We start from the raw sequence: 67,940 nt of genomic DNA, 5'->3' as shown, positions 1-67,940 counted from the left end.
GGTCCCCCGCAGCCCCACCCGGCCTCGCCCCAGGACACCCCCGGTCCCCGCCACGGCCCCCCTCCAGCCCCAACCTCCTTCCCAGCCGCCGCGGGGCTCGCTGGCGGGCGGGGCTCCCGGCTGACCGCGCCCAGGGCCGGTGGGCTCGCGGCTGGCGGTTCGCTCCTCCCCCGGGCATTTGCCGAAACAGGGGTGCGCCTGTCATTGGGGTTACCTCCCTGCTCACGTGTGCTTGAACCTCAAAGGCGGTTTCCCAAGCCCTGCGAGCCGCGGGGGCCCGCCCTGCCCTCCCGCTGCCTGCGGAGCGACTAGAAAAGTCGGGCAGGGCGAGGGGTCCGGCGGTGGAGACCCTAACCCTAAACCTAACCCTAACCCTAACCTTCCTTATGGAGGAGGACACCCAGCACCCAAGGACCTGTTCTGAGGATGGGTGGGGGCGCACAGATTCCTTCCCTCCCCCTGGCCTCCAAGAGGGTTACAATTTACCCTCATTTTATTTATTTTTTTAAAGATTTATTTATTTATTTATACAAGCACTGGGCACAGTCAGAAGCGCGGGAGGGTGAGAGGATTCACCAGAGCCAGAGCGGGGAACAGAACGGGTAGACCGACGAAATACACTGCTGAGGGGAGCAGCGGGTGGCAGGAGAGGTCTGCACGCCATGTGGGACCCTTGCCCTGAGGCCAGGGATAGAACCGGTGCTGCAGAGGCTGCGGGTAGCTTCACAACCCAGCGCTCAACCACTGCGCCAGTAAGGAGGCCCTACCCTCATTTTAAAACCTCCAGTTCAGTACAAAACACAGATTTGGGAATCCAAATATATCTGGCCCTTGATCTCAGAAAAGTTAATGATCCATTTTGGACCTCAGGGTCCACGGCTAGAGGGATATAATATCTCTATAGCGTCATTAATAGAGATCACATAACTAAAGCAATGAACTTGTTGCTCCAGCAGGTGCTGAATAAATGCTGATTCCTTTCTCCTTTCCAGACAAGTTCAACTTCTCTCCAAAGTGAGCATAACAGCGGGATTGGCAAGGAAGGAGGTAACATCAGTTTAACACATTAAAAGGTAAAGTGCAGCCTCCCCCCGCCCAGTGGCCTAGGGGTTAAATCTCAGTGCTGTCACCACAATGGTCTGAGTTCAAGCCTGGCCATGGAGCTACCCACCTGGTGCAGCAGACCTCTCCTGTCTCGCCTGATGCTCCCCTCAGCAGTGTATCTCAGTAGATCCGCCTGTTCTACTTCCTACTCTGTCTCTGGTGAATCCTCTCACCCTCCCACCCCTATGGCCTGCACCCCAGTTCTTCTATGAAAAAATAAACAAAAACTTTTTTTAAAAAAAAGATAAAATGGAGTATCTCCAAAATGTCCAGTTCCCACATGAGTCACTGTGGTTTACACAATCCCTGAAATAGGAGGAATCCTCTTAGCACCATCGATAGAGAAAAGATCTCAAGAGCTTGGAAAAGGGCCCTTCAGTGTCTCACATACTCCCCATGAAGAAACTTTCCACCCCAATGGGTGACAGTGCCCAGCTGTCACTGCTGTGGGGTTTCTCGGATGCAGAGAGGGCCACTGCTTTCAATGCACTGAATCGGTTAATAACCCACATTAGAAAACCAAAGACTTGTAGCCAGAGTGTGGCAGGCCGTGTGGCTCCTGGTCACTCAAGGCTCAGGAAAGCCTGGATTCTATTCAAGGGTTATTGTAAAGTCACCTCATGAGGCAGTTTGCAGGGTCAAAGCCCCCTGCAAGGCTCTGAATGGCCACATCACCTGCACAACAGGTAGTGACGCCTCGGCCCCCAGGCGTGGGCCCGGGCCCAGCACGGGCGGCATCTCAGACCCCGTGAGAAATGCAGAGCCCCAGGGCGCCACACAACCCCCTGGGTCAGAACCTGCACCCGGGGAGACTGGGACTCGACTCTGCCCTCCGGCCTGATAGACCTGGCGTGGGGGGGGGTGTCAGCCCCCGAAAAGTTTACAATACGTTCCCCAAATTATATCCTAGGTCCACAGAAATAAAACACACAGATCAATGGAACAGAGCGGAGAGCCCAGAAAACCTATCGGGGGGTTGATTGGTGCAGCAGGGAGGCGCCGGGAGCAAACACGGGGGGTGCGCCTTCATTCAGGGGCTCCGGGCACCCACGGGGTCACACTCGGGAATTTCCTGACCCCCATGTTCCTCCAGGACCCCAATGACCCGGCAGAGCTCCCCACAGCCTCCCCGCCCTGGGTGCCCTGACTCAAGGCTCCGCATCAGCCCCGGGCGGGAGACGTCCTCGCCTCCCTCGCTCCGGGGCGGCTCCTGAAGAAACCGGGTTCCCGCAGGCAAGGCCGCACCCCGAGTCCCGGGCAGCGAGTGCCACGGCGAGCCCGGGCGCTGGGGAGGCGGGAGCCGGGCACGGGGCGGGGCTGAAGGGAACCGGGCTGCAGATGCGGATGTGGGGGCGCTCAGGAAGGCCCGGGGTGCTCACAGGGGCGCCCCCGCCCGTCCCGCTGCTGCTGAAGTTGGGAAAATCAAACGGAAACGGAGGCCGAGAGCGCGTCTCTGAAAACACCATGACCCTGAAATTCCCGCAGCCGTGAAACAGCAGCTCGTGTCCACGAGCATTACAGACACCGACCCGCGGCCACAGAGGCCCCCAAACCCGCTGCCCCCTGCCAGGGAGAGAAGGGGGGCCCATCCCGGCCGCGCCCGCGCCCGCCCCGCCCCCGCCCCGCCCCCGCCCCGCCCCGGCCCCCACCCCTGCCCCCACCCCGGCCCCGCCCCGGCCGCACCTCCTCAGGATTCCCCGCGAGGCCGCACTTCCCCGCCTCGCCACCAGGCGGCGCGCGCTCCCCTCACTCCTGTGCTTTGCCCCGCTGGGCTTCTCCTTCCTCGGCCAGCGGGCCCGCTCGGCCGGGGTGGGCGTTCCTGGTTTCTGTCTCTGCCACTTCCGCCCCCACCGCCGCTCCGCGTCAGCGCACAGGGGCGTGACATCAACACGCAGGGGGCGGGGCGAGACCGAGGAAGGAGAGGCTCGCGGGGGAAACCAGGGCTGGAGCAGCGGCGCGCGCCGCCTGGTGGCACGGAGGGGCGGGGCCGCCGGGGCGGGACGCAGGCCGGTGGAGGCGCCGGGGCGGCGGGAGGCGCTGGGGGGACGGACCCGCGGCCAAGGGGCGGGGCGGCCGGGCCAGGGGGTCACAGCCCGGAGAGTCGTTGGGGGGAGACCCGCGCAGAAGGGGGAGCAGGAAGCGGGAGTGTGTGACGTCAGAGCCCTGAAGATGGGGAGACGGAATGACGTGGAGGCAAGAACCCGCTGAAATAGGGGTCCTCGCGCATTCGGGGCAGAGAACAAGTTGGTGCTGCCCTTCCGCGAGGACTCGGGATTTAGAATCTTAGAATTGGGAGTATTACATACATACATGTATGTATGAAAATAAAAAGTAATTCAAATGACCTAAGGAAATGCTTTGAACACAAATAAAAATCTTTATTTGTAAAATGCTAAGCAGCATTTTCTTATACTAACAAATACTTCGGAACAATCTGAATAAAAACCCCTGAAAACAGTGAAATATATTACACTATACATAAAACAAATGTCGCAGTTAGGTACAATCATTCTGAATGGCTTTAAATGACTTGAAAAATACTTGTTATAAAGTTAAATGAAGGAGGAAAGATATAAAATTGTAGACATCGTGTTATTCCAGATATAAAATGAACCTACTATGATTGATTTAAATTTTAAATACCAGACAAAATTAAAAGCATGTGTTTAGTCTACAGTTATTGACACGCACTTTGGTGATGAATTGTCACGAAGGGCAAGGGAAATACTTACAGTGACAGCCACACATTTGTGCTTACTCAGAGGGGAAGATTATGATACAGTGTGGTCTTGTGTTTCTTCACCCAGTTAATGGAGTTCATTTGATAATTCTAAAATTTCACGTCTATACTGTCTGCCCTTGCACAAGGGGTTTCAACAGTGAGTCTTCCCTTAACCCAGCTCATCTCTTACAATTACTCCTGTTACCTCAACTTTCCAAGTGACTCTCAGCCATCAGTGCCATCCTGTTTAATGTGCTGTTTACCCAGTTGCACACAACAGATACAGGACCCAGAGCAAACCTGGAAACTGTGTCCCCTTCTTCACTGACATCCGACCAGCTGCCCCTGTCTCATGGGAATCTTGTGATCACAACATGGGAATAGAGGATATTATCACACATGACACAGACACCCATGAATAAGAATGCCGCAGACACTGAAAGTGATGGATGCTCCGTTATTATATTATCTTACAGGAATCAGGTTATGTTCAAGTCTGTGATGGTTATAGATCTTTTCTGATGATTTCTTTTTAATAAACACACTCTAGATACATGATTTAAGAAAAAAGAGAGCTGTATTTTGGAGTTGATTTTTTTGAAAAAATTTGTTTTATTTATCCTTTGTGCTGAGCTATAATTTATAACATTTTTTTAAAGATGTAATTTATTTATTTATGCTACAAGAACTGGGATGTAGGCCAGAGTGACACGGGTTGAGAAGATTCACCAGAGACAGAGTGGGGAGCAGGACAGGCAGATCAATTGAAATACACTGCAAGGGGAGCAGCAGATGAGCCAGGAGAGGTCTTCTGTGCCATGTGTCTATGTCCCTGGCTGGGGATGGAACTTGTGCTGCAATGGCTGTGAATATCTTCATAGTGCTGAGACTTAAGCCCTGTGTTTGTGTACAAAGGGGTGCAGGGAGGCCCCTATAATTTATAATCTTAAGAAATTTGAACATATATTAATGATTCTCTTTTTCTAAAATTACAAAAAGAAACAAGTATATGTGTGGGTAATAAATTTAAATACAGAGATACACAGGAACAAGGGTTGATTGATTACAATTTCCACTTGCAAATCCACTGTATCACTCAAAAGGGGAAGAGCCTACATTTTTTTAATTAAAGGGAAAACTAAAAAGTAAGTTTTTCCAGATCTAACTTGATGGTTTTGTCATGCCTCACAGGGTGTCAATACTAAACCCTGATCAGTGGTAAGTGGGGAATTCCTGATGTTGTCGGGGAGCCCCCATGGAATGCACAGGACCCAGCGACTAGGTTACTTGGGCTGTATAGGGACAAAGGGACAGCAGGGCCTGATTGATGGAGGACACATCCCTGCTGGGGTGTCTGCCAGTCAATGGTACATTAGGGTACAGATCTACTTGGCAGAAGACAGTTTATTTACATTGAAGGCACCTGTTTTCCCAAGTTCTGTGATCGAATCTCTGTTTCTTCAGTTAGTGTTTAGTTAGAAGTGTCCCAGCTGCTCTTCCTAATTAATTTTCACCTGAGTCTCTGGGCGCTCCTGCCCACTGTCCAGTGTGTACAGCTGTCTCTGCACAGAGCAGAGTCTCCCCCACAGGAGATCTAAAAGCTACTAGCATCCCAACAGGAATCTGGGATCCCAGTATCCCGTGGTGTGTCACAAGGAGTGCTTTCATAGTCGAATGTCATTAATTCTGACCTGCTCAGGCCACAGGCTCTCAATCAGAGACAGGGGGGATGGCTGTGTTTGTATTAAGTGCATATCGAGGTTTGTACATAGATGTGTACTTGCTATTTTTTTTTAAATTTTTTTATAGAGGCATGTTTTATTTATTTATTTGTTTGTTTGTTTGTTTGTTTGTTTGTTTTGTTTATACATGCACTGGGTACAGTCAGAAGCGCAGGAGGGTGAGAGAACTCACCAGAGCCAGAGCGGGGAGCAGAGCAGGCAGAAGGACCGAAGTACACTGCTGAGGGGAGCAGCGGGCGGCAGGAGAGGTCTGCGCACCATGTGGGACCCTCCTCCGGTGGCCGGGGAGCAGCCGGGGATCAAACTGGCGCCTCAGAGGCCGCGGGCAGCTTCACAACCCAGCGCTCAACTGCTGCGCCACCGGGGAGGCCCCTGTACTTGCTATTTTAAAAAAAAAAAGGTATGACAATGTGTGAAATTGTTAATTGGACACTGGAAGATACTGACACTGTTCATTCATAGAGCACTTGAATCATACAGGATCCCATGACTGGTGCAGTGACACCAGTCACTGCACCCCCCACCATGACTCTCTTGGCACCCCCCCCCCATGAGGATCCTGATCTCTTGCACTTCACAACTCCATCTTGTGTATTCTAAGGCAAACAAAGAATATTCCTGGGCCTCCCCGGTGGCGCAGCGGTTGAGCGCTGGGTTGCGAAGCTGCCCGCAGCCTATGAGGCGCCGGTTCGATCCCCGGCTGCTCCCCAGGCACTGGATGAGGGTCCCACATGGTGCACAGACCTCTCCTGCCGCCCGCTGCTCCCCTCAGCAGTGTACTTCGGTCTGCTCTGCTCCCCGCTCTGGCTCTGGTGAATTCTCTCACCCTCCTGCACTTCTGACTGTACCCAGTGCATGTATAAACAAACAAACGAATAAATAAATAAAAACACATGCCTCTTTATAAAAAAAAAAAAAAAGAATATTCCTAAGAAGATAACATGGAAATGAATGACCAGGGTTTAACAAAGCAGAGCAGGCAGGCCTCCCTGGTGGCACAGTGGGTTGAGAACAGCGTTCTGAAGCTGTCTGCAGCCTCTGCAGCATGGGTTTGATTCCTGGCCAGCCAGAGAGATACCCACATGGTGCAGCAGACCTCCCCTATCTCACCCGCTGCTCCCCTCAGCAGTGTCTTCCGTCTGCCTGTTCTGCTTCCCACTCTGTCTCCGGTGAATCCTCTCACCCTCCCAGGCCTCTGGCCTGTACCCCAGATCTTGTATAAATTAAAAAAAAGTAGAGCAGGTGCCCACCCTTGCCGATCTCCCCAGCTCTCCAGACACTGTATCAAAGTGTTACAGGGGAGGGAAAGGGGCAGCCCAGACCCCACAAACCTGCCTGCTCTAAATAGGTTCTGCCATTTGCTGCATCAACACAAAACAAATGAGAATTTAGCGGGAAGGAACTTTAATACAATTAGTAAATAATACAAGAAAGGCAAAGAACATAGTTTCAAAATCAAAGTTACCTGTCCCCTCATGGGTAAAAGTCCACCCAAATGGGATTGGCCCAGAGCACAGACTGAAAGCTGCCGCAAGTCTAAAGCATCTTCCAGTGGGGACCCACATAAAAGGATCAGAAACAACCAGACAAGTCTGGGAGGAAAAGAGCAAAATCAAAATAAGGTGAAAGCCGCCATTTTCACCTTCCCACAGGTCTCTCACCTGCATATATTTCAACCAGTCCATGACCAAAAGGAAATGCAGCTTCTTCACGTGTCTCTCGGCTCCATGTGCCTCCTCCAGGTTTCCCTCTGGCACTCCATACTGCTTCCTTCCTTCCCAGTCTCCTCTTCAGCTTCTTCTCTTCTCCCTGAACACCTCCACCCTCTCTTAGATGGGGCAGGAAACCTGGAACCTCCCCCTTTCTGGGGACCCCCATTACAAAAGGACTTGCTGACTATCCTAGCATCCCCTTGCAGATCCTCGCCCATCTCCCCCTTTTTTTACTTCTTTGTACACAAAACCCTGCCCTCTACCCAAGAGCAGAACCGGGTCTCTCAGACATGAGTCGCTGCCCACTGCATTGCCAAACCATTGCCTTCGCCAACTCTGTCTCCTTTTATCACCTGAAGGAAACTGAGGCCGGAGGCTGGATCGCCAAAGGTGACTTGGGATGTAACCGCTGCCCGCGGCGATGAAAACAAAAGGGAAACTAAACAACAAAGATCAATACAATATTAAAAAAACTTTTGTACCTCAAAAGAAACCATCACAAAACAAAAAGCAACCCCCGAATTGAAAAAGCATTTGCACACCTGCGTCCGACACAGGCTTCATCTTCAACATCCACACAATGCACACTTCCAAGAGCAAAGAAACAAATGGCCCCAACAAGCAGTGGGCAAAGGAGCCCTTGCTAACTTCTCCAGGAAGACACCCCATCTCTGCCGCCACAGGCAGACACATGAACATCCCCCACACAAGGAAATGCAAATGACCCAACCCGGACACCCTCCCCCTGAGAGAGCCCCGGGCACCCACCCTCCCTGATCAGGAAACACCAGCACCTGGAGAACGACTGCGAAGCAGCCAGGTACAGCCACTGAGCTGAGGCCCAGAAGCAACCCTGCACCCCACCCCACTGTGAAGACATGGATGGGGAAAAAAAACTGACCCCATGGGCCTCCCTGGTGGCACAGTGGTTGAGGGCAGCGCTGTGAAGCTGTCCACAGCCTCTGCAGTGCGGGTTCGATTCCCGGCTGGCCAGGGAGATTCCCTCATGTCGCATCAGACCTCTCCTGCTGTGCCCGCTGCTGCCCTCAGCAGTGCTTTTGGTCCATCTGCCTCTTCTGCCCCCTGCTCTCTCTCTGGTGAATCCTCTTAACCTTCTGCGCCTCTGGCCTGTACCCCAGCTCTTGTATAAATAAAAAATAAATCTTTAAAAAAAAAACCTGACCCCAGAAGTGTCGGGAGGGGGCGCCAGATTCCCCCAGGGTGAACCCTGGCTGCTGGGACCCCCTAGTGGGGCTGCCTGCCTTCTCAGGGGTGCCCCCAATCTAGGGGTACAGGGCAAGGGGTTCATGGGGGTAAACCCCACCAAGGGAGCCACCCGCCTGCCCAGGGGCACTCCTGCCCCTGGGGCCCGCCTGCCTGCCCAGGGGGGCCCGAATCTGTGGGGTTCAGGGCAAGGGGTTCACAGGGACCGCTGGCCACGTGGCCAACCACCTTCCCAGGGGCACCCCCAGCCCCAGGGCCCAGGGTGGGGAACCTGGCCAAGGAACACCCCGAGCAGGGCCACCCCACCTGCTCAGGAGAGCCTCAGCCCCGTGGACACAGGGCAAGGGGTTCACTGAGGGAGCCAGATGACTGGCCCCAGCCCCAGCCTGGAGGCTTCCTGGGTGGACCAGAAGGCCAGCCCCAGCTACAGCCTGGTAGCTGCCAGGGTCAACAAGAAAGTCAGCCCAACCCCAACCTGGAGGCTGTCTGGTCGACCAGAAGACCAGACCCAGCCCAGGCTGGAGGCTGCTGGGGCCAACCAAAAGGCTGGATCCAGCCCCAACCTAGTCTGGAGGCTACCCAGGTTGACTAGAAAGCCGGGCCAAAGCCCAGCACCAGCCTGGAGACTGTGGGTTGACCAGAAGGCCAGGTCCAGGTCCAGGTCCAGCCCCATCCCCAGCCTGGAGGCTACTGGGGTTGATCAGAAGGCTGACTCAAGCCACGGACTCTAGGTACCCATAATTGACAGAAGGCCAGCCCCAGCCTGAGGCTGCTGGGGTGGACCAGAAGCTGGGCCCAAGTCTCAGAACCAGCCTGAGGCTGCCAGGGTCGACAAGAAGGCCGGCCCCAGGCTCAGCCCCAGCCTGAAGACTGTTGGCATTGATCAGTAGACCAGCCCCATCGCCAGCCTGAGGCTGCCGGAATTGACCAGAAGGCCAGCCCCAGCCCCAGCCTGGAGGCTACCAGGGTCAACTGAAAGATCGGCCCAAGGTCCAGCCTCAGCCTGGAGACTACTGGGGTTGATCAGAAAGCCTGTCCCCCCAGTCTTGTATGCATAAATAAGGAGGAAAAAGAACCTGGAGAGGAGACGGAGGAGAAAGAAGAGGATGGAGGGTGAGAGGGAGACCTGGAGGAGGCACGTGGAGAGAGAAACATTGAAGAAGTTGCACTTATTTTTTTAATTTAAATTTTATTTTTATATTCCCCATACAATTACAATCCCCTTATTTTGACCCCAACCCCTCCTTTCTTCTTTTTTTTTTTTAATAGAGGCATGTTTTATTTATTTATTTGTTTGTTTGTTTTTGTTTATACATGCACTGGGTACAGTCAGAAGCACGGGAGGGTGAGAGGATTCACCAGAGCCAGAGCGGGGAGCAGAGCAGGCAGAAGGACCGAAGTACACTGCTGAGGGGAGCAGCGGGCGGCAGGAGAGGTCTGCGCGCCATGTGGGACCCTCACCGGTGGCCGGGGAGCAGCCGGGGATCGAACCGGCGCCGCAGAGGCCGCGGGTAGCTTTGCAACCCAGCGCTCTACCGCTGCACCACCGGGGAGGCCCCAACCCCTCCTTTCTTTAATTTTTTGAGGTATATTTATTTATGCATTCAAGAGCTGGGGTACAGGCCAGAGGGGCGAGGGGTGAGAGGACTCACCAGAGACAGACTGGGGAACAGAACAGGCCAATCCACTGAAATCCACTGCTGAGGGGAGCAGCGGGGAGACAGCAGATATCTGCTGTGCCCTGTGGGTCAGCTCTCTGGCAGCGGTGGACTCAGGCCCCAGTGGTGACAGCCTGATAGTGCTGAGACTAACTCCTGCTCCCCCCTGGAGGCCTGCACTTGCTTTCTGGTCCTGAGCTGGTTGAAATAGAAGTGGGTGAGAGACCCGTGGGGAGGTGACAGTGGCAACTTTTATCTTGATTTTGATTTTCCTCTTTTCTTCCCAGACTTGTCTGAATTTTTCTGACACTTTCCCGTGGGTCCCCACCAGGAGGTGCCTTAGACTAGGGCAGGCTCTCAGGTCTCAGCAGCTCTGCTCTGGGCCAATCCTGTTTGGCTGGGCCTTTACCCATGAGGGGACAGGTGACTTTGGGTGCTTGATTTGGAAACTTTATTCTTCCCCTTTTCTTTGTTGCACACTGATTGCATTCAAGTTGCTTCCCATGAAAGGTCTTACACACTAGAGGATGCCTTGTCTTGATGCAGCGGATGGCAGAACCTATTTAGAGTGGGCACGTTTAGGGGTTCTGGGGTGCCCCTCATCCCCCTCCTGTCACAATGTGCATCAAATCTTTGAGTCTTCACAACAGATTAGAGTTAATTCTAGAAAGATCAATACTGTTATTGTTAAGAATACTGTTACAGATAGAAAATGACACTAGATCTATGAAAAGCATTTGCTCATCTCAACATACATAAAAATATTCTAAGATTTTTAAACTCACTGTGATCAAAACTTTTAGAAAAGCAAGATTAGGAGAACGCTTCCTGAATATCATGAAGATAAATCTTGACTCAAAACCAACACAGAGTTAAATATTAAACCCCGAAGGCATTCAACTTAAAGGGGTGGGGGGGTAGTGGATGGAGGACTGTGGCTGTACTATCTCAGTGTGATCTGGAAGTTCCAGAAGATTTAGAATTAAGGGCCTCCCTGGGGGGCACAGGGGTTAGTCTCAGCGCTGTCAGCAGCCACTGCAACCTGAGTGCCATCCATCCCTGGCCAGGGAGCTGACCCACAGGGCGCAGCAGACCTCTGCTGTTTCCCCACTGATCCCCTCAGCAGTGAATCTCAGTGGACCTGCCTGCTCCAGTCCCCACTCTGTCTCTGGGGAGTCCTCTCACAGCCCCCCTCCGGCACCTCTGGCCTGCATCTCAGCTCTTGTATGCATAAATAAGTAAAAATAGATCTTTAAAAATAAAAATGGTGGGGCCTCCCTGGTGTCGCAAGGGGTTAAGATGCAACCTGTGAAGCTGTCTGCAGCCACTGCAGCACAAGTTCGATCCCTGGCTGGGGAGCTACCCACATGGCACAGCAGACCTCTCCTGTCTCCCCGCTGCTCCCCTCAGCAGTGCATTTCAGTGGATCTGACTGTTCTGCTCCCTGGTGAATCCTCTCACCCCCCACACCACTAGCCTGTACCCCAGTTCTTGTATACATAAATGAAAAAAAAATTTTTAAAAATAATAAAAGGGCCTCCCAGGAGGCACAGCAGTTGAGCACTGGGCTGAGAAGCTGCCCACAGTCTCTGCAGCAGCGGTTCGATCCCCAGCCCCTGGCGAGGGTCCCACATGGTGTGCAGACCGCTGCTCCCCTCAGCAGTGTACTTCGTGGGTCTGCCTGTTCTGCTCCCCGCTCTGACTCTGGTGAATTCTCTCACCCTCTCACGCTTCTGACTGTACCCAGTGCTTGTATGTATAAATAAATGAATGAATGAATGAATGAATAAATAAAGAAAGAAAGAAAGTTAAAGCGGAAATAAATAAAATCGACACTACAAAGACAATGCAAAAGAACAGTGACACCCAGGGTGGGTCCTCGAGGAGAGACACACCTGTCGTCAGGCCCATGAGAAGAGAAATCCCGAGGTGGGGGGCGGCCAGGAAAGAGGATGAAGCACCGCAGGTGGCCCGGCAGTGTGGGGGCTCCCGAGATGACTGGGCACATTTGGGGGCCACAAACCTGACGATGTGGAAGGAATGGGCACATTTTAGAGCAACAATGTCTGCCCAGGATGAACCAGGCTGACATGGAAGCTTCGACAGGCGACACCTCGGAAATGGAAAACGTAATAAACCCCCCCCACACACACACACACACACACACACACACGGACCGGGCTAGCTGGGTTTGGGGGTGAATTCCACTGGGCTGAAGGGTCTGTGTCCCCGTTCCACTCTCACCCTCGCCCTGGGCGGAGAGGGCGGGCTGCGTCTCCAGCCCCAGCGCCCACACCACGCCCGCCAGACAGGACAGTGGGGGGACAGGGGAGCGGCGGGGGGGGGGGGGGGAGAGGGGACAAAGCGGGGGGACAGGGGAGCGGTGGGGGGACAGGGGAGCGGCGGGGGGGAGAGGGGACAGGGCCGGGGAGGGGGGGGAGACAGGGGAGCGGCGGGGGAGGGAGAGGGGACAAAGCAGGGGGACAGGGGAGCGGCGGGGGGGGGGGGGGGGGGGGGGGGGGGCCAGGGGACGGCGGGGACGGGGGGGGGGGGGGGGGGGGGGGGGAGAGAGGGGACAAGGCGGGGGGACAGGGGAGCGGCGGGGGGGAGGGACGAGACAGGGGGAGAGGAGAGCAGGGGGGGGGACAGGGGCGCGGGGGGGGGGAGAGGGGACAAGGCCGGGGACAGGGGAGCGGCGGGGGGACGGGGAGGGGGAGGGGACGAGGCAGGGGAGAGGAGAGCGGCGGGGGGTGACAGGGGCGCGGGGGGGGGGGGGGGAGAGGGGACAGGGCCGGGGACAGGGGAGCGGCGGGGGGACAGGGGAGCCGCGGGGGGAGGGACGAGGCAGGGGGAGAGGAGAGCGGCGGGGGGTGACAGGGGCGCGGCGGGGGGGGGGGGGGAGAGGGGACAGGGCCGGGGGACAGGGGAGCGGCAGGGGGGGACAGGGGAACGGGGGGGGGGGAGAGGGGACAAGGCGGGGGGACAGGGGAGCGGCGGGGGGAGGGGACGAGGCAGGGGGAGAGGAGAGGGCGGGGGTGACAGGGGCGCGGCGGGGGGGACAGGGGACGTGGGGGGGAGACGGGACGCCGCCGAGGGGGAGGGGACGCGCCTTCATCTCCGGGGACGCGGGGGAGCGAGTCCTCCAGTCGCCGCTCCCCGCAGACGCGAGGCTGGGCGGCCACGACCCGACCCTGGAGAGGCGCCTCCGGGGCGCGCGGAGCTGCGGGGCGGGCGGCCCCACGCGGCCCTCCGCGCCTCCCCGCCTCCCCCCGGGCGCCCGCGGGCGGGACGCGGCGCGGGACAGGCCAGCCGCGAGGCGCCCGCGTCTCCGGAGGGAGGGACGGCGGCCGCGGCGGCCTCGGGGACGCGCCCGGGGCGGGGGCGCCGCGGATGTGGCGTCTCCGGAGCCGCAGCCCAGGCCAGGCCGAGGGGGGCAGCGGGGAGCTGCGGGCGCCGCAAGCGTCTCCACAAAATGGCTGGAAGAGGCTCCCCTCGAGGCGGACGCCCCGCGCCAAGCCCGCCCGGAGGCCGGGGCGCCCCCTCCCTGCGTGACTCCGGGCTGGGCCCGCTGGGGCCCCTGGCCACGGGGGGAGGCTGTCTGGGGGGTCCCTGGCCACGGGGGGAGGCTGTCTGGGGAGTCCCTGGCCACGGGGGGACGCTGTCTGGGGAGTCCCTGGCCACTCGGGGAGGCTGTCTGGGGGGTCCCTGGCCACTGGGGGAGGCTGTCTGGGGAGTCCCTGGCCACTGGGGGAGGCTGTCTGGGGGGTCCCTGGCCACTGGGGGAGGCTGTCTGGGGGGTCCCTGGCCACTGGGGGAGGCTGTCTGGGGGGTCCCTGGCCACTGGGGTAGGCTGTCTGGGGAGTCCCTGGCCACTGGGGGAGGCTGTCTGGGGGGTCCCTGGCCACGGGGGGAGGCTGTCTGGGGGGTCCCTGGCCACGGGGGGAGGCTGTCTGGGGGGTCCCTGGCCACTGGGGAGGCTGTCTGGGGGGTCCCTGGCCACTGGGGGAGGCTGTCTGGGGGGTCCCTGGCCACTGGGGGAGGCTGTCTAGGGGGTCCCTGGCCACGGGGGGACGCTGTCTGGGGGGTCCCTGGCCACTGGGGGAGGCTGTCTGGGGAGTCCCTGGCCACGGGGGAGGCTGTCTGGGGGTCCCTGGCCACGGGGGGAGGCTGTCTGGGGGGTCCCTGGCCACGGGGGGAGGCTGTCTGGGGGGTCCCTGGCCACTGGGGGAGGCTGTTTGGGGGGGTCCCTGGCCACTGGGGGAGGCTGTCTGGGGGGGTCCCTGGCCACTGGGGGAGGCTGTCTGGGGGGTCCCTGGCCACGGGGGGAGGCTGTCTGGGGGGTCCCTGGCCACTGGGGGAGGCTGTCTGGGGGGTCCCTGGCCACTGGGGGAGGCTGTCTGGGGAGTCCCTGGCCACTGGGGGAGGCTGTCTGGGGGCCCCTGGCCACTGGGGGAGGCTGTCTGCGGGGTCCCTGGCCACTGGGGGAGGCTGTCTGGGGGGTCCCTGGCCACTGGGGGAGGCTGTCTGGGGGGTCCCTGGCCACTGGGGGAGGCTGTCTGGGGGGTCCCTGGCCACTGGGGGAGGCTGTCTGGGGGGGTCCCTGGCCACTGGGGGAGGCTGTCTGGGGGGGTCCCTGGCCACTGGGGGAGGCTGTCTGGGGGGTCCCTGGCCACTGGGGGAGGCTGTCTGGGGGGTCCCTGGCCACTGGGGAGGCTGTCTGGGGGGTCCCTGGCCACTGGGGGAGGCTGTCTGGGGGGGTCCCTGGCCACTGGGGGAGGCTGTCTGGGGGGTCCCTGGCCACTGGGGGAGGCTGTCTGGGGAGTCCCTGGCCACTGGGGGAGGCTGTCTGGGGGGTCCCTGGCCACTGGGGGAGGCTGTCTGGGGAGTCCCTGGCCACTGGGGGAGGCTGTCTGGGGGGGTCCCTGGCCACTGGGGGAGGCTGTCTGGGGGGGTCCCTGGCCACTGGGGGAGGCTGTCTGGGGGGGTCCCTGGCCGGGGCTGCCTGGGGCGGGGTCGGGGGCCTCGGTGGCTCGCAGCTCGCATCGCCACCTGGCGGACACTCTAGGAACCGCGGGGCCGAGTCGCCCGGGACGGGGCGGGGCTCCGGGGGCTGCGGGAGCTGCGAACCAGGGCGACACCGAGGACACGAGGCCGGCACCTCGGAGGCCCCGGCCCGGCCCGGGAGGAGGCTGGGCAGGAGACCTGACCCCAGCGGGGGGGGCGGGGGGCGGGGCCGGTGGGCGAGGGGCGGGGTTGGGGCGGGGCTGGCCGACGAGGGGTGGGGCGGGGGCGTGGCGGGGCCGACCAAGGGGCGGGGCCGGCGGGCTGAGGGGGCGGGGCGCGCGGAGTAGGGCGCGGGGGCGTGGCGATGGGCGGCGCTACCGAAGGAGGGCAGGGCTGGCGAAGAGAGGAGCAGGCCCAGTGTGCTGGGGGGGCAAGGCAAGGGGGCCGACCAAGGGGCGGGGCGCGGCGAGGGGCGGGGCCGGCGGGCTGAGAGTTGGGCGTGATGAGGGGCGGAGCTGGTGGAGGGGCGGGGCCGGCGGGCTGAGGGTGGGGCGCAGCGAGGGGCGGGGCTCGTGGGGCAAGGGCGTGGCTAGGGGCGGGGTTGGTGAATGGGGGCGGGGCCGGCGGGCTGAGGGGGGGCGGGGCTCGTGGAGTTGGCGTGGCGAGGGGCGGCGCTGGCGGGCGAGGGCGGGGCTGGAGACGGGAGGGGCGGGCTGAGTGTGGGGCGCATCGAGGGGCGCGGCTGGCAAAGGGAGGGGTTGGCGCCGGCGGGCTGAGGGCGAGCCCGGCGAGGGGCGGGGCTCATGGAGTAGGGCGGGGTGAGGGGCGGGGCTCATGGAGTAGGGCGGGTGAGGGGCGGGGCTGGCTGCATGGGCGGGGCCGACGATTGGAGGGGCGGGGCCGGTGGGCTGGGGTGGGGCGCGGAGAGGGGCGGGCGGCGCGGGGAGGGGGGGGCGGCGCGGGGAGGGGGGGGGCGGCGCGGAGCGGGGGGGCGGCGCGGAGCGGGGGGGGCGGCGCGGAGCGGGGGGGGGCGGCGCGGAGCGGGGGGGGGGGCGGCGCGGAGCGGGGGGGCGGCGCGGAGCGGGGGGGCCGGCGCGGAGCGTGGGGGGGGCGGCGCGGAGGGGGGGGGGCGGCGCGGAGGGGGGGGCGGCGCGGAGCGGGGGGGGGGGGCGGCGCGGAGCGGGGGGGGGCGGCGCGGGGAGGGGGTTCGGCGCGGCGGGGCTCCCCGGAGTTGGGGCGCCCGCTGGGTCCGCGCAGACTGCTCTGGGCGAGCCGCACGGGGCAGGGGCGGGTCCCGCCTTCAGGAAACGCCACCGTCGCTCCTCAGCACGTTTATTGGCGCGAGCGGCAGGTCGGCCGCGCCCTCGGCGCCCCTCGGGTCTGGGCTCTCCGCAGGGCCGCGACGCGCCGCCCGCGGGGTGCCGACCCCAGGCCGAAGGTCCAGGTCACTGCGGAGGCCTCGAGTGAGACGCGCGGGGACGGGCCGGCGCGCGGGAGCCTCGTGGGGAGCCGCGCCCTGCGCAGACGCCGCGCTCCCCGGGGAGTCCTGTGGGGCCCCAGCGACTCCCCCCCTGATGCCCAGGGACCCTCCCGCCCGCCTCCTGCAGGGGCCCTCCTGGTGTCCTCGCAGGCCAGCCTCTAGGGTCCTCTGCTTGCGCTCTCGACCTGGACTCCCGGGGGTCTTTGGGGGGGAGAAGCACTGGAGGGGTTCTTGGGGACCACACGCATGCTCCAGGGGTCCCAGCACGCGGCCCTGCAGCTGCCTCGGCCATTGGTTTCCTGCTGACTCTGAACCACACCACCCAATGCCACGACCTGGCTCCTCTGCTGCCCCCGGCCACTCTCTGCTTGGGTCTGGACACTGAGCTGGCCGTGCAGAGGCACCACCCCTGGCCAGCCGCCCCAGGCCCACCGCCAGGCGGGGCACTCACCAGGGGCAGGCACAGGGCCAGGATCCCGCTGTGGGGGATGCAGCGCAGGGGGCTGACCTCGGTCAGGCGCAGGCAGCAGTGGCTCTGGCATTGGCTGTGCTTCGTGCAGGGGGACCCGTGCGGCTGGGGATACAGGAGCATCAGCAGCCACTGGACCCAACCCTGCATGAGCCTGGCGCTGCTGCCCGTCGGCGCCTCACCTTCCTCCAGGGGACACACTGCAGGAAGAAGGTCCTGGCCACACAGGACCTCTGCTTCCGGGGGCCCGTGGAGATGCAACAGCTGCTCTTGCAGTCGGATGGGCGCAGGCAGGAGAGGCCGTTGGGCTGCAGGAGAGGCCGTGTTTACTTCCAGGCCGGGCGGCAGCCCCCCGCCCAGCCCTGGCACCCACCTTCTTCCATGAGACACACTTCAGGAAGACCGTCTGGGGGATGCAGAACTTCTTGGGGTTCAGGCTGCCAGTGGCGCAGCAGCGGCTCTGGCACTCCCGGTGGTCCTCACAGGGCTCCCCGATGCCCTGCAAGGCCAGCGTGGCCATGGAGGGAGGGAGACACCACCTAACTCACGTGGACACAGGGTAAGCAGGCACAGCAAGCTGAGGGAGCAAGCAAGCGGCTTCTAGAGAGCACCAGCCCCCTTCTTTGCCCTACCACGCTCCCCTCCACAGCACCACTCCCCAAAGGGCAGGCACATTCCACAGTGCCCTAACCCCGCCTCTCTGGGAGCCACTCACCTTGTGTAGCAGGTGTGGGTTCCTCCCCCACATTGTCATGGGCAGCAGGGACAGGAGCAGCAGCAGGTGGCTCAGGCGCCCCATCCAGCCTATGGAGGCAGAGACACTGCCGCTGGACCCCTGACTGCCCTGCCAGTCAGCTCCAGTCACCCCCAGGCCCTGCCCAGGCCTCCCCTTGAAAAATGAGTCTTCTAAATTAATGTGCATTACCTCCAGAGCAGCGTTAGGTTTGGAGGGAAACAGTGCGGGAAGTACAATCTCCACAGGCCCGTCCTCCACCTCAGTTTCTCCAGCTGGGAGCAGCTCACAGTCCTGCAACGATCAGCCAACAGCAACTCACCCCAAAGCCCAAGCTTGTCCTGGGACCACTCTTGGGGGCACCTTCCCGGGTTTGGAGAAAAGTTTGGGGACTGCACCCCTCACCGTGTGGAGGAGTCGCTGCTCTGGCCAAGCCCCGCTCCAGGCTGTGCAGGGCGAGCAGCTCCCAGCCCCACTCAGGCCTCCTGCCCAACCTGGCCCCCGTTCTCATGCGCAGTGCCTGCCACCACATCCTATCAGACCAGCCTGGACACCTGTCCAGCTGCCTCTCCCCTCCGGGCGGCTGCACCTCCTGTGATGCCCTGTGCTCTGGGGGGGCCCTTGGGGACGGGGGCGTTGGCAGGCACTGGGCTGTGTGGGCTACCCAGTCTCTGCCCTCAGGGTCTGGGCCTGTGACTCCCGGGGGCCTTCCTGAGGGGGCCAGGCCAGGGCCCAGGCCCACGGTCCCACTGGCCAACATCAAATATCCAGAAACCCCACATGCCTGTGCACACCCCAAATTTGACAGCCCAGGGGGAAGTTTCCTCCCAGCCTGAAAGACAACTGGACCTCAACTTTCCCTCCTGCAGCTCTGCCATTGCAGCCCAGTTACTCAGGGGCCGGAGGGGCAGATGGCCACTGGCTTCCCTCAGCAACACATTCTGGTCAGATCACGGAGGCCACACACGCTTCTGCCCCGTGAGCAGGTGGCCAGCACCCTGTCCATGGCACAGGCCCCCTCTGCCAGCGGCGTCCACGCAGGTCAGCATGGGGGGCCGACCTTCTACTCCAGGCACAGGGAACTTGGAAGCAGGGCCTGCAGCTCCAAGAGGGCAGCTTCCCCAGACGAGGGGTCATCACGAACCATCGCAGGGGCCTGGGTTCACAAGACGCAGGCCAGGGTGCAGGTAGACCTGGCACTGCCCGCTACCAGCTCTGTGCAGGGAAAGGAGGTCTGGCATGGGTGGGGGCGCAGCTGCCAAGGGAGCCCACAGAGCAGGGGCACTGGTCAGGAGTGAGACCAGGACCCGCTGGGGGACCCTCAGTGGCCTGGGCAGTCCCAACTCTGGACTCCTGCAGCCCACCCCTTCCCCCAGCTCAGCCCCGCTTCCCCAGCCTTGCCCCCCCACCCACCTCTAATATGCGTTCCATCTCTATGGATTCGCCTGTTCTGGGCAGTTCGCATTGATGCACTCACACACCGGTGCACTTTGTCCTGTGTTGCTGTGATATGTGACTATTAATTTGGGGATGATAAATTAACCTTTTTTAATTGCTAACTCTTTTTCTATTCTGTTTTCTGATTTGCCGATATATTATTGAGAATTTTTGCATCTATATTTGTAAGGAATATTGTTTTGTCCTTGTCATGTCATGTTTGTTTTGTTGAGTAATAGTAGCCCCAACGAAATGTTCCTGCTCTTCCAACTTTTACTTTTTATTTTTTTTTAAAGAGTTATCTATGCATACAAGAACTGGGGTATAAGCCAGAGGTATGGGGGATGAGAGGATTCACCAGTGACAGAGTGGGGAGCAGAACAGGCAGATGTACTGAAATACACTGCTGAGGGGAGCAGCAGGCGAGACAGGAGAATTCTGCTGCGCCATGTGGGTAACTCCCTGGCCGGGATCAAACTTGTGCTACAATGGCTGCAGATAGTTTGCTAATGCTGTCTTTAACCCCTGCACCACTAAGGAGGCTCTGCTCTTCTAACTTTAAAAAGTTAATATTTAAGGGCCTCCCCTGGTGGCGCAGTGGTTGAGCACTGGGCTGCGAAGCTGCCCGCAGCCTCTGCAGCACCGTTTCGATCCCCAGCCGCCGGCGAGGGTTCCACATGCCACGCAGACCTCTCCTGCCGCGCCCACTGCTCCCCTCAGCAGTGTACTTCAGTACTTCTGCCTGTTCTGCTCCCCACTCTGGTGAATTCTCTCACCCTCCCGTGCTTCTGACTGTACCCAGTGCTTGTATAAATAAATTTTTAAAAATCAATCTTTTTAAAAAAAAGTTAATATTTAAAGAATTGCTGGGGCCTCCCTGGTGGTGCAAGAGGTTAGGTCTCAGCACTGTAAAGCTGTCCACAGCCTCTGCAGCAGGAGTGTGATCCCTGGCCAGGGAGGTGACCCACAGGATGCAACAGATCTCTCCTGTCTTCCTGCTGATCCCCTCAGCAGTAGATTTCAGTCCATCCACCAGTTCTGCTCCCTACTCTGTCTCTGGTGAATCCTCTCAACACCCCCCCCTCCACCTCTGGCCTGCACCCAAGCTCTTGTATGCATAAATAAATAAATAAATAAAGAGGAATCGTCAACAATTATTCTCAAACTCTTTCAAAGAAATTGAGGAGAAAGAAGCATGCTCTAGGGGCCTCCCCGGTGGCGCGGCGGTTGAGCGCTGGGTTGCGAAGCTGCCGGCGACCTCTGCGGCGCAGCGGTTCGATCCCCGGCTGCTCCCCGGCCACCGGAGGAGGGTCCCGCATGGCGCGCAGACCTCTCCTGCCGCCCGCTGCTCCCCTCAGCAGTGTACCTCGGTCCCTCTGCCTGCTCTGCTCCCCGCTCTGGCTCTGGTGAATTCTCTCGCCCTCCCGCGCTTCTGACTGTACCCAGTGCATGTATAAACAAAACAAACAAATAAATAAATAAATAAAAACATGCCTCTATAAATAAAAAAAAAAAGTGTTAAAATAAAAAAAAAAAAGAAGCATGCTCTAAATCAGTGTATCCCTGATAGAAAAACAAGATAAAACCCAACAAGAAAACCAACAGCCTTGATAAACATTGATGGTGTCCACCCCCCCCAACATTGTCAAACTAAACCCTACAAATATTTTTTAAAGGTTTATTTATGCATACAAGAACTAGGGTACAGGGCCTCCCTGGTGGCTCAGGCGGTTGAGCACAGCGCTGTAAGGTTGTCCGCAGCCTCTGCAGTGCTGGTTCGATCCCCACCGGCCTCAGAGCAACCCACAGGGTGCAGCAGACCTCTCCGGTCTCCCTGCTGCTCCCCTCAGCAGCGTGTTTCAGTCAGTCATTCTGTTCTGTTCCCCGCTCTGTCTCTGGTGAATCCTTTTACCCCCACAACTCTGGCCTGTACCCCAGCTTTCGTATGCATAAATAAATCTTTTAAAAAAAAGAAAGAAAATGAGAAGACATCCCACAATGCGAGAGAACATCCACGGGCGTGTATCTAATAAGGAGCTAGCGCAGAACACATAGGGAGCACTTACCACTGAGCAGCAAAAAGACAAATAGCCCAACTTACAAGTGGGGGACTTGGGCGGACATTTTCCCAAAGAAATGACACTGTTTCGCTCACTGGAATAGCAACAACCACTTGAACAGAAAATAAGTGTGGGCAGGAATGTGTATAAGACAGAACCCGGCACAGTCCTGATTTAGTGGCTTGGTGGTTCCTCAGAGTAAGGCAGGACTCTGAGGCCTTCCCACAAGTTAGAGGCGGCCACCTGGGACCCAGACTCCACCCCAAGCACTGCCGGAAGAACTGAAGACAGCTGTCCAGGGGCCCCTCCACAGACGCTCACAGCAGCAGCGCTCACCAGGGAAGGCACCACCCAAACCTCCAGCAATGGATGAATCACCTGTGGAAATCCACACGCTGGACTATTATTCTGCTGAGAAAATGATGGGAAGCCTGGTGGCTGCTGAAACACACTGAGAGGAAGAGCCAGACACCAAAGGATGAACAGGGTGTGCTCCGCTCTGCAGGATGCCAGGGCAAATCCCTGGATCGCAGCCGATGGTGGGTGTCAGCGCCTTGGGGGGAGGGGACCCAGCACCCACTTATGGACTTTAGGGGTTCCTCCCTGGGGCATGAAATGCTTCCAAAGTAGACGATGGTGGTGATGGCACTACATTGTGAACTTACTCAATCTCACTGAATTGCTCACGAAAGAATGGCTGTTAAAATGGTCCACTAGGTGCCATGTGAATTTCACCTCAAAAAATGTAAACTTGGGGTCGTGCAGTGAAAAGCCAGGGTGTCAGGATTCTACCCAAAACAGTGAGGCGAGGGCCTCCCCTGGTGGCGCGGCGGCTGAGCGCTGGGTTGTGAAGCTGCCCGCGGCCTCTGCGGCGCCGGTTCGATCCCCGGCTGCTCCCCGGCCCCCCGAGGAGGGTCCCGCATGGCGCGCAGACCTCTCCTGCCGCCCGCTGCTCCCCTCAGCAGTGTCCTTCGGTCCTTCCGCCTGCTCTGCTCCCCGCTCTGGCTCTGGTGAATTCTCTCACCCTCCCGCGCTTCTGACTGTACCCAGTGCTTGGATAAATAAATTAATTAATTAAAAAAAAAAACAAACAAACAACGAGGCGAGGGCGGTGGCGGGAAACGCAAAGCCGGGACAAGCCAAGCGACGGAAACGCGGCCCGGAGCGGCGGGGGCGAGGAGGGGCGCCGGCGGGTGCAGACAGCGCGCGCGAGGCGGGGGCCGGGGCCGGGGGTCCCCCGGGAAGGGCGTCGGGTTTTGTCCAGCTCGGGGCGGGCGCGCGCGGGCAGGGCTGACCTGCCTTGGGAGCCCCCTCCCCGCCCCGAGACGGCGGCGCCCCGGGGTGCCCGTCCGCGCCGGCGGAGCGCGTCCCCTGGGCGCGGGGCTCGGCGGCGCCGCGGGGGCTGCCGGCGGGGGAGACGCCCAGGAGGCGGCCGGTGCTTTTCCGCTCCTCTCTCCAGGCTCGGCTCCCTCCCGGCCGCCCGGCCCGGCTCCAGAGCTCTGACCCCACGACGGGGGGGGGGGGGGCGGGCCAGGCCACGCCCCGGAGGCGCGGCGCCGCGGAGCTGCCCAGCCCGGCCAGCCCGCGCCCAGCCCGCGCCCAGCCCGCGCCCAGCCCGGCCCAGCCCGGCCCAGCCCGGCCCGCGCCCAGCCCGCGCCCAGCCCGCGCCCAGCCCGGCCCAGCCCGGCCCAGCCCGCACTCGCGGCCCGGGAGGCGGAGCATGGCGGCCGCGGGGACCGGCGCGGCGCGGCGCCTGGCCCGGGGCTGCTGGTCCGCGCTCTGGGACTACGAGACGCCGAAGGTGGTCGTGGTGCGGAGCCGGCGCCTGGGCGTCGTGTACCGCGCGGTGCAGCTGCTCATCCTGCTCTACTTCGCGTGGTGCGCGGGGCGCGGGGCGCGGGGCGCGGGCGCGGGCGGGCGGGGCGGGCGGGCCGGGGCCGGGGCCGGCGGGGACGCAGCGGCGCCGCCTGCGCGCAGGTACGTGTTCCTCGTGCAGAAGAGCTACCAGGACAGCGAGACGGGCCCCGAGAGCTCCGTCATCACCAAGGTCAAGGGCGTCACCGCGTCGGAACACAGGGTGTGGGACGTGGAGGAGTACGTGACGCCCCCCGAGGTGCGCCCGCCCGCCCGCGCCCCCCGCGCGCCCGGGACCCGGGTGGGCGCACGTCCTGCCCCGACGGACCCCTCTCTCCGCGCCAGGGGGGCAGCGTCTTCAGCATCATCACCAGGATGGAGGTCACCGCCTCGCAGACCCAGGGAGCCTGCCCCGAGGTGAGGCGGGGCTGGGGCCCGCGGGGCGGCGGGGGCGCGGCCGGCGGCCCCTGACCCTGCCTCCCCCCAGAGCGCGAGGGTCCAAAACGCCACCTGCGACTCGGACGAGGACTGCGTGGCCGGGCAGCTGGACGTGCTGGGAAGCGGTCAGTGCGCGCCCGCGGCGGGGGGGGGGCCGGCGCGGCCCCCCGCGGCTGAGCGCGCTCCCCCGCAGGCCTGCGCACCGGGCGCTGCGTGCCCTACTACCGCGGGGCCTCCAGGACCTGCGAGGTGTCCGGCTGGTGCCCGGTGGAGGACGGGGCCGCCGTCAGGTGCGCTGCGCCCCGCGCCCCGGCCCCGCCCCAGCGCGCCCCCACTCCCGCGAGGGGCGGGGCGCTCGGCAGGGAGACTGGGGCGCGGGGCCTCACACCCGGTCTGCGCCTCCGCAGCCAGTTTCTTGGCAAGATGGCCCCGAACTTCACCATCCTCATCAAGAACAGCATCCACTACCCCAAATTCCGCTTCTCCAAGTAAGGGTCCTGCGGCGGGCAGGGCTGGGGGGCTGCCTCGGGGGTGTGGGCTCTGCCTGCCCGAAGCCCCGCGTCCTTAGGGGCAACATCCAGACCCGCGAGGACGGCTACCTGAAACGCTGCAGCTTCCACGCCGTCTCCGACCTCTACTGCCCCATCTTCAGGCTGGGCTTCATCGTGGAGCAGGCGGGGGAGAACTTCACGGAGCTGGCGCACACGGTGGGCTGCCCCCCGGCCCCAGACCCCCCAGACCCCCAGCCGCGGCCCTGGCCGCCCTGCAGGGAAGGGAAACCCAATGCCCCAGCTGGGCGTCTGCGCCCTGCTAAATGATTGAGGTGGCCCCACGGCTGGCCGCGGGCAGCTCCTCTCTAGGCGCCTTGGCCCTGGGGCCCCGGCTGCTCCCTGCCAGCCCCATGCCCCCTCAACTGCCTCAGGTTGGGCACCCACTTTGGGGGGGCCCCCTGGTCCTGCTGACGCCCTTCTCTGCCCACCGGGGCCAGCAGGGCGGCGTCATCGGGGTCATCATCAACTGGGACTGTGACCTGGACCTGCCGGCCTCCAAGTGCAACCCCCGCTACTCCTTCCGGAGGCTGGACCCCAAGCACGTCCCCGCCTCCTCTGGCTACAACTTCAGGTATCTCTGCAGCCGGGCCGGGCCGAGACCCAGGCTGGGCTGGCCCTGGGAGCAAACAGGGCAGAGGCCGGGAGCGCGGTGGGCGAGGCCACTGCGCCCCCAGCAAGCGCCAGCCTCGTGCCCCAGGTTTGCCAGGTACTACAGGACCCACAGCGGCAGCACGGCCCGCACGCTCATCAAGGCCTACGGCATCCGCATCGACGTCATCGTGCACGGGCAGGTATGGCCCAGCCCCCACCCGCGCCCCCGCCCCCAGACCAGCTGCCTAGGCGCCCCTTCCTCCCCAGGCCGGCAAGTTCAGCCTGATCCCCACCATCATCAACCTGGCCACCGCGCTGACCTCCATCGGGGTGGTAAGGAGCTGGCTGGTGGGGGCGGGGTGGGCCCAGCCGGCAGGCCCTTACTCTCTGGCCCCGTGGCCCAGGGCTCCTTCCTGTGCGACTGGATCCTGCTGACGTTCATGAACAAAAACAAGGTCTACAGCCGCAAGAAATTTGACAAGGTGTGTGCGCCGAGGCCCTCCCCAGGCAGCTGGCCTGTGACCCTGGCCCTTGTTCTGGGCCAGGGCCCTCCCCCACCCGTGGACCAGGGCCAGCGCCAGGCCCCAGCCAGCCCGCCTCCAGGGCCTTGCCCCACCTCCGCCCTGTCCGAGCAGATGGAGGACGCTCCTGAGCTGGGCGTGGGGCCAGGGCTTCCTGCCTTGGCCCCTCCCCACCTGGACTCCCAGCTCTCGGACCCTCGGGGTTTGGCCCAGCTCTGAGCACCACCTGCCTCCCAGTACCCAGCACCTCAGCCCCACCCACAGGGGTCCCACCCACACCCCTTACCCACCAGGTGGAGGTGAAGGACCCCAAGGGACCAGGTAGGGGGCTGTGCCCCTGCTCTCAGCGCCCCCAGACAGTAGGCAGGCTGCTCCTGCCACCCCCCAAGGAATCACGTCTGGTGTCCAATAAACCTGTAACCAGAACCCCTGGCCTGGTTCTTCAGGGGAAGCAGCTCAGTACCGCCTTTGGCCGGGCTTCCCCTCCAGCCAGCCTGGCTACAAGCAGGAAGAAGCCGAGCGGCAGGCCTTTGAGCAGGTGTGGCTGCCACAGGATCACCAGGCCCAGCATGGTGGCGGCGCCTGGAGGGCTGGCGGGTTGAGGCCCAGGGCTCTGCTCAGCACACACACTCGTGCTGGCAGTGGGGGTGCACAGCCCAGTAATCTGGTTACCGCTCCCTCGGAAGCTGATGCGGCCACTGCATCAGCGGCTGCCCGGCGCCTGCTGGCCAGGCCAAGGGAGACGGCGGCTGGCAGGGCGGCGCTTCTCTAGTAGTGCAGCCTGGCGCGGGCCTGGGGCGCTGCAAGCCCCTGTCTCACCTGTGATCCTGTCTCCAGAGCCCACCAGGGAGGGCTGACCTGGGCTCCTGCCCCCTGATAGTGGGTGAAGAATGCCAGCCCCACCCGCCTGTCCCAGCTCCCAGCCAGCTGCCCACTGCCTCCACACTGTCCACGCTGGGCTCAGGCCCCCAGAGGGCCCAGACAGCAAGATCTGGCCCGAGGCCCCTGTTTCTGAGAAACTGGTTTTTCCAGTTGGGGCCTGGCTGCAGCTGCAACAGGCTAAGCCCTGCAACAGGCCTCAGGTTTCTGTGGGCAAGTATGAAGGCCCAGGGCGTCCCCTCCCCAAATGCCACAGCCCAACTGGCCTGCAAGCAGCGGACAGGGGTCAGTGTCCAGGGAGTGGCCACCCTTCCCCCACACACTCCCCCCAGAGAGTGCCAGCTGCTTCCAGGAAGCCGGCTGCCCCTCCCCATCGGCTGCCTCTCCCCATCGGCCTAATCAGATCAGGCCCCCACTGGGCAGCAGCCTCCCACCTCCCTCCAGGCTCAGGTTTCTCGGCCAGTCCAGTTGCTAACACCTATGCCGAGACATCAAATCAAAGCTGTAAGGGGAATCAGTCACAGAGGAGCCTCTGGGGCCCACTGCCTGCTGGGGTCCCCAGCCGAGCTCACACTCTGCTGCCCAGCCGATCGATCGGCCACTTGCTTTCCTTTCCTGCTTCCATCTTGTCTGATCAAAAATGAGGTGTGGTGTCTTCTACTTGGAGGTAAACTCAGCAGAGGGCCCCCTGGCCACCGGACAGCAGGCCCTGGCCAGGCGTCCGTCCAGCCCCACGCCAGGGATAGCGGTTCCTCGGGTAGAGGAGGGCTGGGGCGGGGGGCCCAGCAGACCCTGTGCCTGGGCACTTGGCTGGGTCACGGGTGCCCCGGTGGGCTGGAGGACGTGGCCCAGCCCCGAGCAGGCAGGACCCAGCTCAGACTCCTCTTCCCAACCCAGCCCCAGCCCAGCCCCAGCCCCAGCCCCAGCCCAGCCCAGCCCAGTCCAGCACCGCCCCAAGCCAAATGAAAGAACCCGGAGTCCAGCATGTGAGGAAGCCATTTCCTGAGGTCCAGGTGCTGATGTACAAAAACCCGTGACTGGCTGCGGCCCACACCCCAGCCCCACAGGCCAGGCTCACGGGGGCACCTGGGGTGGCCCATCCGCCCAGGGCTCCCAGCCACCATGTCCCAGACCACAGACGCTGCCCCCCACCCCAGGCTCGGGCAGGGCTTGCTGCAGGACAGACGCCTGGGCTCCTAAGGAGCCTGGGCCTGCATTACCAGACATGGGCCCCATCCTGCCGGCATGACACGTGCTTCTCCGTGGGGCCTGCACCCCAACACAGGGACCAGTCTGGCCTGCGCCCACCCTTGGGGTTGGGCTCCACGGCCCGGGCGCCTGAGGCTGATGGAGGAGAGGGCGAGGGGCACAGCCCAGAGACTTTCACAGGCATCCCAAGAGGCTGGAGTCTTGCCTGCACCCCTGGGCACAACTGCCCTGGAGCTCCTGAGTCCGCATCCGGGCAGACCACCCCTGCCGATCGGGGGCCGGGCAGGAAGGGCCCCCGGCTGCTAACAGCCTTGCTGGGGGTGCGTGTGCAGCAGCCAGCCCAGGGTCTCCTGGAGATACGACATGCCGAAGTGCTGGGCTATGTTCCGGAAGGTTCCCACCTGCTCCATGAAGACCTGCAGGGCAGAGCAGTGGCAATGAGGCCAGTTCGGGCTGCTGCCGGCTGGGTGGGCAGGCGGGCAGGCAGGCGCAACCCACCTGGGTTTGGACGGTGAGGTTGAAGTCCCCGGCGCAGCTGCAGTGCAGCGGCATGTTGGCCTCCTTCACGCCGCGGCACTTCCGGCAGGCCTGAGGAGAGCAGCGGCGGTTCTGGGCCTGCACCTCGCCACCCCCCCTCCCACCTCCACTGGAGGAGCAACCACGGGGACCTCATGCAGGAACCACTCAAGGGTGTCAGCTGCCCCAGCGCCCGCCCAGGGCCACCCTGACTGCCCGCCTCAGCCACAGGGGGAGCCACCCACCAGGTCCTGCAGGGCGAAAGCCATCAGCTTCTTCTGTAGGGCCTCCACCAGGGCTGCCTCAATGACCGCCGAGTCGTAGGCCACTTGGCAGTTGAAGCAGAGCCACCGGGGCGGGCCGGCGCCATCCTAGGCAGACAGCAAGCAGGGCCAGGTCACCAGCTGGGTGACCTGCCAGGCTGGGCGGGGTGACCCAGACGACCCTGGTGCTAGGCAGGGCCAGGCAGGCGCTGTGGGTGTGCACGCACGGCCACCTCACGTGTGGGGACCAGTGGCCCCTTGGGGGGCCTGGCAGGTGTGACCCAGAAAGATAGAGCTGCGGCGGCCCTGCCCAAGGCAGTGCCCGCCCACCTGGCAGGAGGAGGGGTGTGTGCACAGGTCCAGGTCGCGGCAGAAGTTGCAGCTGGGACAGATGACCTCGGGGAGCACGCAGGAGCGGCAGGGGTCTCGGAACTGGGCCTCTGGCGAGAACTCGCCCACGCCCACCAGGCGGAGCAGGTCCCGCTTCAGTTTGTTGACCTGGTTTGTGATGTTTGTGTCCAGAGACAGGACCTGCGAGAGGCAGACTGGTCAGGGACCCAGCCCCCTGCAGCCACCCAGCCAGCTGCACAGCACCCGTCCCACCACGCAGCCTTCCAGGGCGGAGCCTGCCTTGCACCCGCGGCCCCCAGGCTCACACCAGCATCAGGCAGGACCCTGGAGGCCAGGCTCTCCACCTGTTGCTCAGGGCTCCTTCTGCACACACCAGGGCCCATGGAGCTGCCTGCCAAGCGACAGTGCCAGGCATGGGAGCCACCCTGGCAGGCATGCTGGGCTTGGATGGGGCGGGCAGGAGGGACAGCGCCGTCTCCAAGAGACTGCCCGCCCCCACAGCCTCCCACCACGCCAGCGGTGGCCCCATAGAACCAAATCACTCAGAAGGCATTGTCGGGAGAAAGTGCCTTTTTTTTTTTTTTTGTATAGAACTGGGGTGCAGGTCAGAGTTGCCAGGGATGGGGGAGTGAGATTCACCAGAGGCAGAGTGGGCAACAGCGGGGAGACAGGAGAGGTCTGCTGCGCACTGTGGGTCAGCTCCCCAGCCCAGATGGACCTCAGGCCGCAGTGGTGATAGCCCCCACCCCGCCCCGAGCCCCACGCCAGGGAAAGCAGTTCCTCAGGCAGAGGAGGACTCTGCGGGGGGCAGCACACCCTGTGCCTGGGCGCCTAGCTGGGCCACGGGCACCCCGGGAGGCCCGGGGGCCAGAGGACTTGCTCCCGAGGGGAGCAGGACCCGGCTCAGAGTCCTCTTCCCGCCCCAACCCAGCCCCCCCAGACCCAAAGGAAAGAACCCAGAGCCCGCTTGGGGCAATTATGTGCAATATTTACACGTTGGAAAGCCAAAGCCCCAACGAGGAACTGGAGGCCTGAACAACTAGAGCCATAGCAGCCTGAGGGCCAGGAGCCTCAGAGCTCGGCCTGCAGAAGCTCAGCCGCGGCCCAGGCTTGTTTGGGAAAGAAGCTGATGCGGCAATTCAGAGCTTCACATGGAAGGCACCAGAACAGAGAGGCTGGGCGCAGCACCACACCAGCGGGGCTCACGACTCAGAACGCCGCAGAGACCGGACAGCAGGAACCAGACCGGCGGACGCTCGAGTGCCGTGTCCTGCCAGACATGCTGTGGGGACGTGTGCCCCGTGCCTCACCTTGCACACGTATTTGACGAATTCCAGCGCGGGGTTGCTGAGCACGAGGTGCGAGCCGGGCAGGACAGGGAACATCTCCGAGAGCTCAGTGGAGCTCCGCGAGCCCGTGACTTTCTTCTGGATCTTCTGGGTGATGGTGAAGAAGCTCTGAGTGAGCTCGTTCGCCACGTATTCTTGGGAGAAGGTGATCATACCTGCAGGAAGGAACATGGCACTTGCTCCCCCTTGGAACGGTGACAAGGACATGGAGGGAACTTGGGGGCACAGGAGGCTGGAGGCACCCCATGGGGAGGGATGCTCACCAGGCAGGGCTCCGGCCGCCTCCTGGGCCTCCTGGGAGAGCTGACTGGCACCCCTCCTCCTCACGGGGGTGCTCCCCGGGGCACTGCGCCGCAGCTCCTCCTTCATGCTGTGGTAAACGGCCACCACGTAGGCTGCGAACAAGGGCAGGACAGGCCCAGGGCAGGAGTCACTGACCCAGCACGCCTGGGGCCGGGGTGTGGCCGTCAGACCCGCCAGCCAGACGGGGCTGAAGTGACATCAGTAATGGTCATTTCACCTGCCGCCTCTCGATGGGCCCGAGTCACCCAGAGAAGGAGGGCGCCAGGGACGCCCAAGGCCCTTAGAGAGCCATCGCCTCTGCACTGACAAGCTTGGCCCCAAGGGCACCTGGCTCTGAGGACACCCCCTGCCCCCAGAGAACTGAGAGTAGGAGACTCAAGCAGAGACAAAAGAGTGGGGCGCAGGAAGGCAGATGTCTGCCTCTGTGTGCACCCTGACTCACCGCCCCCACCCCGCGCCCGTGCCATGACACACATGCCTGCTGCTAGACTGACAGCGCCCCCAGGGGGCTCACATCCACTCATCAATCAACCTATGTCCATTCATAAACACTAAACGAGGTTTCTTACACCAGCCAGCAGGCAGGACAGCCGCTCTGATCCCCAGCTCTCTTCGTGACTTAAGCCCTGGGCAAAGCCACCTGGCCCCCTGCTGGGCTCTGAGGCCACGGCCTGGGCAGAGGACGGGTCTCCTCTACACGCAGGGTGGGTGTGGCCAGGGTGCCCCCACCTCAGCCCCCCGGCGGTGGCCTGCTCACCTGAAACGATCATGAGGAAGTAGCTCTGGCAGGAGGCCGCCTGGGGCAGGAACTGCAGGATGTTCCAGTTGTTCTCCAGCAGGTCCTCCACATCCGGCTCGGGTGCGTCCTCCTCCTCCTCCTGGGGCTGCTGCTGCTCCTCCTCCTCCTCCACGCTGCCCCCTTTTGGGGACTCTTGCTGCAACAGAGACGTGCCAAGCATGGCCCCACATCGACACCTGTGCCCACACCACGTGCTCCAGCCTGCACCTCATTCAATCTCTGCGTTCCCACTGCCCCACCCCAACCCAAGCCCTGTCCCAACACACTGCAGGCCCCACCAGCTCGGGCTAATCTGAGTCCTCGCCATGGCAGGAGTTACATTCGCATCGACCTGCTTGCTCCAACCTCAGGCTGTGCAGCAGGGACTCACTGGGCCGAGAACCACACGGGCACCCATCCAAGACCAGAAGCAGGCACGGGCCCCACAGTTGTGTTCGCATCCAAGCTCAGCTTTGTAAGACTGGCTACCCCTTACCTGTCCACAGTGGACACTGGAGGAAACGTTTCCTTTGATTCCACCGTAGTTACAGGGGTCCATCCAGAGAAGAAACTCCCAGCATCGTGAGAAAGAAATTGTCAAGGAATGGAAGATCTCTTTAGAGTGGATGCTACAAAGACGCAAAACAGAGACTGCTCACCGGAAGTCAATAGTTTCATTTTCCCTACTTTGCTCTCCTTGTATTTTTTTTTTTTAATCTATCTGCTTACCCTTCTCTTACTTAAAAACGAACTTAAAGTGAATTCAGACTATCAGCCTTCACACTTTCCAGGGGAAAAAGATAAACTGAACGCCAGGATGCTTTTGCTCTGCCAGGAGGTCGAGGCAGAGGCCAGAGTGGAGGCGAAGGTGCAGGTACCCAAGGCTGCAGAGTAGGCACCTCGCCCGAGCACAGCCGCCCACGTCCCTACCCACATCCCACAGCCCCGGGCACCTGCTGGTGATGTAGTCCACATAGGCCAGGGCGTCATCGATCCGCCGCTTCTTGGTGCAGAGGATGATGCGGTGGAAGTTGGCATAAACGACTGATGAGCCCAGGCGCTTGAACTCGGCAATGAGCCTACGGCCGAGGCCAGAAGCAAGAGTCAAGAGGCGACAGAGATTGCAAGCAAAGGGGCTGAGGATCCTGAGGGGGGAGCAGCCAGATGCACTGAAGATCCCGAAACCTCTGGGAATGAAGGTTTCTGCACAGGGAAAACCCACCACAGACAAAGCCAAATGGTCCAAGACGGGCTGGGTACAGGCATGTACAATGATGCCACAGACATGGCTGTTAAGCAGGAAGGACGGCTCCATATCAATCAATCAACACAACTATGGGGACTCCCTGGGGGCACAGGGGTTAGTCTCAGCAATGTGGAGCTACCCACAGCCACTGCAGCATGAGTTCAATCTCCAGCCAGGGAGCTTCCCACAGGGCACAGCAGACCTCTCCTCTCTCTCCCCGCTGCTACCCTCAGTAGTGGATTTCAGTGGATCTACCCAACAGGTAGATCCTGCCTACTCTGCAGCCTCTGTCTCTTGGGAGTTCTCTCACCCCCACACCTCTGGTCTGAGTCCCAGCTCTTGTAGCATAAACAAATGAAATAAATCTTGAAAAAAAAAAAAAAAAAAACCACAGAGGCGTGGGCAAAGGGAGCAGGAAGCTGGACTTGGCCCCACGCTGGGCTGGCAGGGCAGAGCTCTCCCCACGCGGAGCTCAGACCCACACTGCCGAGCCAAGCAGGCGCACAGCATTCAGCTCCAGGCTGCCTGCAGTGGCCACGGCACCAGCTGGGAGGGCTCTGTGCGGGGCGCCATCCAGGGTGAGGGCTGGGCAGGTGGCGGCACTCACTGCAGGAAGAGCTTCTTCATCAGGCCATGAAGCGTGCGGTGCAGGGCAGGGTCGTGCAGCAGGGAGCCAGGGGAGCGCAGCCAGCGGTAAAAGTGCATCACCTGGTTGTCCGCGTAGATGTTGTGGTGCTGTGTGATCTCCCTCACCCAGCCCACCACCATGCTCTTCAGGACCCTGCAGGGGCAGGGCCAGTCACAGGGGCAGCCCCCACCAGCCCCTCCCTGCCCAAGACCTGCGACCTGGAGTCTCCTCCGTGCCCTCCAGGTCTGTGGGCTGCCCCCCACCCTTTCAGATCGCAGGCCTGGTCTCTCTGACCACTGGCCCAGAGCGGTCTCCCACCCAGCCCACACCTGCACAGTCCTGTGAGGCGGCAAGAGGACCGCCGCCTGCGGCCCCAAAACAGCTCACCCTCTGCGCAGCCCAGGCTGCCACAGCAGGTCAGCGCTGCCGTCCGCAACCCACGGAGGTTGAGCGGGGCTGGGGGATACCTGGCTGCCAAGCACAGTGCCCCGCCCACAGCAACCCCTGACACCCATGCCCACCAGCCTCCCTGCCGGGCTCGCCCTGCGCGTGACCTGGACCCCACAGCGCATGCGCTGGCCCCATGACCTGGAGGGCACCTACGGGGTGATGAGGGCTACTGAGCCTGGAGGGTCCAGGGCACGAGGGCCACACCAGGCAGGTGGGCACCTGCCCTGGCCAGGCAGGAAGACAAAAGTGTCCCTCACATGCCGTCCACCCCAAACCCAGCCGTCCTGCCTTAGGAGAGGCTAGGCACCCACCGGAAGGTGCCAGAGCAGAGTGCCGTCTCGTCGTAGCTGGCCAGGGTGCTGGCAGCCTGCACGCCTGAGATCATGTCCTCCAGGGAGGCCTGGGGGACCACGCTGAAGCTGACGCCCACGCTGCCGGCGCCCTCCATGTCATGGACGTGGTGTGACTGCAGGATGGTGTTCACCGCCAGGTTCTGGATGTCCAGCTCCACGCACACTGCACCGGAGACACCACCCAGGTCCAGGCCTGACCCCACTCGTCTCAGGAAATCCACCGCCGCCGGGGCTTCAAACTCGGGCACCCCAGAGCCCGCCCCAGAGGCCCTGCAGCCTCCACCCTGCACTGGCGGCTGCCCCCCCAGGACAGAACAGGCAGGCCCACCCGTGGAGTAGCAGCCAGGACTGTTGATCTCCATGGGGACCTGGTCCTCCAGCTCCATGAGCAGCCGGTTGTCGTCCGCCTCCTTCCCCCCCAGGTCGGGGCGTGACGTGGGGGACAGCCAGAGCAGGTGGTTGTGGCGCTGGAGGTGGCGAGCAAAGAAGAGGTCGGAGCCAAAGGTGGAGATGTCCTCGGGCAGGTTCCCAACGGGGATGTGGAAGTACCTGCACAGGTAAGGCAGCCAGCCCAGTCAGCCCTGGGCCAGAAAGGGTATACCACCCGCCCCGGAGAGCAGAGTCAGGCCAGCAGCATGGCCCCCGCTGTCAGGCGCCAGGAGCTGCCTCGGGGACACTACCTGCTCATCTCGAAGGCCTGCGACAGGCAGGTGTCCAGGTTGAGGTAGTGGCGTATCATGCGCCGAGCCCCGTGGCGCTGCCAGTCCAAGACTCCGTAGCTGATCTTGTCGGCCACGCGCAGGGGCACCAGCGGGAACTCCTCCAGGATGGGCACCTCCCCGGTCAGCCGCCTCAGCACCCAGCTGGACTGCACGGCCACCAGCGTGGGACCGCGGCGCTCCTCCTGGGCAGGGAGAGTGGGCTGGGTGGGCCAGCGGGGTGGGGGGCCAGCGGTGTGGGGTGGGGGGCCAGTGGTGCGGCGGGTGGCCAACTCACCTTGTAGGCCAGCAGGAAGCGTTGGATGGCCCTGCAGATGGTCTTCAAGTCGGTCTCAGCGCGGACCTCGAAGGTGTGCCGAGGCGGGGGCAGGAGCTCGGGGCCCACCTTCTCCAGTAGGAGGCCATGCTCGGCTGCATACAGGGCGCCCAGGCCAGGCATCTGGTTGCTCCGCACCTGGGAGAGGCGGCTGAGTCACACCCCAGGGCAGCCAGCACCCGGGCTCCCCTCCTAGCCCAGTGGCTGGCCCTTGTGCCCCGAGGGCCACTCCCCACGTCCGCCCAGGAACTCACGGTGTCCAGCACAAACACGGACGCCCTGCGCTGTGAGGGCACGAAGACCCCGAACAATGCCCGGGGGCCCTGGGCGTGGTGGTACAGGTAGATATGGCGGATGCTCCCTGAGGAGGACATGCGTCAGCACTCGTGCGGTGAGGCCCACCAGTCCACCCGCCCGCCCAGTACCTGGCTCCAGGTAGCTGAACTGGGCCAGTGAGCGCATCTCCAGGTGCTCCAGGGAGAAGGTCTCTGCCTCCCGGTCTGAGAGCTGTCGCACCAGCTGCTTGTTGACCACACACACGCAGCCCAGCTGCACCAGAGCCCGAAACAGCAGGGGGACCTGGGAGGACACGCCACAGGCTCTCCGCTGCCCCTGCCAGGCCTGACCCTCAGCCCACACCTGCCTGCTCCACCCCGCCTGCCCCCCCCCGACCTGTGTCTCATACACGCCCTCCACATCGGGGGCCGCCAGCTCAGCGCTGATCTCATTGACGTGCTCCTGGTACAAGTCCTCGGGTACCGAGTACTCGTAGAGGTGGTGGGCCAGGCCGGCACGGGGCAGGACTCGGTTCACCTGGGGGGACATGGGCGCTGTCACCCCTGGGCACCGCCCTGACTGTTGCCCCTGCTCAGGCCCGGGCGCCCAGCAGCTGACCCTACCTTGCGATAGGACGCGCCCTCCTCAGCCTTCGCCACCCGCTGGTTCACGTAGAACAGGCGGGGGATAGTAAGGCGGATGCAGTGCAGGTCACTGCCGATGATGGCCCACAGCCTGAAGAGGCCGGCCTGGCTGGTCTCGCTGATCTGAAGGGCGCAGACCCGGGGATCAGGCTGCTGGGGGAGTCCCCACCCCACACAAAGGCACGGGGGCTGAGCCCCTTGGCAGCCTGGGCGCCCACCCTCCACACCTGAACTATCTGCCAGGGCAGGTCCAGGATGCTGCGAGCCGTCCGTTGCAAGAAGCCCCCCAGCCCAGTGGCAGGCCCGCTGCGCACGGGCCGCGGAGTGCCCTCCACCACCTCCAGACGCCGCCTCTTCTTGCGCGCCAGGCGCTGCCGGGCCTGCAGCTGCCACTTCTTCTTGTGGAAGCGCAGCCACACCAGCCACTCCTCCTGGCACAGGGGATGGGGCCGGTCAGGAGGCCTTCCTGGGACCACAGCAGGGAGGACAGTGCCCCCCGGGCTCCCATTCTCCCCAGGCCGCTCCAGACTCCTGAGGTTTCTTACCTGGGTCGTCCCGAGGGCAGGGGGCTGCCCCAAGATCTCCTGCCAGGGCACAGTCAGCTCCAGGTCCTGCGAGTCCTCCTGGCTCTCCCAGAGCACGCGCTTCCTCTTAGTAGCCACAGGGACTGTGGGGCGGGGCGGCTTCGCAAGGCCCAGGTCCTCTAAGTCGGGGGTGTCCAGACTTGGGGTGCCTTCTGGAGGCCGGGCCACACCCACCTGGAAACCCGAGGAGATTAAGCCACCAGGGCCCGGCAGGGGCGTCTCACGGCGGGTGAGTTGCCGGGACACGATACACGGGCACCCTCAGCTGACAGTGAACAGCGAAGCCGACACAGGCCAGCGTTTATGCCATTCTGTGTGTGCTCTGGAACACCCACCTCCTCATTCAGAATAAAGCAGGACAAAGACATGCACAGCCCCTCCCAGTGCAGGCTGCACCTCTCAGAGCTCCTGCCCACACCGCCCCTGCAACCCTCCTTCATCAACCACACGCCTTTGAAATCGGCTCTGAAAGCACATGCAGAGTGGCCCCTGCCCCCTACCTGTTCCACTACTCAAAGGCCTGCTGCCACCAGTGGGGGCTGAGCAAGGGTGCGCTGGCCGCTCCCGGAAACACAGTACCCAGGGCCGACCGTGCCTCCACCACGCGCCACCCCGAGGCCCCATGGCCCCTGCTACTGGCGGAACCTGAGTCTAAATGTGTCACTGGGGTTCCCTGTGCAGCCCCCTGAAGCCACCCTGGGGGCCCTCCCACCACAGTTGGCCCACCGACTCCTCTCTAAAGACAGGCTGCGGCCTGTAATTACCAAGATTTCTGAGATTAGGTCACACCCTGGCACTAGTCTGCCAGGGGCCAGTGCTGCTCTGGGGAAGAGGCTGCCGTGCCACAGACTGCCCTGGGGGAACCCCAGCCTACCTCCCAGGCTGCCACCAGCACCCATGCTGGCCTGGCACAGCTGCCAGAGGAGACTGTGTGCACTGGGCCTGAGGGCCTCCTGCGGGGAGGCCCGGCTCGGAGACCCAGCTGAACCAGATTCCTGCCGGGGCTGCAAATGGGAGTTTTGTTCCTCCAGTCTAATTTCCCCCACTGTGTCTGTTAATGTTGTCACTGCAACCTTATGTATTTTTACTATTTTCCTGGTTTGCTTGATCAAATGAGAGAGATGTGTTAAAATCCCCAAGCCTGGTGTATTTAGTCAACTCCTTACTAGACTAAGCTTTCACGGTCACCTGCACCGTCAGAACCACCGGAGATGTGACGTCACCCACTGTCAGTATTGCTCAACCGTCACCCTTCGACAAAGATTTCTGGCACAGGTCCTCCCTGGTGGCGCAAGGAGTTAAGACACAACCTATGAAGCTGTCCGCAGCCACTGCAGCATGAGTTCGATCCCCAGTCGGCCAAGGACCAACCCACATGGGGCAGCAGACCTCTCCTTTCTCCCCGCTGCTCCCCTCAGCAGTGTACTTCGGTCAATCCACCTGTTCTGTTTCCCACACTGTCTCTGGTGAATCCTTTCCCCCACACACACCTCTGGCCTGCACCCCAGTTCTTGTATGCATAAATAAATAAATTTTAAAAAAAAAGATTTCTGGCAGAAAGATTTTCTCTGGCATCAGTTTGGCTATGCCAGCTCTGTGTGAGAAACACTTATGGGGCCCGTTTCTTCACTACCTGTGAGGGGCAGCTCTGACAAGGATGCCAGGGTTCTGTCTGGAAATGCAACCCGGGAGTCAGACCTTTAGCAGGTGAGCTGGCGCACAGCCTGGCTGGAGGCCCTTCCCCAGTCAGCACCTGGGAGCTGCTTGCACACCTGGCCCCAGCCTGTCCGACGGCCTCCGGTGCTGCGGGGAAGCTAAAGTCTGGGCACAGGCCCCTCGCCCATGACACACGGCCTCTCCCACCCAGACCAGGGTCAAGGCTCATGTCCGCAGAAGGCAAGGACTCCTGGGTCTGGCTGCAGCCAAGCCGAGCACAGCGGCCCCGTCCGACACAGCCCAGCCCTCACCTGTCTCCTGCCCTCAAGAACAAAGAGTTCACTGATCTTCTTCTGTTTGCAGATGTCGTTCTTCTCCAGCAGCTTTTTGTGCAGCCAGTCAGGGTGCTTAACACGCGGCACAGGGTTCTTCACCTGCAGAGAGCGCACAGGTGAGCGAGCGGGGGGGTGGGGTCTGCGGGCTGCCAGGTGTCCCCACTGCGCAACCCACCTGCTGCAGCGCAGCAGGGATGGTGATGATCTTCTGGATGGCGCTCCCCAGCCGCTCAATGTAGTAGTCCCAGTCCAGGATCTGCAGGACGGCAGCCACACGTCAGAAGGGCGGCCCCAGCACCCGCCCAGGGCCCCTGCTCACTGGGCATCTGCTGCAGCGGCCTGCCTGTGCCCTAGAAACCCGGTGTTGAGAGGCACCTGCCCAGGGAGGAGCTGGAATGGCCCCGGTCCCCAGAGAGGTGGTGGCTGGGCCAGACTGGCCAAGAGGAGGGGTGCAGCACCAGCGTCAGCTTCCCAGTTCTGCTGCAGAGAGACCATCTCCTGTCACCAGGGCCCAGGACGGAGAAGGGAGCACTGCAGACAGAGGGGCACTTCCGAGTCAGGGAAAGCTCACTCACGTTCCGGATATCAAAGTCCTGGAGGGAAGAACTCTTGAGCCACTTCCGGAGAAAATGCTTCCTCACTGTGGGCTCTGCCTGGAAAATGGCAAGGGGGACGGCCCTGGGGACGGGGGCACAGCTCAGAAGGCCGTCCCACCACACCCCACCCCGCACCGCTGCTCTGGGGCAGCCCCAGCTCCTGGGGGGCAGTCCTGGGGCTCGCCCCGAGCCTAAGCCAGACCAGGTCTCCTGGCGGCCTGGGTAACTGGCCCTGTGAGCCAGCCCACACCCCTTGGCCGGCCACACAGCCCACAGTAAGGACCTGTCCCTGACCCACAGGCCCCAGCCAGAGCCGCCTCTTCCAATGGGCCGTCCCCAGACATCTCACCGCTCAGTGACAGGAGAGCCCTCTGGCTTCCGGGAGATGATGTAGCGGCAGCTCAGCCCAGCGTCCTTCACCATCTGGTCCCCCAGGAACTCGGCCAGCCGCTTGGCGGTGCTGATAGATGTGGACTTCTGTTCCCCATAGTCTTCCAGCCGCCGGGACATGGAGCGGTTCTCGGAGATCAGCTCGAACAGCTCAGAATCAGGCATGTTGGCCGCCTGGGGGCAAGGGCAGAGGTTATGTGGGGATGGGCACCCACCTCCCTCAGGCTGCTGCCACCTGCAGGACCCTGCAGCCCTCCGCCCGGTGCACTGAAGGCAGCAGTGTGACCGCAAAGGCTGCCTGCTCAGCCCAGCACACAGCAGCACCTAAAGCCCAACCAAACCTCACTTTCACCTTGTGAACTGTGCAGAGCACGGAGACGCAGCCCCCCGCGACCGGCAAAGATCGCAGAGAACAGAAGCACTGGCGATTTCTCCTAACAGGAAGGGACCCAGGCAAGGAGGGCCGAGGAAGGGCGGGAAGAGACAGGGACAGCCACACCCTGCAGGCGGCGGCGGCGGCTCCCGAGGGGCGTGGGGGGGCCCCCGCCAGCCCCAGGCCTCGGCGGCTCTAGCGCCGACTCTCGCGGGGCCCGCGCGTGCCGCACAGGATGACGTGCCAAAAATCAGGCCCACAGGGGCCTCCCTGGTGCTGCAAGGGGTTAAGTCTCAGCGCTGTGTAGCTACCTGCAGCCTCCGCAGCACGAGTCCGATCCCCGGCCAGGGAGCCAACTCGCGGGGCACGGCAGACCCTCCTGTCTCCCCGCAGCAGTGTGTCTCAGTAGATCCACCTGTTCCACTCCCCACTCTGTCTCTGGTGAGTCCTCTCACCCCCCCACATCGCTGCCCTGTACCCCAGTTCTTGTATGCATAAATAAATGAATCTTAAAAAAGAAAAGATTGGCTCAGCCCCTGAAGGTAAGTCCCCCTTGGGGCCTTCTGGAACTGAGTCTGTCCCCAGTCATTGCACCTGGCGCTGTCAGGCCAGAATTAAAGTGGTTTTTTGAGGGCCTCCCCGGTGGCGCAGCGGTAGAGCGCTGGGTTGCGAAGCTGCCCGCGGCCTCTGCGGCGCTGGTTCAATCCCCGTCTGCTCCCCGGCCACCGGAGGAGGGTCCCACATGGCGCGCAGACCTCTCCTGCCGCCCGCTGCTCCCCTCAGCAGTGTCCTTCGGTCCTTCTGCCTGCTCTGCTCCCCGCTCTGGCTCTGGTGAATTCTCTCACCCTCCCGCGCTTCTGACTGTACCCAGTGCTTGTATAAACAAAACAAACAAACAAACAAACAAATAAATAAATAAACATGCCTCTATTAAAAAAAAAAAAAGTGGTTTTTTGAGGTTTGATTTTCACCCAAAAAAAAAAAGAAAAGAAACAGGACTGCAGAGCAAAGGAAATGCCCCAGACACCTAGCTCCTCCCAGGCAGCATGCTCGCGCACCGCACGGAAGAGGCAAGGCCTGTGTCCAGACGCCTGACGCACACACCGGCCACTCGACCGCCAAGGGCTCTGGCACTAGCGGTGAGGCTAGCTCCCCAGGCCCCAGACTGACTGGAATGTTCTGAGTCTGAGGAGCACAACATGCTGCAGCAGCTCCGAGAGAAGACTCGCTGGCAGACTGCAGGAGCTATGTGCACTCCACGCCTGCAGAGAGCTTAGGACTCGGAGTTGATGTGACTTTCAACTGTCTCCTTCAGCTCCTTCACCATCAAACCATTTGTTTGCTTCCCAGAATTCTGCCCTGGACAGATTCCCGGGAGCCGAGAGGCCCTGCCCGGAAGTTCTGGTCTGAGAACCAGCGAGCTCTCCTACCGCCTGCTCGCGGGTGGGGCACTCACCTTACTGTACAGCACGTCCAGCCAGTAGTCGGCCACCTTGGCCACAGCGCCGTACACCTCCTCCAGCGTACTGCCCTTGAGGAAGGCCTCGAACACAGAGGACTGGAAGATCTTAATCAGCTGCAGCTCCCCACGGCGCTTGACCTCGAAGCCCTTGAGCTCGGCCAGGGAGCCGTCTTCGTTGAACACAGCGTACCTGGCGTGGCGGCAATGCAGTGACCGACAGCCCAGGGCTGGCCACTCCCAGCCCTCTGCCCCCAGCCCAAGCTCCGTGCTTTCCCAGCTGGGGACCGGGGAGGGCCACAGCTGCAGGGGCACAGCAGTTCTGGCCTCTCTGATGACGGCAGCTTTTGAAGTGGAAGAGGCCAAGGAAGAGCCAAAGCCGCTTCCACCCCGGCTCCCTAGACCCCGCAGGCTATTGGCCTTGCCCACCCTGCCCTGCCCCAGCACTAAGGCTGTGGGACTCTCACCTCTTCTTCAGTTTCTTGCCTTCCTCCTTGGAGGCCGGAAGGATCATGGCAAGGTAAGGTCCATCTACCTCAAAAAAGATGCTGTTCTCCGAGCGGGTGACATAGGTGAGCGAGGAAGGCTCGGCCAGCTCCTGGTACTGATGGTTGGTGAAGCCTTCCTGCAAAGCAGGGGTAAAGGGCACGGGCCTTGTCCATGGGTTCCCCCACGGTGGACAGGGCAGACACAGGGCTCCTCTGTCTGGACACAACTAGGCAAAAGAAGAGGATGGAGCCCCCACAGGCACCCGACAAGACACAGAAAGACGCACTGCTGCGCGTCTGAGACACCCAGGAGCTCACTGGGGCTGGCAGGCTTGGGTGGGAGAGGAGCCGATGACAAAGGGCAAGGGGAGACTCGGATGGGAGAGGCAGGGGCAGGTGTGCAAACCAGACGGCAGCCCTGCCGGGCCCAGGCTCACCTTGACCATGATGTTCAGCATGGCCCCGGGGTACGAGATGGTCACCTTGGGCTTTTTTGCATTGGTCGTCTTAATGACAAAGTTCTCAGGGAAGCTGTTGGGCAGGACGCACCAAATCCCATCTGTGTCCAGCTCCAGGGGCCTCCTTCAGAGACAGGGACAAAGCAGCAGTGAGACCTGGTGCTGTGCAGAGCGGGACGAGGCGCTTGCTCCTGGGAGCCCAACACACCTCCAGCCTGCAGCCCATCTCAGCGATCTGCTCACCCACCAGCAAGGCCCAGCCCTCACAGTGCTCACCCAATCTGCTCAATCAGCTCCCGCGCCTGGGTGATGATGTTGGCCCCCGTAAAGCAGACGATGCCGGCCATCTCCATGGAGTACCAGCGGGCCCTGGAGGGTGGTCACAGCCTGGGGTGAGTGGGCACAGTCTCCCCAGAGGGGTTGGGAGGGGTGAGAGAGGCCACCAAGGGGAGGTCTTTCGCTGGGCAGAGCTAAGGTTAGCTGTGCTGAGGACACTTCTATCCCTATTCCAGGCTTCAGCTCAGGGAGGTCCTGGAAGGATGCAGCATGGTGCCACGGCAACAGGTCAGCCAGCCCTCACCCGGACTCCCGGAACTGGCCCAGAGGGTCTCATTTCCCCAGCACCATCTCAAGCCTTCAGAATCTCCACCTCCGTCCCTCATCTTCTCAGAGGAAACAGCCCTCCCTCAAGCCTCACCCCAACTTTCTCCTTCTTGGAGCTGTGCAGCCTCTCGCCACGGCCCCCAGGGGCCCACGCCCACTCAAGCCCGACCCTGGTCCTTGTGTCCAATGAACACAGCTCAGGCCACCTGGACTCTAAGAATCCCCACCCCTTTCCGGCCAGCTCTGCGCTGGCCTGTCAGCCCGGGCAGCAGGGACACCCACTGAGTGACTGACGGCGTCAGGCCCAACCAAGTGCCGTGTCTAGCCCTGACTCTAGCTCCGCTAAGTAGCAGAGCAGGCCCAGGGCCTGTCCCCAGGTAGAGTGAGGCGCCCACCGCCCACCCGCAGCCCACCCCGGCTCGGGCCTGCCCGCACCCCTTGCGCATGACGTAGCCGTAGAAGGAGTTGAGGATGCACTTGTGCGCCAGCTGCAGGGAATCGTACAGCACCTCCATGTTTCGACAGCGCCTCGCCGCCGCCGCGTCCCCCGCCTCCACCGCTGCAGACAGCTTCTTCTTCCACACCTGGGAGCCACAGCAGATCCACTCAGACGCCAAGGTCGTAACGCACCGGAAATGCTCGCGTCTATAGGGAACTTGAAAAAGCTGTTCAAGATGACGTGTGGCTTCTGGGGGCCCCTGGGGCCTGGGGCTTTGTTCCTTGGGCCCAGCTGCCCTCAGCGGGCATGGCCAAGCCACCGGCAGACAGTCCGCTCTGAGCAAAGCACCTGTCCTTTCCCTATACTAGGCAAGGCGCAAACCTACATGAACAGCAAAAAAATCCCGCAGTGATAAAGTGCTTCTACTCACCCCCTCCAGAACACAGATGGCCCCTATGGAGCCCTAGCCTGGCCACCCCACCAGGGCCACACCCACCGCCCTGCCCAGGCGCCCTCCAGAGCATCCATCAGGCAGCCCAGTGGGGGGTGCCCAGACAGCCTTCCCTCTCAAGAGCACCACCCAAGAGAGTATCACAGCAGGTGGGGCCAACAGGCCTCTCCTGTCAATGGAGTTAGGAGAACAGGAGCCACTTAGGAGGTCCCTGGCAACAGCAACTAATGAAGAAATGCAGAGAACACTGAAAGTGTTACAGCAAACGCCCCATCCTGGGCACAGAAACTGTTTTCAAGCTTTGGTGTTTAAAAAAAAGAATAAAACCAAGTCGTCTGCTGTGCGCCGCATGTGCACACCATGCCCTCAAAGCATGCCAGGCACCCTGGCCCAGCCCACGTCCTCGCCGCGAAGGCGAAAGCCAGAATAGCAAGAGGCCTCAGGCCCACAACGCTTCAGAGTGGTCTGACCCCAGGCACACAGGTGGTGGAGGGCGGAGCAGCACAGCCGGCACCCACCTTGTGCAAGCCTTTGAACTCGTAGCGCCGGTCCCGGAAGGCACGCACGGTGTCCACGTAGAAGGAGTTCTCACGTTGGCAGATGGTGGTGAGGCGCGGCTCCACCTTGGTCACATGCACCTTCTTGTAGGCTTTGCGGCAGTAATCTGGGCACAGCAGAGGGGCGTGGGACCTTGCTCGGGAGACGGCCGCCACCCACCCAGGAGCAGCGCGCAGGGGCCAGCGCCTCGGAGCAAGGCAGCCCCAGCCAAGTTACTGAGCCCACCAGCCGTCCCAACTGGGAAGAGCCACAGGGCTGCTCACCTGCCAGCCGCCTCTTCTCATATTTGGCCTGCTCCTCACGGGACAGCTCGTGAAAGGCCCGAGCCGGGCCCTCTGGGGTCAAGGGCGGGAACTTCTCTGACTCTAGCTGGTGCTGGATCCGATGGTACTCGCTGCGACTGGCAGGCACTGGGAGGGTGACCAGGGGAGAGTCCATGACAGGCCTGCCCCCCACTCCCTGCTGACCTTCCCACTCTGCCCCGCCACTCACTGAACTCGCCCCTCCACTGCCAGGCCATCTTGCGCTGGCAGCTGGCTCCAGGTCTGTTGAAGTCGCAGGCAGCACAGGTGGCCTCGTCCACCATGGCGGAGGGCTGCGAGGGAGGAACAGGTCAGCATTCTGAAGGAAGAGCCGGACCCCGCGTCCCGACGCGGCTCACCTGCAGGCGGTTCGTTAGGATGATGTTGGGGTACATGGCCCCCACGTCCAGGTGGTAGATGAGGGGACATTCAATTCGGTTGGGAACCTCTTTCAGGGAGATGAGCTTCGACTTAATCTGATCACACACCTGTGGAGAAAGAGGGCCGCGGCAGGCACCAGGGCTAAGCTCCTCGAAGGAAGGGTAGGGCCGCGAGCACCGCACTGGGAGAACCGCCTCCACCAAGATCTCCGGCTGGAGCCCAGGAGCCTAGGGGCGGCTTGCACACACACCAGTCATGTCCATATGCGTGGCCACGAAGTGTGGTCCGCCGGGAGGTGTGGACCCTGGTTGGCACGACAGCCACCCTCTCGGGGCTGCCCCTGCCCTTAGTGGGGCACTCAGAAAGGCCCAGAGGGTGGCAGTGCTTTCCCAGCATCACGGATAGGCCTGTGAACCAACTTCCGAGTCTAGGCAGGGTCTCCGCCATCAGCGCAAACCTCCTGAGCCCTCCAAGAACCAAAACCTGCCCCAGTAAAGGCAGCCCTGGCTCTGCTTATGCCCACAGGGCACAGGAGCACCAGGCGTGAGCTGCCCATGAGGCGGTGAACAGAAGCCGGCATGCCAGGACCCCAGCCTGGCAACACAGCACACGGCCAACAAAGGAAAACGTGCAGGGGCAAATGGATGGGCCAGCGGGGAGGGGCTAGCCCCATGTAACCCCAGCACAGCAGGCCCACCGGCAACACGCACACCCCACCAACAGCGCTTCCAAGCACCATGGACAACGTCACGCAGCCAAAGTCTTAGCAAAAACAAACCTGAAACCTCTGGCAGCTCCTCAGCCCGTGATAGACGGTGCGGACATGCAGGGCCCAAAGGCCTCCTGCCTCTCTCCACACCCGTCACTGTACCCACGCCCTGTGAGGCCCCTCCTCGGCAGGTGGGCTGTGCACCTAACCATGGCCCCGTCCTCCCCAGCCAGCACCAACGGGAACACACTGACGTGCTGCCCAGGGAGGCCGCAAGGAGGAACGAGGCGCGTCCCCCCCCCCACCCCAGCGCTACCTCTTGGAAGTTGGTGACCTCCTGCATGGGCACCTTCTCCTCCTCCTCCACGGCGTGATGCAACGTCTTCTCCACCCGCTGCAGCAGGAACTCAAAGGCGGCAGGATTCTGGTACAAGTGACCGGGGGACACGGTAGTGAGCCAGGGGAACGCCCTTGCCCAGCCACCCCAGGCAGACGCAGCTGGGGGCACTCTGTGACCCAGCCACCCTGAGGAGGGAGACCAGGTGGGATGGGTGGGGGCCCTCAGGGCGGGGGCGGGGCCCTGGGAAGAGGTGGGCAGGATCTGAGGCCCAGAGCCCGCAGGGCGCACCATCCTGAAGCGACAGGGGATGTCGCTGCGGAAAACGCCGGACTCCAGGGCCTCCACGTGGCCCCCCACGTAGGTCTCAGCGTCCAGCACGTGGCCGTCATCCGTCAGCTTATTGAACTCCTGCTCCTGCTTGTTCGGGAAGATGATGTTGGCGTGGAATGCCTGCACCATCAGCAGAGCCTCACACAGCGTCCCAGAGCCCTTCCGCAGCACCTGCAGGGAGGCCAGGCTGGAGCAGATGCCACACCTGCGGCTGCACCAATGTGCAGTGTGGCAGAGCTGGGTGGGGGAGGGGCAGCATGGGGTCAGGCTGACCTCGTCAGGCTCCATGGGGATGATGGTGCACAGGGCGAAGATGAAGGGGTGCACGTACTTCATGTATAGGTAGTACGTGGCCACAGCGTCCGACACCGAGTACGTGGCCAGAGTCTGAGGAGAGAAGGTGAGCGTGTGGGGCCGAGCCGTGCGGGCAGCCAGAGATGCGGCAAGCGCAGACAGCGGCCCCTACCTGGGGCTGCTCGGTGGCCATCCGGCACATGTCCTCGGGGTCCAGCTCCACGGGGTCGTAGCCCAGCTTGGCTTTGGCGGCCGCCTTGAGGTTGTGGCTGCCCACGGGGAGGTAGCTATCTCTCTTCACCCACCTGGGAGCAAGAACGAGTGCAGAGGCCGGAGGCAACTGAGACAAAGCCTGGGCCCACGACAGCCGAAAGCAGCTCGAGCACAGGAGATGCCGAGTCCAGACGGGCCCAAGACCCCCACTGGGACCCCAGCTGGGGCAGGTTGCTGAAGGCAATTCATTTCAGGTGTGCCAGAGCCCACCCTTGGGCCTGCCTCCTCATCCCCATGGAGAAATTAGAAGGCACTCGGGGCCCCAGATCCCCAGCACGCCGCTTCCCACCATGCTGCGGGTCTGCTCTCCCCACCCCCAGGCCCTCCTGCCACTTCCCTGCTCTGTTCATACAGCCGGAAGCAGAGAGGCGCTCCAGGATACCCCTTCCCTCAGGTCCCCCCCCCACCGTCCCCCCTCCCAGACCCTCCCCAGCTGCCCTGCCATGGCCTCTGCGGACTGGGGCTTCCCTGGGCTCCTGCGCCCTTTACTTCTCATCTCAAAGGCCCGTCGTCACAGCCTGGACCAGATAAGCCTGCAGTGGCAACTCTACACCACAGTGCCCTGGGTCCCGGCCTCCTCCTGGACAGTCTCTCCAGATGGGTCGTCAACCCGAGCTCTGCCTGCCCCCCACAACTGCCCCAGAAATACACCCCTACCCCGAAGTCTGCAGGCCCCCAAATCCTCACCTCTCAAATATGTCAACCCGCCCCTCTCCACTCCCACAGGGGCGCCCTGTACCCCTGTGTGGGGCCTACCTGAGACAGTCCATGTGGATGCACTGGGGTGACTTGTACTCGCCCTGGCTGTCCTTCTGGAAGCCTATCTCCTGGCGCATACTCAGACCGTGGGCCGCCGCCCTGGCCTCCACGAATGGCCTAGGAGGGGTGGAGAGCGCACAGGCTGGAGTCCCTCACAGGAAACACTGCCCTGAGTGCACCCACTGCCCTGAGTGCACCCAGGAGCCCAGGCCTCTCCTCAAAGGGGATGAGGGGCCCTGTGGTGCCTCCAAGGGTTGCTCCTCTGACTCCTCTTCTTGCCTTTCCTGCCATAACCACTCCCATGTACTCGTACATGCTCAAAGCTCATGTTAACTAGCAGACACGGGATCAGGCCGGATCTTTCTCAAACACTTTTTACTCATAGACAAGACAGACTCACCAGTCAAAGAAGTCCCCATTGTAAGTGACCATGATGGTGGGCTTGGTCTCCTGGACATGCTCAAACCACCTCTGGAGTAGACGGACCTAAGGTCCCAGAGCCACGGGTCAGAGCTGGCCCCTCCTCCAATCAACAGCTGCCTCTCGGCCCTGCCCGCCACCCCACCCCACAAGCGCGAGACCACAGCACTGGTGAGCGAGGCTGTGGACCGTCACCCTGACACCACAAATCGGGGCTCAGAAGAGCCACCATGTCCACCTCCTGCTTCAGCCCAAATACCAGGAGGTGCCGAGGGTGCCCTGTACCTCGTCGGGCTCATTAAAGACACAAAAAGGCCCTTCATATTCCGGCTTGGGGGTGAACTCAAAATCTTCAATGTCTTCTGACACGATCTCCCTGTTAGTGATCAGGTAGCCCTGTGGGAACCATGAGCAGTCGGCGTGAGGGAGGGCACAGTAGCTCATCCCTGACGTGTGGCCCTTACTGGAAGTCTCTGCAGCAAGGGCCTGCCTGGTGGTGCAGGGGTTAAATCTTAGCACTATCAAGCTATTGCCAGCCCCTGGGGCCTAAGTCCGATCCCCAGCCAGGGAGCTACCCACAAGGTGCAACAGACCTCTCCTGTCTCCCCCCTGTTCCCTTCAGCAGTGGATTTCAGTAGATCCACCTGTTCTGCTCCCCACTTTCTATCTGGTGAGTCCTCTCACCCCCACGCCTCTGGCCTGCACCCCAGCTCTTGTAGCATAAATAAATCTTTTTAAAAAAGTCTCTGCTTAGGCTTGAATTCATCCTAGCTCCCCCAGAAGGGATGTGCACCCCACACCCCGTGTGTCAGATGTCTAATGAATGCTGGGAGCACAGAGCATGCTGTAACAGCCTGCCTGGCCACATTCTTGGGCTCCACTGACTGTCACCCTAAAAATACCACGGGGCAGATGCTATTCTGATTTGGGGACCGGATGTGCCACTCACCTGGCCGTCTATCATGTAGGAAATCATCATGATCTGGTCTGTCTCGGGATCAGGGAATTTGAGGGGCAGCTTGGTCGTCTCAATGTCAAATGCCAAAACCACAGGGTCCTGGAGGGACAATGCAGCACTGAGTCAGTCACAAACCAAGCTGGCTCCCGAGACCCAGGGGTCCTCTCAACACCACACCACCAGCCCCAGGGGCTGAAGGTGAAGTCAGCTGTTGCCAGGCAACGTTCTGGAAGCAGCAGGACAGGCATCTCAGTTGCCTGGCCTACATCCAGGATGCCTCAGTTCAGCAATGGTGTGAAACTCTAAACACAAGAGAAAAAGCGAGAGCTGCTGGTCACAGCAAAAGCCTAGAATTATAGAACACTGAATCAGAGCTGCTGAAATGCCTAAGCTCGCCTGGTCTTTATGGCAACCCTGACAGGAGACTGGCACAGACCTGACATCTTCATTAGAAAACTGAGCAGAATTCCCCAAGCTCAGAAAGCTGTCCCCAAGCCACCACCTTCTCATTAGGCGTCCCTTCTCACGTGCTCCACACCTGGGGTGGAGGTCAGAGCTTTCCCTCTAAGCTTCAGACCAGCCTCCCTAACAATGAGGCCAGGCACATGTACAGTCACATCCTCCCTTGTGAAGGGCTCCTCCACCCGACAGGGATGCTGGGGGCACTGTCCGCCCAATCAGGTTCCCATAGACACGTCCCATTTCAAGTCACTACTACAACTGGACCAGGCTCACAGCTTCTTAACTACGAGCGCAAGATGCCCTTCGCAACAGCTGTCAGGAAACTTTGAAAAATAAAAAATAGAGGTTTGGGCCTACCTGGTGGTGCAAGGGGTTATGACGCAACCTATGAAGCTATCCGCAGCCACTGAAGCACAAGTTCAATGCCGGTTGGCCAGGGAGCAACTCACATGGCACAGCAGACCTCTCCTGACTCACCCACTACTCCCCTCAGCAGTATATTTCAGTCATTCTGGCTGTTCTGCTCCCCACTCTGTCTCTGGTGAATCCTCTCACCCCTCCACACCTCTGGCCTATACCCCAGCTCTCGTATGCATAAATAAATAAATCTTAAAAAAAAAAAAATGCTTATTATTTACTGAGTCTGGGAATTACACAGCACACCTGGGGTCACCTAATATGGGGGAGGACCTCGAGCACAGGCAGAAGGTCCTGCCCTTACCAAGGCTCAGAATGGGGAGCCACAGGTTTCACGGGCTCAACATTGGTGAGTCCAAATTGTAAGGCTGGAAACTGAAAGCACGGAAGAGACAAAAGATGAAGGGCAGGAGGAAAAAACAATCCTGTCCATACCAACTAACGGCTATATCCACCAAGATCTCTAGGTCAAAGCAGAGAGGGTGTGGGTAGAGGGGTGCACAGAGAAGGGGGAGCAGCCTGCCCTTCAGGCCCATAAAAGGACGCCTAGGTCAAGCTTGAGTCAGGGACTTGCAAGAAAGAGCAAAGTAGACAGACTGCATGTGTTTGTACCACATGCTTCTCAAGTCAGAAACTGGTGAAAAAAGGATAACTCAGAAATTCTTTCAAGGAGATATTTGAGGTAAAAGAAACAAATATTTGAATAAAATCACCTTTCAGCACTGAATTAGATCTCTCCAGACACAGGTGGAAAATTTAGGATGGGGAAATGCAAGCAGCACTTACAGGTCGTTCTACGAGGTCATCTCGACGGGAAATTTCCACAGGCAAGGCGCTTCCTCGATATCTGACGTTGTACCAATGAGCCTGTTGGCAAGTGATGTGTTGAGTGCCAGAGCCCATTTCTCCAGGCCGGGCCCATTGCCCCGCCGCCCAGCTGCAGACACTCACCACGTGGATCTCCAGGTCAATGGAGAGGCGGATGTGGTAAGGCACGTCGTACTCACGCATGTCTACAACGTTGTCCAGCTGGTCAGCCATCCTCCTCGAGGTTTCCTCCTCATCAAGAGCCACACTGCCCCCTTGCAGAACACTGCAAGACAGGGCGAGCCGCTCACCCGAGTCTGCCGGGAGCAGGGGAGCGGGGCAGTAGGGGGCAGTCATCGTGCTGAGTAAGCACAGGGTAGATGGAGGGGCTGAGCTGACAGGACGTGTCCTTCTTCCGGAAGGAATGACCGCATGATGCCCCCACCAGGCAGTCACAGACACAAGGAGACTCTGCTCGTGGGCATTTTAGAGGCTGCACATCACACCCCCACTGAAAGGACACGCTGTCACTTGGGGGCCCTAAGACATGACCCGCCCTCCTGACAAACAGGTGGCTGACAGGACAGGTCTGCATGAGCCCCCGGGTCACAGTCACACAGCTCTCAGCACTGTGAGGGCACGGGAACGATTCCTATCATAGTTATTCCTACACTAAGAGGAAGCCACTGTCACTAAAACACTCCTCCAACACTAGCCCCCTAGACTAGACTGCCGGATACTGGATGGACTGTTAGGAGGGAAAAAGACCAAAGATAGTTGTAAAGGTGGCTCAGGTCTCTCAGGGACTCAGCATTCAGGGACACCCTGAAACATTCTGGAGGTTTGTGGTCCACTGGAGCACGTGGGGTGGGAAGCGGGTGGCTTTTCTGAAGTCACCCCAACTTTCAAGCAGTCAAGGTTTCCTCTTCTGCACCGCTGATCCTGCTTCCTGCACATTGATGTCCATACATCCGACGAACGGTGTCTGGTATCCTGTACTTAAGTGGCACTGAAGAGCCCCAGGCTCTCCAGAGAAGGGTGTTGCGTGAGTCCAGGCTCTCGACAAGCTGGCTGCCAGCTCAGCACTCACCACACCCACGGAAACAAACTACTGGGGTGGTGGGATCAGGAGCGCAAAAGGCGTCCACCTTTACAGCAACTCCACGCAGGACAAGAAGCGCTGCTGAGGCCCATTGTGAGAAGCATGTGGGGTTGCCACAATGCCGACACAAACACCTCAGGTAGCAAAGCCACCAAAGGGCCCAAGAGTCTCCAGAAAGACGGGTGCTGAACCCTGAGGGGACTGCACTGCTGGACTTTGCCACCTCCGTCCACCTGGACAACTTAGTTAAAATGGAAACACGGTCCTCACGGGCTGGCGCTGTCTGCCCGAGGCAGCTCACCTGGAAAGCATGGCCGTGTAGGAGTCACTACTGTGGCTCTGCTCCCGGTTCTTCCTCACAGCAGGGGAGATCTCCTTCCTCACTCTGACAAGGTCCTCCACGGTGTGGAAGGACAGCTTAATGTAATTTCGCTTCAAACCCACCAAGTGGTTTGGCTGCAGAGTGAAGAGATTTGCTCATGAGTTCAAAAGAAAAAGGAGTTTACTGGGGAGAGACAGTGGGTTAGAACTCAAAGGCAGATAGATACATGAGTTGAAGAGCTGAAAACTCCAAACTCCTTATCAAACTCCGCTCAGGGCACCGACAGCACCACAGCGCCCTCTGGAGAGGACTTGTGCAGTCACCAGACAGCCCAGGCCCCAGCACGGAGACTGCCCAATCCCTCCTTCACCCAAGGTGCACCCTAAAGGTCTGAGTGACACTTACCAAGTCCAAATCTTCTTTGGGGACAGTCTCTACTTTAGCAATTTTCCCCTGAAACTTCTTGGAAAGAAAAGATGAAACTTCTCGCTCACAGCCCTAAATCAGGATGAGAATGATTTCCATTAGCCAATCTATTTCCCTTCCCAGCCTGTTTCCTTCGAGGCCTCTTTATTTCCATTTCTGAACCACCCCCCACCCAGAGCAAGTTAGGGAAGAGAATCACCTGACCTGATTCCATGACCCACATTTACCCTTTTTTTGACCTTTGAAAAGGACAGGTTTATGGGGGCCTCCCTGGTGACGCAGGGGTTAGACAGCGCTATCAAGCTATTGCCAGCCACCGCAGCACGAGTTCGATTCCCAGCCAGCCAGGTAGCAACCCACATGGTGCAGCAGTCCTCTCCTGACTCGCCCGCTGCTCCCCTCAGCAGTGTGTTTCAGTCAATACGCCTGTTCTGTTCCCCACTCTGTCTCTGGTGAGTCCTCTCACCGCCCCAACCTGTGGCCTGTACCCCAATTCTTGTAGGCATAAATATGTTTAATAAATAAATAAACCTTTAAAAAAAAAAAAAAAGAAAAGGACAGGCTTATTAGGACAAGGAGGGAGGAAAGAGAGGCCCGGGCACAGCTGAAGGAGTAGGAGCTGCACACACTTACCTTTTTGGTTGCAATGTAGAAATATGGCTTGTAGGGTAAGGCCACCTGCAAGAGTTACCAACCCATTCGGGGTGACGGGAAAGAAAGAAAAAGAGATCATATGAGAGGCTGATGCAATGCATCCTGGACCTCGACACCTCCGGAGAGCAAAGGTGCAACGAGAAATAGGCCTGCCCATGTGGCGGGGGTGAGAGCCTAAGAGACACGACCCGGCTCCTCGGACCATGTTCCCATCAGGCTTTAGGCTACACACTGCCAAGACCCAGTCCCTCCTCTCCTAAGAGTCAGGGAGCTAAAGAAACTTTCGTCGTTGGGGGCCCAGCTCTACCCCATCGCTGACCAGCTTTTCACTCATGGGGCTGAGGGGCTTACCTTAAATCTGCCCCCATCGTCTTGGATAAAGTAGTAGTCCACGGCACTGACCAGACGCTTATCCTCATCTAAAACCTCAGTCTAGGGGAGAATTGGTCAATACACCCGTGGTTACCCTCCACGTGTAGAGGAGCACCCCGAGTGGGAGGGCAGGGAAGCCCGGGGCTTACAGGGTGCATGTTGATGAGCCAGCCAGTCTTCTCCCCAGGTTCCTTGAGCCTCTCAAAGCCAAACCGCAGATCCATCTTATCTGTCCACTGACTGCGCTCCAGGCGCTTGAGTGCAGAGACGGAGGAGGGGGCGCCATCGTCCCTGGAGGGGGCACCACCGTCCCTGGAGGGAGGGAGCATACCCGCCTTACTGGCAAGCACCCGCCTTACTGGCAAGCACCCGCTCGCACAGCATTCCACCACGCTGTGCATGTGTTAAGTGTGACAAGGTCGGTGCATGCCTGAAAAACCTCACTCATGGCAAAACAGCTCATGAAAAGGACAAGACTCCTGGGGGAACCAGGACAGGGCCAGGTCCATGGAAACCAGTTCCTCTACAACCAGAACACTAATGAAAGCAACGGCCAGAGCGGGTCACAAAACCCAGCATGTACCCTGGGCATTTACCCCAGGGAAATGAAAATGTGTTCATACAAAAACTAGTGGCTGGGGCCTCCCCTGGTGGCTCAGCAGTTGAGCGCTGGGCTGAGAAGCTGCCTGCAGCCTTTGCAGCGCTGGTTCGATCCCCGACCGCCGGCGAGGGCCCCACATGGCCCGCAGACCTCTCCTGCTGCGCCCGCTGCTCCCCTCAGCGTCTGCCTGTTCTGTTCCCCGCTCTGGTGAATTCTCTCACCCTCCCGCGCTTCTGACTGTACCCAGTGCTTGTATGAAATGAATAAATAAATCTTTAAGAGGTAAAGGACCTGTACAAAAAAAACTATAAAACACTGTTAAAAAAAAATAGAAGACACAAAGAAATGGAAAGACATCCCCTGCTCACGGATTGGAAGAATTAACATTATTAAAATGGCCATCCTACCAAAAGCATTATACAGATTCAATGCTATTCCAATAAAAATTTCAATGACATTCTTCAAAGAAATAGAACAATTATTGATGAAATTCATCAATAATTCACCAAAAACCCCGAATAGCCAAAGCTCTCCTGAAAAAAAAAGAAGGGAATGGAGGCATCACTCTCCCAGACTTCAAACTATATTACATAATCATGGAAAATGCATGGTATTGGAACAAGAACAGACACACGGACCAATGGAACCAAACAGAAAATCCAGAAATAAACCCACAGATTTATGGTCAAATAACCTTTGACAAAGGAGCAAAGACTATGCACTGGAGCAAAGAAAGTTTGTTCAATAAATGGTGCTGGGAAAACTGGGTCGCTACATGCAAAAGAACGAAGCTTGACTATTACCTCACACCATACACAAAAACCAACTCAAAATGGATTAAAGAACTAGACATAAGACCTGAAACCATAAAATACATAGAAGGAAATATAGGCGAAACACTAAATGACATGCACCTCAAAGACATTTTTTTTTAAAGATTTATTTATTTATTTATACAAGCGCTGGGTACAGTCAGAAGTGCGGGAGGGTGAGAGAATTCACCAGAGCCAGAGCGGGGAACAGAACAGGCAGAGTGATGATACACTGCTGAGGGGAGCAGCAGGCGGCAGGAGAGGTCTGTGCACCATGTGGGAACCTCGCCCAGCGGCCGGGGATCGAACCGGTGCTGCAGAGGCTGCGGCAGCCTCGCAACCCAGCGCTCAACCGCTACGTCACCAGGGAGGCCCACCTCACAGACATCTTTACAGACACATCACCCAAAGCAGTGATAGTGAAGGCAAAGATAAACAGCTGGGACTACATCAAATTAAAGAGCTTCTGCACAGCAAAAGAGACAATAACCAAAACAAAGAGAAACCCCACTGACTGGGAGAACATTTTTGCACACAACACTAATGATAAAGGACTGATCACAAACAAGAGCTAAAAAGAAACTTCTCCAAAGAGGAAATGCAAATGGCCAACAGGCAATGGAATATTACTCAGCAATCAAAGAAGATAAACACATGCAGTTTGCAGCAACATGGATGGAGCTAGAAGGGATCATGCTCAGCGAAATAAGCCAGAAAGAAAAAGAAAAATACCGGATGGTCTCACTCATAGCAGGAATTTAGAAAACCTAAATAAGGAACCTATTTAGAAAACCTAAATAAGGAGTGCAAACTGGTCCAACCACTGTGGAAAGCTGTCTGGAGGTTCCTCAATCTACTAAAAATGGAGCTACCATATGACCCAGCAATTCCACTCCTAGGGATCTACCCAAAGGACACAAAAACAGTGATTCAAAAGAGCACCTGTACACCTATGTTTATTGTAGCACTATTCGCAATAGGTAAAACCTGGAAACAACCCAAATGCCCAAAAATAGATGACTGGGTCAAGAAGATGTGGTGTGTGTATATATATATATATATATATTGGAATATTGTAGAACGGAATATTATTCAGCAATCAAAAAGATAAACTCATGCCATTCGCAGCAATGTGGATGGAGCTAGAAGGAATTATGCTCAGTGAAATAAGCCAGAAGGAAAAAGAAAAATATCCCATGGTTTCACTTATAACAGGAATATAGGAGAACCAAGTAAGACATCAGTGTAAAAAAAAAAAGTAACAGTACAAATCACAACAAAGCAAAACAAAAAATAATAAACCAGAGACATCCTGCAGGGGAGGAGGAGGGAGACAGGTGAGAGGAAGGGAGTGAGGCACACAGGGGACTGTGGCGATGGTGCATGGATGCCCTGGGGAAGGAAATTCAATCTGAGGGGGTGGGGAAGCAAAGATTGTCTAAAAAATTGTAAAAAAAAAATGATAAATGTTAAAATTTAAAAAAAAAAATGTTCCCACTGAGAAAAGGGTAAACGGGACCTTTCTCTGTAACTACAACTGCATGAGATTCCACAATGATCTCAAAATAAATTTTTATGTATTTATTTTAATTTTTTTAAATGTTAGTTGCTACATTTATGAGTTTACTGGTAAAACGGAACAATTCCTACCCGTGCAAAATTTTTATGCATGTTATAAGAGATAATGAGCATAAAAGTACTTTGGAGACAGCAAAGTTGTCAAAACAGAGCAATGTAGAAAAACCAAAAACCTGATGAGCAGATTTTGTCAAAAATGACCAGTGAAGATTAAATCACACAACAGAGGTGACAGTGGACGGGGTTCTCTGTACATAGTGGGTGCTCGAGATACAGTGTTTGTGATATTTATTAAAGATCAATGTAAGGGCCTCCCCGGTGGCACAGCGGTTGAGCGCTGGGTTGCGAGGCTGCCCACGGCCTCTGCAGCGCCAGTTCGATCCCCGGCTGCTCCCCGGCCACCGGAGGAGGGTCCCACATGGTGCGCAGACCTCTCCTGCCGCCCGCTGCTCCCCTCAGCAGTGTCCTTCGGTCCTTCTGCCTGCTCTGCTCCCCGCTCTGGCTCTGGTGAATTCTCTCGCCCTCCCGCGCTTCTGACTGTACCCAGTGCTTGTGTGTATAAACAAACAAACAAATAAATAAATCTAAAAAAAAAAAAAAAAAGATCAATGTAAATATAAGTTTTCAGTCATGAAATCTGAGTTGAAAATATTGACTGAGGGCCTCCCCGGTGGTGCAGCGGTTGAGCGCTGGGTTGCGAGGCTGCCTACGGCCTCTGCGGTGTCGGTTCGATCCCCGGCTGCTCCCGGGCCACCTGAGGAGGGTCCCGCATGGCGCGCAGACCTCTTCTGCCGCCCGCTGCTCCCCTCAGCAGTGTACTTCGGTCCTTCTGCCTGCTCTGCTCCCCGCTCTGGCTCTGGTGGGTTCTCTCACCCTCCCGCGCTTCTGACTGTACCCAGTGCTTGTATAAACAAACAAATAAATAAATAAATAAAACTTTAAAAAAAAAAAGAAAATATTGACTGAGCATCTACAGGTGCCACCCTGAGACCAGCACAGGTGGGTAACAAGCAACACCGGTGCCACAGCACACCTGGGAGGCATGCTTCACACAAGACAGCAGGAACGTGAGGGCCACACTGCCCTGGGCTGCAGGGTCAGCTCAGTGTATGCGCCTTTGGAGATGGCAGAGGCCAAGCTAAGCCACTTTCTTCGCGACCTACCACTGAAAGATGGCTTTATTTTCTACTCGGCAGAGTCGTTACCATGGTTTTACAGCATGTTTGTTCTAAATGCACAACAGCAAGAGAGCAGAAGAGCTGACTGGAGAGTGCTGAGCACAGGGCAAGTGCACTTGCCCCAGGCCAGGTGGACGCTGCCCTGTGCCGGGTGCTGGTGTCCACGCGACATTCTCGTAAACAGCTGGGAACGCCCGCTGGCGCAGAGCGACCCTTACAGGTTCGCCCTGGCCAGCCCGACCCTGACGTCAAAGCCACCAAGACACAGCAAAGCGGACACCACACTCTGTGCCCAGCAACACTCTCGGCTGCTAGGAAGCTCCGCTCTCAGCTCCCGGGCACCAGCTCCTGGGCCGGAGCTCCCGGGACCCTCGGGCCAGGATCTGTGGCCACTGTCCCCGGGCCGACCACGGGAGGGGCCCGGTGCACACGACCGCGCCTGGCTCCGCGCCTGGCCACTCGGACCCCGCAGTTCCGTCCAGCGGCGGTTAAAGGGCGAATCTGCCTGGGTGAGGCCAGAGCAGGGTGGCCGGCTCCGGCAGCGGCCTCCCGCCTGCTGCCAGGGCGCCAGAACCGGGACTCCCGGCGCGGGCCCAAGTCCAACGCCGGGGTACGTGGCCCCGACCGCCGAGCCGGAGAGGACGACGCTCGGGTGCTCCACGACGGCTGCGGGAGGGACGGCGGGGCCCGCAAGACGCCGCAGCCGCCGGGCCGGACCCGCTGCCCAGTTTCCAGCTTGGGAGCGAGCGACCGACCCTCCGCGCGGGTCGCCGGTGCCAGGGCACGGCCCCGCGCCCGCTCAGGGCCTGGGCGCCGCCCCCCCGCCGCCCCCTCCCCGGCCGGCCACCCACCAACACCCCGCCCGGCCCCGCCCCCCGGCCGCCCCCACCCCCCCCCCCCGCCCGGCCCGGCCCGGCCGCCCCCCCCCCGGCCGCCCCCACCCACCCCCCCCCCCCGCCCGGCCGCACCCCCCGGCCGCCCCCACCCACCCCCCCCCGGCCCGGCCGCACCCCCGGCCCCCGCCCGGCCGCCCCCCGAGGGGCCGGGTCTGGGTCTGGCGACCCGCCCTGCCCGCGGCGCCGCCGCAGACCCACTCGCGCACGCGGCCCCGCGCAGGGCTGTCCGGACGGCCGAGCTCCGGGCGGCGAGCCAGGCCCGCCCGCCCCCTCACCGGCTGGGCTCCCCGTCCGCGCCCGGCTCCGCGCGCCGCCGCCCGCTGTTCCTCAGAACCATCCCGCCGCGCCGCCGCCGCCGCCCGCGCAAGTTTGGCGCGCTCCCCAAGTCTCGCGAGAGCCGGCGCGCCCCGCCCAATCAGAGGCCCCGCGCCGCGCCGCGCCCCGCCCCCGCCCCCGCCCCTCTCCAATCGCCGCCCGCGCCCGGGGGAGGCGGCCCGTGAGGGACTCGGGGAAAAGTGCGCGGAGGCGCGCGCGGCGCTCGGCGGCGTCCCGTCGGGGGGGCGCTGCGGGCCGCGACGGGGCGGGCACCGTCAGGCCGGCCGGCCCCGCCCCGGCTCCCGCCCCCGCCCCCGCCCCCCCCGCCCCCGCCCCCCCCCCCCCGCCCCGCCCCCGGCTCCCGCCCCCCCGCCCCCGCCCCCGCCCCCGCCCCGCCCCGCCCCCGCCCCGCCCCCGCCCCCCGCCCCGCCCCGCCCCCGCCCCCCGCCCCCCCCCGCCCCCGGCTCCCGCCCCCGGGGGCGGCAGGTGCGGAGCCGGGCGGGAGGCGATGGCGCCGGCGGCGTCGCGGCTGGGGCCGCGGCCGGGCTCGGGGCGCTCCCGCGGCGCGCGCTCGCCCAGTACCTGCGGCTCCTGCGGCTGCACCCCGTGCGCACCAAGGCGGCCACCAGGTCGGCGGGGGGACGGCGGCCGGGCGGGAGGCGCCGACGCCGGAGCCCGCGCCCAGGGACAGCGCCTGGCGGGCCCCCGCGGGCGCTCGGGAGCGCGGGGCGCCCGGGTCGCCGTGACCCTCCCGCGCGGGGAAACGCGCCAGAAAGCTCGGCTCACGGGGCTTGAGCGTGGGGTTCTGGAAAGCAAGGGCTGGCTGATCACGGATTTGCTCATCCACGCACGCAAGAGCCGGGGTGCCGGCCGGAGGGGCGGGGGCTGTCAGAGGAGTCCCCAGGACAGGGCGGGGAGCCGATCCACGGAGACCCACGGCTGAGGGGCAGCGGGGAGACAGGAGAGTCTGCCGCGCCCTGGGGGTCGCTCCCTGGCCCGGGGTCAAACTCGTGCTGCCCAGGCTGGAACCTCTTACGCCCCCAGGGGGACCCAGAGAAGTAGGGTTCGGAGACTAGAACGGGAACACCAGGGAGCCAGACGAGGGGAACACACCAGATCGGAGACCTTCCTGCGCCGTAGGGCCGCTGCCATCCGCCCCAGGAGACGGTGCGGGCGGAGGGTCAGCACCTTGCAGCCTGCTCCTCGGCACCTGTGAGGTGGGTGCCCCGAGGCGCAGCTGATCAGGTTTGGGAGAAACTGAAGAGCTCCTGGATGTGAGGTGCCGGCTTTGCTACTTGGGATCACTAACTACCAGTGAGGACTGGCAGAAGCAGAGAGGCAGCGCACAGCAACGGTCAGAAGGTGACCCTCCATGGCGCTAGGGCAGCGGGTCAGCAGGACAAAGTCCCAAATGCAGAGCAAGCTGGTTATGGCGGCGAGGTCAGGACAGCGGGCTGTGTCCCCGGAAAAAGGAACAGTGAGAAAGGAGCAGCCGAGGACCAGAGCAAGAGATCGCTTCTCAGGAGGCAGGGGTTGGCCTAGTCTTGGGACACCTGGGCCTGACTCCACTTTTTTTTCTTTTAAGATTTGTCTTATTTATGCAAACAAGAACCGGGGTACAGGCCACAGGTGGGGGCCAGAGCAGGGAGGATTCACCAGAGACAGAGCAGGGAGCAGAACAGACAGAGTGATCGAAATACGCTGCTGAGGGCCTCCCCTGGTGGCGCAGCGATTGAGCGCTGGGCTGCGAAGCTGCCCGCAGCCTCTGCAGTGCCTGTTCGATCCCCGGCCACTGGCGAGGGTCCCACATGGCGCACAGACCTCTCCTGCCGCCCGCTGCTCCCCTCAGCAGTGTATTTCGGTCAGTCTGCCTGTTCTGTTCCCCGCTCTGTCTCTGGTGAGTTCTCTCACCCTCCCATGCTTCTGACTGTACCCAGTCTTGTATAAATAAATGAATCTTTAAAAAAAAAAGAAGAAGAAGAGGGCCTCCCCGGTGGTGCAGCGGTTGAGCACTGGGTTGCGAAGCTGCCCGCAGCCTCTGCAGCGCCGGTTGGCTCCCCTGCTGCTGGCGAGGGCCCCACATGGCGCGCAGACCTCTCCTGCAGCCTGCTGTTCCCCTCAGCAGTGTATTCCGTCAGTCGGTCTGTTCTGCTCCCCACTCTGGCTCTGGTGAATTCTCTCACCCTCCTGCTCTTTTGACTGTACCCAGTGCTTGTATAAATAAATAAATAAATCTTTAAAAAAGAAAGAAAGAAATACACCGCTGAGGGGAGCAGCGGACGAGTCAGGAGAGGTCTGCGCGCCATGTGGGCTTCTCCCTGACCAGCAGGGGGATAGAACTGGTGCTGCAGTGGCTGCGGATTGCTTCATACTTAATTAAAATTATTATATTACAATAAATGAAAGATACTGGGCCTCCCCGGTGGTGCAGCAGTTTGAGCGCAGCACTGTGACACTGCAGCCTCTGCAATACTGGTTCAATTCCCAGCAGGCCAGGGAGCTACCCACATGGCGCAGCAGACCTCTCCTGTCGCGCCCACTGCCCACCTCAGCAGTGTACTTCGGTCCCAGGTGGCACACGGGATTAAGCGTCAGTACTGTGAAGCTGTCTGCAACTATGCAGCATGAGTTCAATCCCCGGCCAGGGAGCTGACCCACATGGCGCAACAGACCTCTACTGTCTCCCCGCTGCTCCCCTCAGCAGTGTGTTTCAGTCAGTCTGCCTGTTCTGTTCCCCGCTCAATCTCTGGTGAATCCTCTCACTTGCCGCACTTCTGGCCTGTACCCCAGTTCTTGTATGCATAAATAAATCTTTTAAAAAATTACTGAAAAAGGAAATTTTTTAAATTTTTATTTATACAAGAGCTGGGGTACAGGCCAGAGTCGCGGGAGGGTGAGAGGATTCACCAGAGACAGAGCGGGGAGCAGAACAGGCAGACAGACCGAAAGCACTGCTGAGGGGAGCAGCGGGCGAGACAGGAGAGGTCTGCCGCACAATGTGGGATTCTCCCCGGCCGGCCAGGAATCAAACCGGCGCTGCGGAAGCTGCGGACAGCCTCACAGCACTGCGCCCAACCTGCTGCACCACCAGGGAGGCCCTGAAAAAGGAAATTTGTATTGCAGTGACAGCAGATCCCTGTGCAGTTGTAAGCAATCATCTGCCCGGTTTCCCCAGTGATAACGTGTCAAACCAGGACTCAGTCAATTCGGTTTCCCCAGCTTTTCTCACGTGTGCCTCTGTGTCTGGTTGTCTGTTGTCTCATCACATGCATAGGTGATGTGTCCACCCACAGTCAGAGTACGGGGAAGTCCCCAAGAGACGCCTTTTAATAAACACATCTTTCCCCCCTCCCATACATGGCGGCCTTTTTCAGAATCACAGCAAAACCAGGATCCTGACATCAACAACCTGAACATGGGAAATATGACCCCGGCAGGTGTGCACCTAGGATGTGGGTGCTTAAGTTGCAGCTGCTTCCTGAAGACTCATCAGTCACCCCCAAATGGCCTCTGATTAGCCATTTTCAGTCTGTGTGGAGCAAACAGCCTCCTGCTTCTGCGCCCACTTCTGATGCCCTCTCTGTCCACAGTGGCATTCTGTCAGCTCTCGGGAACGTCCTGGCCCAGATAATTGGGAAGAAACGGAAAAAAGAAAACTCCTCTCAAAAGCTAGCCATCAGTGGACCTCTCAGATACGCCATCTATGGGTGAGTTCCACAAAGGGGCTCCTCGACAAGTCGGCAGGTTGAGTGCGGCCAGGCTGGGGTGCCACAGCCGAGTTTCTGGAATAATCTGATCTGGAAAAGTAATTTTCACACACCAGTGAAGGAATCATGGGGGGAATCAGGGTGTGGTGTTACCTCATTTAGGACTCTGGGTGCATGTCCCATCCTGATGGGGCCGAGGGGCCCGAGAGGAGGTGACCTCCGGAGCCTGTCAGACCCAAGGCTCAAAGGGCCTGAAAGAGAACAGCTCGATGGCCAGCTGGTTTCTGTTGTTTTCATAGAACATTAACATCAAGAAGAGAAAAACTTAGATACCTTGAAAAGTGTGCTGTTTGGGGGCCACTTTTTTGCATGGTAAAAGCACAAAATTGCAGAAGTTTTACCACAAGGCCCCGGCTCCTGCCCTCACCCTTGGGTTTCTGATGGAAAACTAGCTCTGGGGTGCCACAGAGGTCATGGTGTTAGCTCCTTGGGCTACTGGTGAGGTCTGAGCTCCAGTGACAAAAGCTGGGGAAAGGAGGCAGCGCCTGGAACAGAGCGGCTGGGACAGATGGGTCATCACCCAGAACACACTCTGGGGGTGCAATGCTGCTGAGGATCCCCCGTGAAGAGCTGGGTAGGGGCACTGGGCAGACAGGCCGAGGCAGGCTTTGCAGTAGGGCGTGGGAGGTGGCGGCACCAGGCCAAGTGCCCTGCCCCGAGCGGGGATGTCAGAGACCAGTGCAGGGCAGAGGGCCCGGGAAGCAGCTGCAGCACCTGCAAGAAAAGCACAACGGCCTTGAAAATAAATGTGAGGATTCCATTGGGAAATGCAGAGGGAAAAGGAAGACTTGGCAGAGGCTCCCCTGCAGCAGCTGTGGCCCCGGCCCAGAGGTAGGGCTGAGGACCTGGGCTTGGGGTGTCAGAAGGCGGTCGTTCACCCCGCGGCCTCAGGTGCTTCTTTACAGGGCCACTGAGCCACTACTTCTACCTGCTCCTGGAGCTCTGGGTCCCGCCCGGGATGCCCGGGGCCCCGCTCAAGCGTCTGCTGCTGGACCGCCTGCTCTTCGCGCCCACCTTCCTGCTGCTGTTCTTCCTGGTCATGGGCCTCCTGGAGGTTGGTCCTGCTGCTCCTTGCCCGCGGCTGGGGTGAGGGTCAGAGGCTGCACTTCCTGCTGCACTTCTGTGCAGCCCCACCTTTCCCTCTGTGAGGACTGGGAGTGACCAGGGGGCAGCTGCAGCGTCTCGGACGCACACACGCAGCATAGCTCTCACGGAGGACGGCCCTGCGCCCCTCTGTGCCCCCCATGGCCGGTCAGGAGCCTCGGACACTGACAGTGACCGTGCCTTGTCCCGCACATTTGGTGGTGGTGTGGCCACCGCAGAATCTGTTCCTTGCAGTCCTGGATATTTTCCATGTCACGAACGTGACTTGGAGAAACGGCATGGCCGTCCCCCTGCTGCAGCGCCAGCTCTCAGCCCCGGCCCGTGGCGAAGGCCTGTGCCGCTCTGGGCAGATCCATGAGTGGTCTGTGGCCACTGCGCCACGCCCTGACCTCCTGGCCGCACGTGCAGCAGTGTCCACGGCTGCCTCATGGTCTCTGCGACCGCCTGTCCCTGCCCTGCTGACCAGCTGCTTGCCCCACCCTGGGGAGAGGTGTCCTGTTCTCCCCTGAAAGTCACCAGCTGCAGCAGGTGAGTGGCTGCTCCCTGGGCCTCATCCTGAGGAGCGACTGGCCCAGGGCCCTGGGTAGCAGGCGAGACTCGCCTCCCTGGGACACTGACAGGTCCCTGGTGGTGAGCAGCTCGGGAGGGCCCATCCCGGGGCATGTGTTTCCATTAAAGAGCAGAAAGTGTGTCCCAGCTGTCCCCAAGGCACCAGCCGCCCTGGCCGGAGGCGTGGCCAGTTCAGGGCGCAGATGCGGCCCTGTTTTGTTGGTGTCCAAGCTCAGATGAAGTAAGAACATTTGCATAATATTAAAAATTCAAAGTTACGTAAATAAAGTTGTGGCGGTGTCACAGGAGTTTAAAATTTTCACATTTTCAGACCTGTCATTCCTTTGTGGGTTTCCTTAAAGGGAAATTTTGAAAACACTCCCCTAGACCGTCTATTATTTTATTTTGTTTGCTTTGAAAAACCCAAAAGTTAGAGATATATTCTCACACTTTCCTCTAGTGTTATGATTTTTTTTTTAAGATTTATTTATTTATTTATGCTGCAAGAGCTGGGGTACAGGCCAGATTTGTGGGGGGGAGGTGAGATGACTCAGCAGAGACAGAGCGGGGAACAGAACAGGCAGACTGACTGAAACACACTGCTGAGGGGAGCAGCAGGGAGACAGGAGAGGTCTGCTGCGCCATGTGGGCAGCTCCCTGACTGGGGATCAAACTCGTGCTGCAGAGACTGCAGATTGCTTCATAGGTTGCTTCTTAACCCCTTGCCACCAGAGAGGCCCTAATGTTAGGATTTTTTTTTTTTAAAGATTTATTTATTTTTATGCAAGAAGTGGAGTACAGGCCAGATGCGCGGGAGGGTGAGAGGATTCACCGGAGACAGAGCGGGGAACAGAACAGGCAGACTGACGAAATACACTGCTGAGGGGAGCAGCAGGGAGACAGAAGAGGTCTGTTGTGCCATGTGGGATTCTCGCCGGCTGGCATGGATCGAACCTGCACTGCAGAGGCTGTGGACAGCTTCACAGTGCGGCGCTCAACTGCCTGCGCCACCAGGGAGGCCCCCCACTAGTGTTATGATTTTTAATGGCACATGTTTGTTTCCTTCTACTTAGAATAACAGGTTGTCCTATTACCACTCACCGAGCCATCCCCAGTGTCCTGAAATGTCAGTGTCGTCTTGCCACAGGCACAGGCACGGTGCTCTTGCTGGAGTCTGTTCGTTTCCATTCTGTGTCTTTTTGGGGGCTGGGGGGGTTGTTGCTCCCAGGTTATTTTAATAATTTTGTAGTATAGTATTTTTTTAAAGATTTATTTATTTATGCATACGAGAGCTGGGGTTCAGGCCAGAGAGGATTCACCAGAGACAGAGCGGGGAACAGAACAGGCAGACTGACCGAAGTACACTGCTGAGGGGAGCAGCGGGGAGACAGGAGAGGTCTGCTGCGCCATGTGGGCTTCTCCCTGGCTGGCCGGGGATCGAACTCGTGCTGCAGAGTGTGCAGATTGCTTCATGGTGTGGTGCTTAACCCCTTGCGCCACCAGGGAGGCCCCAATTTTACAGTATTTTTAAAACCAGGAATAAGGTAGGCCTTCCCTCTTTATTCTTTTCGAAGATGGAGATCCTCATGCATTCACTCTTCCAGGTAAAACTTAGAATCCGTGTGCCCGGCCCACCAGGAAAACCCCTGACAAGCTCCAAAAGGCCTGCGCTCTGGAGAGTGCTGGAAAGCCCCGAGGGCTGAGCCCAGCCGGCTGGCCCGGCCAGCACACAGATGGGCCTCACGGTCCCGGGCCCACAAGCTCTCTCCCCGCAGGGCAAGGACGCGGCCGCCTGCGTGGCCCAGGCGAGGACGGGCTTCTGGCCCGCGCTGCTGATGAACTGGCGAGTGTGGACCCCCGCGCAGTTCATCAACCTCAACTACGTGCCTTTGCAGGTGAGCTTCGCCCCTCCCGACGCCCCGTGTCTCTCCGCGCAGCCGACCCCCTCACCCCACGGGCACCCCGCGCAGGAGTGGGGCGGAGGGGCTCCCGCTGGGGGTGGGACGGCGGGCAGGACTCCTTGCGGGCGCCCAGCGACGTCCCCGGAAGCCCAGCCCGTGCCGCGGCCAGCGCTGGCCCCGCGGCGGAGCCCACAGAGCCGCCTTCCAGGCCAGGCCTCCGCAGGTGCGCGCAGGACGGCGCCCCAGGGGTCCGCACAGATTCGAGACAGGGCAGGCCATCTCCTTTCAAAACCCCCACGTGCCTGCCCACTCAGAGGCCTTGGAGTAGGGAGGCTGCAATCTGGGGGTGTCCCCCAAAGGCGGTGGGAGGAGAGGGGAAGCCCATGGGGTTTTGGGGCCTTGTGGAGGGAGCTGGCCTAGGCCCGTGTATGGCCTGATGCCTGGGCAGCCAGAGGCAGGAAGCACAGCTCCCTCCACAACTGCCAGGAGGGGCCGGAGGCCGGTACCGAAGGTGGTTGGGGTCTTTGGGAGTGGGGGTTCGGGCAGGGAGATGGAAGCCACCTAAGGTGGACACTGCCCACCAGGTCCTTTGCCGCCCTGGTGATTGCAGGTGGGGGCAGAGGAGTTTGTTCAGCTGTTTTTTATTATTTTTTAAAGATTTAATTTATGCATATAAGAGTTGGGGTACAGGCCAGAGGTGCGGAGGTGAGAGGATTCACCAGTGGGGAGCAGAACAGGCAGACTGACCTAAGTACATTGCTGAGGGGAGCAGCAGGGAGACAGGAGGGGTCTGCTGCGCCTTGTGGGTTGCTCCCTGGCCGGCTGGGGATCTAACTCGTGCTGCAGAGGCTGTGGATTGCTTCATAGTGCGGTGCTTAACCCCCTGCGCCACCAGGGGGGCCCTCAGCTGTTGTTTTTTATGCGCCTTCTGTATGCTCTACACTCAGGGTTCAAGTTGGAGAACAGCCGGCTGCTCCCATGGTGCACAGACCAGGGGAAAACCACAGAGGGTGGCTCTGGTGGGGGTAGAGGCAGGGTAAAGGGACAGAGGCCCTGGGGAGCAGTGATGGGCTGTGGGCAGGCCAGGGCGACGGCAGGGGTTACAGCGATCCAGGAGGGAGGCTGCAGGATGCTGCCTTCTCCCTTCTGGCCTGTGGCGCTGTCAGGCAGGGCTGTCCTCGCCCCGTCCCTTGAGCCAAGTACAGGCGGGAGCGGCTTGCGCTGGCTTAGAGACTGGCCCCAGCAGGGCCTGCGGCCTCTCTTCTCCATGCAGTTCCGTGTGCTCTTCGCCAACCTGGTGGCCCTGATCTGGTACACCTACCTGGCCTCTCTGGGGAAGTGAAGATGGCCACAGGAGAAGCTGGCACTGTGGAGGGACCGAGGGATGCCCACCTGGCAAGGACCAGCGGCAGGAGCAGCCTGACTCTGTATCACCTGGTTCCGGGTGCCCTAAGATGGCGGCTGGGAAAGCAGCAGCCCAAGTCAGGGGCCTGAGCAGCCCTAGAAACTGGGACTACACCGGAGTGATTCTGTGTGCCCTTAGATCCGACTAGATCACAGTAAACTCTGATGCCGCCTCTATGGGTGACTTTAATTTCCCAGAAAAGTGCTATCACTTTGGCAGAAATGTGGGGCCAGAGAGCTGCCCTCAGGTTTTAAGCTCTTTTAACAGGTAAAATACTGCTCAGCCGGGTTGCTCAGCCAGCTGCTGCGGGGCTCTGCCAGGTAATGGGTGCACCCCAGCCTTCAGCTCCTGGGCAGTGTCCCTTCCTGGACACGCAACCCTGGGCTTGACTGTGTTCTCTGGGCCCCTTTTGTGCTGGTGCCACTTCTGCTTTCTCAGATTTTTCCACTTTGGCCTCTGTGGTCCCCCTCAAGGACCCCCCCTCCCCCAGTGTCAGCTGCCCCTTGGCTGGCCTCACGACTCAGCTCCAGCCAGTG

The 67,940-nt window shown here is 60.5% G+C and overlaps 3 protein-coding genes across 3 annotated transcripts; 2 read left to right on the top strand and 1 right to left on the bottom strand.

Moving 5' to 3' along the window:
* The first annotated feature begins 23,065 nt into the window (after positions 1-23,065).
* On the top strand, positions 23,066-25,718 carry P2RX2 (purinergic receptor P2X 2). The gene is made up of 11 exons (XM_037509881.1): positions 23,066-23,223; positions 23,323-23,458; positions 23,545-23,616; positions 23,687-23,762; positions 23,831-23,927; positions 24,045-24,125; positions 24,206-24,344; positions 24,629-24,759; positions 24,886-24,979; positions 25,047-25,112; positions 25,184-25,718. The coding sequence occupies exons 1-11, from the start codon at positions 23,066-23,068 to the stop codon at positions 25,517-25,519; spliced, it is 1,386 nt and encodes a 461-aa protein (XP_037365778.1). The 3' UTR covers positions 25,520-25,718.
* Positions 25,719-27,145: 1,427 nt separating this feature from the next.
* POLE (DNA polymerase epsilon, catalytic subunit) lies at positions 27,146-58,700 on the bottom strand. Its single transcript, XM_037511375.1, has 49 exons — positions 58,639-58,700; positions 53,448-53,610; positions 53,278-53,358; positions 52,906-52,950; positions 52,252-52,344; positions 51,826-51,980; positions 50,567-50,708; positions 50,402-50,482; positions 48,728-48,835; positions 48,064-48,174; positions 47,759-47,844; positions 47,356-47,475; positions 46,499-46,631; positions 46,306-46,419; positions 45,991-46,203; positions 45,679-45,786; positions 44,632-44,760; positions 44,463-44,565; positions 44,234-44,380; positions 43,931-44,076; positions 42,958-43,106; positions 42,196-42,288; positions 41,899-42,043; positions 41,441-41,598; positions 40,971-41,166; positions 39,101-39,315; positions 38,731-38,833; positions 38,331-38,411; positions 38,132-38,254; positions 36,126-36,338; positions 35,808-36,011; positions 35,560-35,703; positions 35,333-35,473; positions 35,086-35,239; positions 34,915-35,021; positions 34,622-34,798; positions 34,306-34,529; positions 33,954-34,174; positions 33,584-33,788; positions 32,802-32,975; positions 31,902-32,027; positions 31,445-31,577; positions 30,928-31,105; positions 30,131-30,262; positions 29,829-30,022; positions 28,498-28,698; positions 28,150-28,275; positions 27,887-27,976; positions 27,146-27,804 (listed from the first exon to the last, which is right to left on the bottom strand). Exons 1-49 carry the CDS (start codon positions 58,698-58,700, stop codon positions 27,691-27,693), a joined length of 6,861 nt encoding a protein of 2,286 aa, XP_037367272.1. The 3' UTR covers positions 27,146-27,690.
* Positions 58,701-59,186: 486 nt separating this feature from the next.
* PXMP2 (peroxisomal membrane protein 2) lies at positions 59,187-67,613 on the top strand. The gene is given in 6 exon segments (XM_037511374.1): positions 59,187-59,208; positions 59,211-59,307; positions 62,269-62,385; positions 63,337-63,499; positions 65,874-65,993; positions 67,273-67,613. Coding segments are annotated over 6 exon segments (588 nt in total). The 3' UTR covers positions 67,342-67,613.
* The last annotated feature ends 327 nt before the right edge of the window (positions 67,614-67,940 follow it).

This window comes from Talpa occidentalis, unplaced genomic scaffold (assembly GCF_014898055.3).
Source record: "Talpa occidentalis isolate TD23 unplaced genomic scaffold, MPIMG_talOcc4v2.1 talOcc4.14, whole genome shotgun sequence".
NCBI classification, from domain to species: domain Eukaryota; kingdom Metazoa; phylum Chordata; class Mammalia; order Eulipotyphla; family Talpidae; genus Talpa; species Talpa occidentalis.
This window is presented reverse-complemented; position numbering and strand designations above follow the sequence as displayed.

What these genes read in the sequence shown, in the direction of transcription:
- P2RX2 (XM_037509881.1), top strand. Translation starts at nt 23,066, where the DNA reads ATGGCGGCCGCGGGGACCGGCGCGGCGCGGCGCCTGGCCCGGGGCTGC. An exon ending in GAGGACGGGGCCGCCGTCAG is followed by an intron (nt 23,928 to 24,044) that starts GTGCGCTGCGCC and finishes GCGCCTCCGCAG; the next exon opens with CCAGTTTCTTGGCAAGATGG. An exon ending in TCCTCTGGCTACAACTTCAG is followed by an intron (nt 24,760 to 24,885) that starts GTATCTCTGCAG and finishes CTCGTGCCCCAG; the next exon opens with GTTTGCCAGGTACTACAGGA.
- POLE (XM_037511375.1), bottom strand. Translation starts at nt 58,700, where the DNA reads ATGGTTCTGAGGAACAGCGGGCGGCGGCGCGCGGAGCCGGGCGCGGAC. An exon ending in ACGATGGGGGCAGATTTAAG is followed by an intron (nt 52,951 to 53,277) that starts GTAAGCCCCTCA and finishes TAACTCTTGCAG; the next exon opens with GTGGCCTTACCCTACAAGCC. An exon ending in AGGTCACCAACTTCCAAGAG is followed by an intron (nt 44,761 to 45,678) that starts GTAGCGCTGGGG and finishes CTTTCTCCACAG; the next exon opens with GTGTGTGATCAGATTAAGTC.